Source organism: Triticum aestivum, chromosome 6A (genome assembly GCF_018294505.1).
Source record: "Triticum aestivum cultivar Chinese Spring chromosome 6A, IWGSC CS RefSeq v2.1, whole genome shotgun sequence".
In the NCBI taxonomy this organism is placed as follows: Eukaryota; Viridiplantae; Streptophyta; class Magnoliopsida; order Poales; family Poaceae; genus Triticum; species Triticum aestivum.
This window is the reverse complement of record NC_057809.1, coordinates 301,068,260-301,140,348: the sequence shown is the minus strand read 5'-3', so window position 1 is coordinate 301,140,348 and position 72,089 is coordinate 301,068,260.

Genomic DNA, 72,089 nt, shown 5'->3' with positions numbered 1-72,089 from the left:
AATTTGGCACGTGTGCTGGTTAGTACTCCCTCCATTTACTTATACAAGGCCACTATAAAAAAATACATTTTGCATCTATACAAGGCCACAAATAGTAATCGAGACAAAAGTTACTACTCCCTCCTTTCCAGTTTATGGCTCAATTTCACAATCTCTCCAACCAAGGTAGACGGTGAGTGGTCGAATTAATTTCGTATTTTGCACAAGTAATTAGTATGCTCATTTTTCTCAAGAAGTTATGTTTACTGAGGCATTAATTAGAACGAATGCATGAATTACCACTAAATTTCCATGAACTTGTACATGCATTAGTTAGTTTCCTCTTGACACTGCTTGCGTCGGGTCATCTAACGCACCTCGAAATCCAACATGTAATGGTACTACTACTAGTATAGTAGAATTGAGACTTATCAAACGGAAAAACGAATGTTTTTTAGATGAGCCCTATAAACCCTAGTGGGTACGTACTCCATAAACACAGATTTTTCCAAAACTAAGTCGCTCCCTTTCATGAATTCTGTAGTATACTCCTCCGTCGACGCTCCCTTTCATGAATTTTTTACTTCCTGTCGCCGACATGTGGGACATATAGCAACCGGGTCGACGTGTCAAGCACCAAATAACAGTGCAGAATAGCAGGGGGGACGCACCCCACTCGTACCGGCCCAGTAGTAGTAATGAGCAATGATACGTCAAATCACAATGCCGCACTTTCCCAGATGGACGAAGCAACCATTATTTCACACTTCGGTTCGCCATCATCTCAAACCACGTACTAGTATTGCTTCTGCCTCAAGAGGGACACGCGCATCGCCTTGGTACATCATGACACGTGGGACCGCATGACAGGCCATGCTCCCCCGCCGATCGCTCGGTAAAATCACCTCATTTTTACTATACTTCCTCCGTATCGGTTTACTACATGGCATGCACATTGTTCTAGGTTGAGAATTTAACTGGCTATATATGTGATGAACAGTACTCTAGCATTTTAAAAAATGTATACTTTTGTACAGTAGTACTATCGATGGATTGCGCCATGGAGCAAAAATTGAAATTTAAAAAAAGGTGGCACATATAGAGAGCGCTCGTCGCCAAATTATGCATATAGTACTATTAAAAAGCCTAGTCACAATAATGGTGTCCAGCACAACCCACCCCTCAAATAAAACTAAGAGGGTGCTTGGATACGTTTTAGTCCCATGACTAAAAGTAGTGGGACTAAAACATGCTAGCCTCACCCATGCTTGGATCCAAATACTAAAAATGCTAAAATCAAGTTAATGAGAATTTATTATCCTCCAAACCCTCCAATCCAGAACTCGCCTGTGTTAAAGGAGAGGAGTTAAATGAGTAGAGAGAGAGAGGACTAATCCACATTTTAGTAGGGGTACCCCTGACTAAAAAAAATTAGTCTCAAGACTAGTTTTAGCCCCTCTTTAGTCAGGGGTGCTTGGAACTTTAGCCTCTTAAAGAGACTATTTTTAGTCAGACTAAAATAAGTCCCTTGGATCCAAGCACCCTCTAAGCATCCTGGAATTCTTTGACAAAACTAAGCACCCTGAAATTCTTTGACAACTAAACTGCTGGCTATATGATGTTGGCCATATATATTGTACATATATAATGTGAAGAAATGAGTGGTAGTACTATACAGACTAAAAGATGAAATGTAAGAAATACTAGTATGTACGTACTGAAGAGTTAAAGTAATGAGAAGAAACATCACATAGTTCTGCTGGGGGCTCAGCACAACACACCCCTCAAATTAAATTAAGCACACCTGAAATTAAACTTTGTAACTATTCCGGTAGACACTGCATTAGAACCACCATGAGCAACGACACTGCCACCTTACTCGGAGTCCTCGTCCACGTCCTCTACTTCGTCCTTGTCCCTCTTCCTCTTGGCCGATACTTCTTTGCTTGAACTGCACACTTGGCTGTTGCTCTTCATCCAACCCTTGTAGATATTGAAGCAAAGGTAGCCATCCATTGCAGCGTAGTGTATGTGGTCTATATCTAGTACATTCCGCTACCATGCATGACGATGAAATGTATAATGAGGTTTCTCCAGTTTACCGTACGAAGGATGAACCATGGCTCCTGCCAGGGTCTGCATTGAAGGCTGACGAGAGGACACCAGCCGATTCTTCTGGAGGTCGAAGGTGTTGCCTACAATGAGGCCTATCCGACGCAGGACTTCTTTGTCATTACCAAAGTTTACAGTAACGAATTTCACTGTTTTGTCCTTGAGGAAGTTCTTAAAATCTTGGCACTCAACGTCGGCATGGCATATGTGGTAGACCAAGCAAATGTTATGTACGCAAACCTGGAGCACGGCGGGCTTCTTCCTCTCTTCGTCCTTTAGATCCTTCTCTCGTCCCAGGACTGTGGTGTACTCAACATCTAGCCCAGCGACCCACTCATCATTTGAGTTTTCAAACATGCGGCTGAAGTGAGAAAGGCATCCTTTCACCGTCGCGGAAGAACGGGTGTAGTTGACGTCGAACTCATCGCCGGTGATGGTTCTAACCTTGTACTCACCGCCGATCTTGGAGATTTGGGACGCCATGATTTGGGAGGAGGGTTAGGATTAGTGGAACTGCCGTAATGTGAATGGACGGGACGACTAGGAGCGAACCATCGTAGTATTGAAGGACGTGCAGGGACGAGTAGGAGCGAACTGCCAGCGTGCGAACGGCAGGGTAGTGGCTTTCCATTCTCCCATGATACGGGCTTCCGAGAGCCCTTGGATCTGAGATCGAACGGTTGCATGGCGTGATTCTAGACCTATGGTTGAATATCCTATCCCGGAGGGTTATTCTGCAAATTTTCAGCAACTTAGCATGCGACCGTTTGATCTCAGATCCAAGGGCTGCCAGCAGCCCGTATCATGGTCGCGCCTACCACGACCGTCGCGTCGCTCGCACGGTCGTGCCCTTGGAGATTTAACATGGTGTGTTAGGCTATCTGATGTTGGCATGTCATACATAGTCATCACTTAGTCACTCATACTACAACAAGGTTGGCTATAAGTGTATTTTTTTACTCCTCTCTATCTCTTTCTTCGTACTCAAGGAAGAAATGGTGCTAAGCGCATGTATTTATTGCATTTGCCAAGGAGTGACCTCTTCCAATGAAATGGTGTTGCTAAGTTTGCTTCATTTAATTAGCTATAGACTCAAAATTGTCTTTTCACCTAGGTACACGCGCTTAGCACCATTTCTTCCTTGGGTCACCAAACTAGTCTCTCTCTTCTTGATTAACTTGCCACATCAGACTTTATGCCTATGTGGCAAGCTTAAGCACCTATAGGAGCAAGTAAAAGTAAGTACAATAGTGCGTTTTACATGGCATTTTTGCATATGTGGAGGAAAGAGAGGCAAGGAAAAAGTGGAGAAGTGGGCTCTCATGCAAGAGCCAGCCTCTACTACATGGTGGAGCATTGGGAGAGGCACCTATATGGAGGTGGTCAGGAATCTGGGAGACTCACGCCGGTCGTAGTGCCGCAGTTAAAATGATAACGGCAAGTCAAATCACGGGGCCCCACCTGTCCAGCAGTAACTCATTATCAAATCACACAGCCCTACGTTTGCAGGAGCCTACTCCCTCGTCTTCTCGCGTCTCTGTTGAACCGACTAGGCGGAACTGCCCCGCCGCCTACCGTGCAGGAAAAGCCCCACCCTCGACTTTTAAATACAACTACATCCGCCTAAGAATCCAATGATATACTTTTTGTGACATAGTAACTCGTATTTAGTTAGTCAAATGGATGACCTAGAACTACGTGCAGGCCCTATAAACTGAGACGCCTAAAAATAAAAAAAACCGAGACGGCGAGGGTAGTTCAGCACGTATCTTTTTAGATCAATATAGTTGGGATTCACCAAGGAGCAAAACCAAGTGGTAGGCTGCTCCTGTCGTGTTGGCATAGCAACTCAAGCAGGGTCAGTCCACACACGAAATGGTGACACACTTAACAGGACCCCTTTGGCCGACATGTGGCTCATCCACTGTCTTGTTCCATGTGCGATGCACCAAATTATAGTTCAGTGCAGCGGTTGGAATTGGAGGCACCCCGGTCGTAGCGCCGCAGTAGTAGAAAATGAGCGACGAGGGGTCAAATCACAAAGCCCCACCTTTCCCGCATTAAGCTGGACGGATGAAGCAACCATCATTTCACTCTAGGATGCAAGAGCATAAAGAAAAGAGAAAACAATGGTGCGTGCGACAGCTACCTAGGGCACCCTAGGGTAGGGGTCTCCACTACAGATCCTTTTTTTGAAAGCGCCTCCACTACAAATCGGCTTCTCCCTCGTCCTCTTGAAGAAAACCGATGATGAGTGCAGCGGTAGGGTTTGTAGGAGTACTACGGCGTGCGGGGCCACATCATAGTAAACGGGTTCGAGCCGACGCCTTAAATATGTGTGGGCCGCTTGGTTTTACGGGAACGAGGCAGCATTTTGGGTTCGGGGACCAGTGGAGATATAGTACGTACAAAAAATTGTGGACGTAGGTTCGACCGAAAGGCAATGATGCAAGGGCCCTGCATTTTGATATACCCGGGGCCGCGTGAAATTTGCTACTCTACTCAAAACTAGTAAGGTACACATGTATTGAACGCATGAGATTTCGAAACCAAATTATGAATAAATACACACTATAGGATGTAAAGCTTTGAGTCATATATGCATGATGTAGATGTTCGTTTAGTTCTTATAGTTCATCTCATTCAAAATCAATAAGTTTTATAAAAATGTTAAGATTCATGGGGTTGTGCATTGTACTCCCTCCATTCCAAAATAGATGACCCAACTTTGCACTAACTTTGTACAAAGTTAGTGCAAAGTTGGGTCATCTATTTTGGAACAGAGGGAGTAAATCATAAAGTAAAAAACAAATAATGGTAATTCATATAAAAATCAATTATGATACAGAAGATTCTAGAACAAAGGAGAAGTGCTTGTGTTTTGAGGTTTGTGCATTATGCTTAAGTTCAACCATGGAGTCTTCTAAATTGTACATGTGGCAGATCTGGTGGAATGTTGATGATATCCAACGGCCAGTAGTGCTCGGATTTGCCTATCTCTGCACTGTCAGGTTAGCTTCATCCAGCGACCATCTTTCAAAGTTATTGGCACACTATATAGTTCTTGTGCCATAGTTGCATGTTTTGGAAAAAAGCTACTACTGGGTTGTACTATCTATTTAGGAATAGAAGATGTATACATGGAAGTTGTAGGGAAAGAGATGACATGGAGCATCTCAATTCCTATGAGTAGGGATTGGAAAAGAGATGTCATTTGGTTCACATCATAGGAACTTTTCTATTGAATATAGAGATGACATGTTTCTCAATTCCTATGAGGAGGGAGTAGAAAAGAGATGCAAATTGGTTCATATCATAGGAACTTTTCTATTGAATATACGCTAATGTTTATTTCCTTTGAAATTAAGGGAGTATAGGAATCCATTCATATAAACCAAGTGGCTCTAAATCTATAGAAATGATATCATGTTTATTTCCTTTGAAATGTGGAGTATATGAATCTATTCCTATGAACCAATTGGCTCTAAAGGAAAAAATCCTATAAAAATCATATCATATAGAGTTTCTATGATATTCCTAGACACTAAAGGATGCTTGAAATTGCTGCGGGTGATACGATGGTCTTTCTTTGTAGACTCCTCATCCAACTTTATAGTTACCTCTCGAAGATGAATGAAATGATATATACATGGTATTCTACATGTGCAATTTGGTACACGAAAACTCGGTAAAAGTTTGCGAGGTTCGAATTTTCAATAAAGCTATATGCACTGCATTTCGGAACGGACGGAGCATACGGCAGTTGCTAACACTGACGTGGAAGATTTGTGTGTAGGAGGAGTGGCTGTTCTGTTAAATGACATGGCAAAACTGACACTATCGGATGCCGATCTAACGGTCCTTACGGCGTTCGTCAGGAAAAGGCTTGTGGCAAACGTTTGTCGGATAATGATTTACGAACACATGCATTGCATTGATACGTGCCCCCTCTCTCTCACGCACATGCACCCTCACGAGTCACGACTCTCCCGAGTCCTCTCGCAGACTCGCACGTCGCACCCACCGTCTATCTGCAGGTAGACGTCACGCACATATGTGCTCTTCACACCCTACCCTCAGAACTTCTAAAAAACAAAAGACGGCGCACACATTTTATTTTAGCTCACATGTCACACACTTGTACCATTACTCTTGCGGCGAACGTTCTTTGGGCATAGTATATTGTACTCTCACGAAGAGAAACGGTGCACGCACGCACTAGTTCTCTCACACCCACTCGTGGGTACACGTAGTAGCGCATTTTTTTGAAGCTGGTACAACAAAATCACTCCACTATATATAAAACAGGAGCCTTAGCGCTTGCTTTACTAGGGTTCCTCTCGTTCACTCTCTCATGCTCTCCAGATCTAAGCAACACATAGGTGGCCACACTCTCTCTCAGCTCACGGCTGGTCACAAATCCGGCCGGACAACCTCGACCGGGGCAGGGGTGTAGGTGCATCATTCACGCTGTCGTCGGTGGCGAGGGAGGATACCAACGGCTGCCCGCGCGTCCAGATCGGCGGCCGTGCCGTTCTCTCCGAGAGAGCACCGGAGGGCCTCCGACCCCTTCTTCCTCCCTGCGGTATTGTGGCCAAGATGTGGCCTCTCGACGCTGTCTTGGCGACGTGCCGACGACCCTCAGGTATATATTCCTTTGAAACCTGCCTTGCTCTACTGCCCCAGCTCCCTTCGTGTGGATCCTTTTCTACTTCCGTCCGCTGTTCTAAAGCCACCTAGACTTCTACTAAGGCACGTGCTTTGCACGTATGTTCTGTATGATAGATACTCATATACCTTCTTTTTAGAGAGAGAAATGGGTACTCGTATCTTGAGTAGATATCATAGTGTGTTTGTTTGCATGATCTAAGGACTATTCTGAAATAAGAAGCAAATCACTTGCACAAATCAAACTGAGTTCCAAGTAAGAATTTGATTACAAGATAAAAGTTGTAGTTTTATTATATGTTGTTTCCTGGGTTCCACTGATGTATAGTTCCAGAGTTGTTTGACGGTTTACATGCATGTTTATGGACTATTTTGTGCAACTAAATAAGTCATTTAGGTCTGACAGACACTCATGTCCTGTATTAGCTTAAGGTATAGCTTATGTATGACTGAAATAAAATATTACACATTTTCTGCGAATAATAAAAATATTACATTTCTCGATGAAGCAGAATAAAACTTTAGCTAGCATCAGCCATGCAATGTTATGTTATGTGAACAGTGTAAACTTTGCAGTATAGCGGCATCTAAAAAATCCATTTTTACAGTAATCTAAAAAAGTTAAGTTAGTAGTAGAGTGTTTATTTCCCAGGTGACAACGGGGAACCAAAATGTGCTAGCTATTTGCCAACTTCTCATACTTGCATGTGAGGAGGTGGCAGCAGTTTCTAGACATTTCTCAACTTCAGTAGGTGCAATCCAGATTCAACGGGGACTTCTTTATTTGTTTACTTGGAGAGAAGAGTCAGCCATGTGCACAAGGAGTGGGAGCGAATCCTGCAGCTCTTAGCCGTCAGATCATGTCATCCTTTGTTTGATGGACGGCAGTGATATGCATGAGAGGGGAAATGAACGGTGGATTTTGAGCCAATGCTTGTTTGGGCGGGAGAACCAAAGATGGAGTGGTAAATCCAATTTCAAAACTGCCGCATTATAGTAGTAGTAGATTAGAAGTAAAGCTATTTCATACAGTCGACTCAAAGCGTTGGTTCAAACAGGGAAGAAAGTGGGAAAGCTGTAGCATGAATCTAGGACTTGGTTCTAAGAGGAAACGGGGGAAAGTAGTAATATCTGTCACTGTTTAAATAACCGTATATCTTATTTGCGCAAACAGGGATGTCTGTCTCCATATCGTTTCGGGATGTCTGTCTCCGTATCGTTTCTATCCGCGCAATCAAAAGCACACACCTCAGTTTTAGTACAACTGCGCAAAATGAGATGGCTATCCCTCACTGCCGTCGTCTAACCTCCCGTCTTCAAGGTATCCCTACATTGGTAGTAACTAAGGTAGAATGACCAACGCAATCTAAAAGAAGTTGATTCGTACATTTTACTTCCTGATTGCAGTGCAGGGATGAGCGAAAACAACTGCATCCTAGTCCGGAATGCACTTTCTACCAGTTCATCCATGGACCAAGGACTAGCTGGCACGGCTGCACGACAGTTTTTTGGACAAGTGCGCGGACAAGAGGCATTGTGGTCTGCTTATTTCTGCAAATAGTGGTTCTTAAATTTAGTGGAATGCACAAGCATTTCAGCTGGTCAGTACACTGCATGGTTCAGTTCAACATTCCAGCTGATACCACAATTATAATTGGTTATTCTGGAATGAGAGAACCTAACCCTGAATGGTGGCAACAAGAAAAAACGAGAATGAACTCCAGGAAATTTAAGCCTGCCGGGAGGCCCTTTGCTCAGAGAGAAGCCTTGCTTGTTTTTTTCCTGATTTATAAACCTTCTCACAACTTTGTCTTTTGCTGTGAACTAGTATATGTTTGTTATGTTCTATGAATCATTGAGATGTATAAAATTGCTTAACTTATGTTTTTCAAGTTTTTTATGAAGACGAGTTTAATGTGAGTGTTCCACATGAGCGCTGGACTAGCGTGTGAATGTTTGGAATTTATTACATTGTGGCCTCAATAATTAACTGCATGAACCACTGTAACAAGATACATAGTTGCTTATATGTCAGACAGCAGATTGTTGATTGTTAGCTGGTCGATAGCCTAGTGTTGAAGCAAGCTGAGGCAATGTGCCGTGTTTTGCACAACTGCTTACAAGTGGGGTAGCACCAACAGTGTTTACAAGTACTTATGTATACATCGACGCATGGTTCACGAACGAGTGCTCTATTTCATCAAAACACACACTGCTCGTATGATAAACCGTGATAACTTATGTCTTACCATGCCATATTCATGAAAAAACTAGTGAGGACGCATCTGTTTCGGCAACAATTACGATGGTTCTCACATGATTCACGGGCACACAAAAGTATTAGCAATTCCCATAGACAGATTCAAACAGAGTACTAGCCCCAGAGGGGTCGATAACAAGCAAGGTTCAGATAATTAGACACAATCCAAACTACTATTAAACACTAGCTGGGGCAACTATTTCATGCCTCGATCTAATTTGGGCTGGACACAAGACGGACCTTGCCATGAACATCATCGAGGACGTCCCGCAGTAGCTCAATCCTGTGAACCTTCATGCAGACAACCTTATGGCCTTGCCACTGATAAACTTGTTTGTGGAGGCATGCCACGTCATCTTCTTGCGTAAGCTTGACAAGAACAGTATTCCTCACAAACGAAGGAGTAGCTTTGAACTTCTTGTGCTTCAGCACACCCTGGACAACACGCCTGACAACAGTGAGGCTGGAATACAACTCTTCATTGGTATAATCTCAAATGGCTTCCAAGATCCAACAGCCTAAGAACTCTGTTTTCCCAGTGCGTATATTCAGGTCGTCCGCCTCATAGCGAGTGACATGTACAACCACACAATCCTTGTCTGCATTAGGGCTCTAATTGAAACAGAAACAAATTCTGAATTACTTTTCAGTATAAGAAACACAAGTTATTTAAACCACTATGTATACCATGGCATCGAAGCTAATAAAATTTTGCATTATTAATCACCACATACTTCCTTTTCTAAAAAAATCACCACATACTTAGATGAAAAACCACAATCGAGATCGGCAAAGAAGGAAATCACCTTGGGCAGCTTAGCGGGGGGGGGCACATCCTCGAAGGGGCAAAACTGCTCCTGCAGTGCCATGGGGGCTGTAACCTCAAGTGGGGCGTTGACCATCTCAGTATCTGGGGTCGCCTTGGTGGTTGCCTCCATGTTCTTGGAGCTCTCTGTCTCGTGGGGATCAGCCTCCCGCGTCTGCTCCAATATCGGCAGATCTTTGCCTGGTTCTCCTTGGTCCATCATGAAACTGATGAATACTAGGAGTCCACTAAAAGGAAAACACAATCACAATGACAATGAAACAAAAAAGAGAGTGAGGATCGGTTACTGCTTTGCAAAAGTTCCTTTTTTCCTCTGAACGAAAATATACCAACATCACGGATCCGCTTACCTTCCCTTCGTTCGAAGAGAAGAACAGTGGCAGATGCAAGTGTTGCCTTTCTTGAAGACGGTGAGGGAGAAGGGGATTCAACGAAGAGTGAAATGATGGTTGCTTCGTCCGTCAAACTTAGACTGTGGGGAGGTGGGGTTTTGTGATACGACGGCTCGTTACTGCCGCGCTACGACCGGGGTGACTCTCCGTCTGCATACTGCCTTCTAATTTGGTGGATGACATTTGGGCCCCGCGCTGCATGGCCCGCATGTCAGTGAACAAAAGTATAACGGAATTCAGTAGAGGGAGACATTTCAATGACTTAGGAGGAGCCAGAAGTGGTAGAGTGTCTCCACTGTACTAGTAGTAATTGTTTTTCTGGGTAGCTATAGAGTGTCCCCTCTGTACTAGTAGTAATTGTTTCTCGGGTCCCAAGACAAAACAACCCATCCACACTAGTAAATAGTAAAATCAATTCAAAAACCTGGGTGCTCTTCTTCCTCCTCGCTCCTACCCACCTCACGTCAGCTTGCTCCACTCATATCCTCCTCGCTTCCCCCTCAGGGTCGTATATCGGAGGCCTCATTGCACAGCATCGTCCACTCCAGTTGCCCTGCGCTGGAGTGCTTGGTGCTTGTTTTCACAGTTAGAATTGGTTGTCTCCAAATAAAGTCGCCTAACCTTGTAAGAATTGGAATTTCTTTTGACGGAAGGCAGCTCATCATCCAAGATGCCCCTTCACTTCAAAGGTTGATCCTTGATTCTAGTTATTCACCGTTGCAAATAACTGTCCTCTCTGCGCCTAAACTGGAGACCTTGGGTGTAATACATGATCTCTGTGCTCATTTCAATATGGTGTTTGGCTCCACAGTTCTTCAGGTACTTTATATTATCATCTACACTTGTAACCATAAGCTGCATTTTAAATTTCTGCACATAATTTATATATCATCTTGGAGTACACATTTTGTACTAATATTATGTTCTATGCTCAATGAAGAGTTTCTCCATGGATGGCCTATCAATGGTGCTGGATTCTGTCAAGATCTTATATATCCAAATGAATAGTTTTGATCTGAACAAGATTATTGGCTTGCTGCAATGCTTTCCATGTCTGGAGAAGTTGTATATAAAGGTGATAATTTCACGCACATTGGAAACCCGCATATAGTGTACTAGAATTAACCGTTCAGCTGTTGCTCTTTTGACACTCTTCTTTTAGACCTTAACTGTTTTCAATCTTCATGTCTATTTAGGCAATAGGATGGGGTAAGGAAGTTATAACCAATCGGTGGATTCGTAAGCATCGGGATTTTCTCACTTCTCATGAGATTCGATTGAAGACAATAACGCTAGAACAATATGTAGCCAACCGTGCAAACACAAGATTTGTCACATTCTTCCTGCTGAATGTGAGGTTACTGTTGTCCATCAGGCTTAAGTTTATCAGCAACATGGTTTTGACGGATGGGTATGTCAAAGAGAAAAAAAGGAGTTTCAGGTGGGCAAAAGAGCTTCTGAACGTGTCGGGCTTCTATTTACAACATATTGTGGTCATAATCCAGTAAATTTTACGACCCAAGATGTTCATTCTACGGACCTGACCGATCCATTTGACTGTGACTGCCGAAAACAGTGCTGGAGTTAGATGCTGTTGCCCTTTTCAATCTAGTTTTTTTGTAAACCTGATGAACAATTAACCCTCGTGCTTTTGTACAGTTTGTAAGCTGGAGTTAGATGTTCTTGCCCTTTTCAACTCGGATGTGACTGTCATATTTTCTTTGAAACAAGGCAAATGGCTTGCCATTCATTTAATTTAGAGTGAAATATTGTAACAAATCCAAACCAAGGGAAATAACATCACTCTTGCCGGCTGCTTGAGCTCACTGTGCATTACAGAAGCCAAGTGATTAGCCCCCACCAGCACCCACAAACTTCTTTCGAACTAGCACATCAAATGGGCTGTAAATTTTCATAGGAAAGGCTACATGACCGTGACAGATTTGGATTCTGACATTTGGGACCTGCGAGGAAATAGCCTATCCAAGGTGGTGTCGACTTACTAGCCAGTCAACAAATGATTCTGCCTACCAGCCGTTGGATTGACATCCAACATCTGTCGTGTATCTTCTATCTCTTGTCTTCTTCTTCCTCCAATCGCCCAAACCAAACCACCCCGTCGGATCCGCCTGCTCCTGCCTCCCATGGCTAGCTGCGCCTCCGCCGCCCTACCGTACGTACCCTCCAACGTTGGCCAGTTCCTCCCTCTATTCCCCCACACGTCCTATTATTCTCCGGCGACATCAGCCCCAACACGCACCTGTGCCTGAACCAGTCAACCCTCGTACTCCCCTCCTCCTGCGACTGGACTGGCGCATCTTCAATGACTCATGTTCGTTCTGTCCGAGGCCTCGCCGTCCTCCTCCGCCTTGCGGCCTTGGTTCGCTCTCCGTGCGCGGTGCGCCGCCCTCTTGCGTTGTCAACGTCATCAACAACCGAGAGGAACAAGGAGATGACTGTATGTGGAGAGGATGACAGTAGGGATCCACCAGCGTCATGGCAGTACGCAAGCAAGTGCCGTAATGGTTGGACATCTGGGGCTCACGCCATTGTCAACATAGTCAATAAATGAGAGAATTACACTACGAGCGGCTGACACCAGGGACCCAGCAAGTCGCACAGTTTTTTTGAGGAACAAGCAGTTGTTATTTATACTAGTTTTAGCGACGGATCAGGGTAACAACGGGGCTGTGCGGGGGCTGTGGCCCGTCTAGCCAGGGTTTTATTTATGTTTACCAGATCATGAGCCCAGTTGTGTTTTTTTGTTGCTGAAAATGGCTAGCCCAGTTCTATGTTTTTTTAAAGAAATACCCAAACAAGGCCTACTTGCTTTATCGGCCCTGCTGGGCTGCAAATCTTTCAAGACGAGGAGAGTTTCATTCGGTTTGCCCAGAAATGGGTTGTACATTTTGAAGACACATCAAACCGGGAATTAGTTTCAACTTTTTTTCATTACAAGATCTTAAATTCCATTAATTTTTATGCGTGGACAATTATTTGGATTTTATATTTATATAAATTATTTTTCAAAATAGTTTGAATGTGAATCGATATTTCTGGATTAAAAACAGTTGACCGCACCGAAATATGCAAAATTTTGTATACTTTTTAACCATGGCCACAATATGGGGTGTGATGCTAACAAAAAGAAGATGGGCTCCAAAAAAATTCTTAAGAATTAGCAAATGGGCTGTACATTATTAGAAATAATGGCAGATGGGCTGTATGCTATTTTCCACAGATTTGAGGCTGACTTGTGCGCCTACTATAGGTTGAGGCGTATGCTTTCATAAAAAAAAGGTTGACGCAAACACAACGCCCTGTCAACTTAGTCAACACACGAGAGCAGTGACTGTTGGATGTCCATCCAACGGCTGTCGTGCTTCTTTAATCTCTGCTCTTCATGCTCAAGCCGCTCAAACAAGCGCCGGCCGGACTGCATGCTCCCTCCTCCCGTGACCGGCTATGCTGCCGCACAGGCCTCACGGCCCCACCGTACTCCCATCGTTGGCCTAGCGATCCCTCTACTCACCACACATGTTGTTATTCTCCAGTGACGGCAGACGAACCAGTAAACCCTCATACTCCTTCGCGTGGGAAACAACTGTCGAGTATTCCCTGGCTCCGTGTCATTCCCTTCCTAGGCCTCGCCGTCGTCCACCGCGCCTGATGCTCTCGGCGCGGCTTGGTCAACATGGTCAATGAATGACATCCATCGGAAGTGGACTATACGTGGAGAGGCTGACAGCTGGGTCCACGGTCGCACGCAAGGAAATGCCTCCTTATTACGCGCAAAATAATGATTCCTCCACCTGACAGCTAGGACCCACAGGAAGGGCCTCTGTATTTCGTGAAAAAACGTTCCCCTCGCTGACAAGTCGGACCCACCAGCTATATCTTCGCACGCAAGGAAGTGCCTCCTTATTACGCCCAAAAAAATGAATACCCCCTGCTAGCTGGGACCCACCATATTGTTGGGCTGACTTGTGGGCCTACTAAGTTGACAGGGACGAAGAGCTTTGTCAACTTAGTCAATACTCCAGTGACCGTATGATGTCCATCCAACGGCCATATTGCTTCTTCAACCTCTGGTCTTCTTGCTCCAGCCGCCCAAAGCAGCGCCGGTCGTGCCGCCTGCTCCTGCCTCCCGTGGCCGGCTGTGCTACTGCGGAGGCCTCACCGCCCCCATACTACTCCCACCACTGGCCAGGCCATCCCTCCACTCACCCACACCCCCTGTTATTCTGCGGTGACGGTAGCCTCACACCGCAGCCGAACTAGCGAACCCTCGTAGTCCTCTCCGCGCGGGCTTCCACTGTCGCGTCGTCCCCTTCCTAGGCCCCGCCGTCGTCCACCGCCGTGGTGCTCTCCGCGCGGCGTGGTCAACATGGTCAAGGAACGACTTCCATCAGAAGAGTACTGTACGTGGAGAGGCTGACAGCTGGGTCCACGGCCACAACCTAGTTTTTTTTGTGATTTGCCAAGTAAGCCGCTTTGTGAGGCCTGTTGGGCTGCAAATCTTTCAAGACGAGGAGAGCTTTCATTCGGCTGGCCGAGAAAATGGCCCATCAGTAATGAGAAATGGGTTGTACATTTTTAAAACACATGAAACCTGCAATTAGTTTCAAATATCTTTTTTTTCCATTTCAAGATTTTAAATTACATTAATTTTTATGCGTGGAGAATTTGTTGGATTTTATATTGATATACATTTATTTTTAAAATCAGTTTGAATGTGAGTCGAAATTTTGGTATTAAAAACAGTTCGGACCGCATCGAAATATGCAAAATTTCGTATAATTATTTAACCGTTGCCACAATATGGGCTGTAATGCTAACAAAAAGAATATGGGCTCCAAAAAAACCTTAAGAATTAGCAAATGGGCTGTAAATTATTAGAAATAATGGCAGATGGGCTGTATGCTGTTTTCCACAGATTTGAGGCTTTCCTAAAAAAAGGTTGACACACAAGCACTGACTGTTGGATGTCCATCCAACGGTCGTCGTGCTTCTTCAATCTCTGCTCTTCCTGCTCCAGCCGCTCAAACAAGCGCCGGTGGGACTGCCTGCTCCCTCCTCCTCACGGCCGACTATGCTGCCGCGCAGGCTTCACCGCCCGACCGTACTCCCATCGCTGGCCTAGCCATCCCTCTACTCACCCACACCTGCTATTATTCTCCAGCGATGGCAGACGAACCAGTGAACCCTCATATAGTCGTACTCCCCTCCGCGTGGGAAACAACTGCCGAGTCTTCCCTGCCTCCGTGTCGTCTCCTTCCTAGGCCTCGCCGTCGTCCACCGCCCTGGTGCTCTCGGCGCGGCCTGGTCAACGTGGTCAACGACCGACATGCATCTGAAGTGGACTTTACGTGGAGAGGCCGACAGCTGGGTCCACGGCCGCACGCAAGGAAATGCCTCCTTATTACGCGCAAAATAATGATTCCTCCACCTGACATCAGGGACCCACCGAACGGCCTATGTATTTCGCGAAAAAACGTTACCGCCGCTGACAGCTCGGACCCACCAGCTATATCGTCGCACGCAAGGAAGTGCCTCCTTATTACGCACAAAAAATGAATACTCCCCCTGTTAGCTGGGACCCAGTATAGTGGCAGGCTGACTTGTGAGCCTACTAAGTTGACGGGGATGGAGGGCTTTGTCAACTTAGTCAATATGCACGATTCTACCTCCAGTGACCGTACGATGTCCATCTAACGGCCGTAGTGCTTCTTCAACCTCTGGTCTTCTTGCTCCAGCCGCCCAAACCAGCGCCGGTCGTGCCTCGTGCTCCTACCTCCCGTGGTCGGCTGTGATGTGGCGGAGGCCTCACCGCCCCCTACTACTCCCACCGCTGGCCAGGCCATCCCTCTACTCACCCACACCCCTTGTTATTCTGCGGCGACGGTAGCCTCACACCGCAGCGAACCAGTGAACCCTCGTACTCCTCTACGCGTGGGCATCCACTACCGTGTCTTCCCGGCTCCGAGTCATCCCCTTCCTAGGCCTCGCCGCCACCGCCCTGGTGCTCTCGGTGCCGCGTGGTCAACGTGGTCAAGGAACGGCTTCCATCGGACGTGGACTGTATGTGGAGAGGCTGACAGCTGGGTCCACGGCTGCAGCAAGGAAGTGCCTCCTTATTACGTGCAAAATAATTATTCCTCCACCTGACAGCGGGACCCACCAGACGGGCCACTGTATTTCGCCCCCCTGACTGCTGGGACCCACCAGCTACATCTTCGCACGCAGGAAGTGCCTGACAGTCGGGACCCACCTGGTCGAAGCGTACGTAGCGTTGTCATTCTGGTCGCGAACATGTACGTACATATATACTGGTCGATGTAGAGGCGCGCACGTGTCGTAGTAGAGGCGGCCAGGGTGCATGAAATAAAATACGGCCACGTATGTGTACATACGGGCGGGGTCTCGACGCCTACTCGCGCATACGTACGGCCAAGGCTCGGGTACATGGCTGGGTCGGAACGGAGAAACAACGTCGTTGTCGTGTTCATGGGGAGGCAACGGAATGAGTCGTGTCCATGGGGAGGCAACAGAATGCGTCGTGTTCATCGGGAGGGCTTGGACGGAAAAGGCGATAGAAACGAGGCCTGGCGTACTGCAGAACGGAGGAAACGGCCTTGTGTTCGACCCGCCATGTTTGAAACGGGATCCTGTTCATCGGGAGGGGTCTGGCGTACCGCAAAACGGAGGAAACAGACCTCCTATGGTCGAAACGGGGGTCCTGTTGATCGGGAGGGGTTTGGTGTACCGCAAAACGGACAAAACGGACTTGTGTTGGAGCGCTACGGTCGAAACAGGGGTCTTGTTCATCGGGAGGGGTGTGGCGTACCGCAAAACGGGACTCCGTTGGATACTGTTCATCTCCACCGTCGACCCCCTCCAGCCTCCACGAGCTACTGTTCATCCACCATCGACCTCCTCCAGCCTCCACCTGCGACTGTTCTTCCACAGGCTCCTGTTCATCCAGCCTCCACCGCGCGCTACTCCATCGGCTACTGTTCAACCAGCCCTCTCCATGGGCTCCTATTCAACCATCCCTCCATGGGCTACTGTTCATCCTGCCCTCCACTGTCTACTATTCATCCAGCCCTCCACGGGGTGGTCCTGTTCATCCAGCCCTCCACGGGGTCCTGTTCATCCAGCCCCAACCGGCTCGATCGATCGGGGTCCTGTTCATCCAGAAGCAACATCATGGGGTCCTGTTCATCCACCCCCACTAGGAACTGTTCATCCACCCCCCCGCAACACTCACTGTTCATCCAGAGGCAACATCGATCGACTTCAGTTAGCAGCAGTAGCGAAGGAATCGCTCGATCGGGTTCAGTTAACAGCCATTGATCGATCGCTCGGGTTCAGTAACGCGTAGCCTGTAGTGCAATCGCTCGGGTTTAGTTAGAGCCCAACGCCTCGCTCGGGTTCAGTTAGAGCCAACGCCTCACACACGCGCGCGTACGTGTACGAGAGAAACGCGCATCGCTCGGCCCCCGACCTCCCACCGTAACTGGGAACTCCCCGAAATTTTCCTCGCCCTTGCTTCTAGCACGGTTTTTTCCGTCATGGATGGCCCAAAGAATGTCATGCAGCTGCTTCTCCGGCCCGCCCAGGACGAAAAGCCCATTTTCTGTCATGATTTTTTGTCATAGAAGTAGGAGCCCACCACATCTATGATGGTACCAGGTTTTGTCACAATTATCGTCATAGAAGTGTCATATCTAGGACAGAATTTTTTTCCGTTCGGCCCAAAATGTCACGGATGTGTCTTTTTTGTAGTGCTGTTATCTGCAATCACAGGAATGTGCACTTCCTCCTCTAATGGCTCAAGCAAATCATTCAGTTCCAGAAAATCACCAGCTTGGATCTCCTGATCAAATAGCTGTTGCTGTTGAGGCATAGCCCAGTGCCCCCATCCTTCATCCACTTCTACTTGTTCTAGATCATTATCTTCCTGTTGAATAAGATGAAAGCCAACATGTCCTACAAGCAGATATTGGTTGGGGTGATGGAATTTTTACTACGGCCTGGGATGAGGGTTTCCATCCGCAGGTACCGGGTCTTCATTTGGCAGTGGATTACCAATGGGCATGTCTTCAAAGATGATCACCGGACAGGTCCAAGATTGCCCACTGGAGTTCTTTGCACCAGAGACCAAGATACTGGTCGGGACAATGCAAAGAGCATCAATCTTGACACGAACAACAACTGCTGCATCAGAAGATTTTAATCTATCCCAGACCATTAGCTACCCAAAACCAGCAATGGCATTTGAGAGTTCATGAAACGAGCACAAATCAGCAGGGAAACCCACAATCAGTAACCAGACATCCCTACTAAGTTCAAAGTTTCTCTAGTTCATCCCTTCATTGTGCCTTTGGAAAACAATATGAATGTCTCCAAAAGCATGCGGGCCTCTGTTAACTAGGAAATCTTGATCTGCCGCGCTAACCAATCTCACAAAAGCTTGTCCAAAAGGGCATCGAGAGATAGAAGTGACCCCATTGCGATTGGAATGAAGGAAATCATGCAGAACTTCTTGAACATTGGCGAAAGCATCCTCACCATCTGGCATTGGAATAATTGTGGCAATGGCGAGGTCTTCATTGGTAGGAGCAAGAGTACCATGGATTACATGATGGCGACCAGGTCTGTCATCGACCTCAATGACATGGCAGCCGATAGTGATAAAAGGGGTGGGATCAAACGGGAACGTAGCCATCTCTGGCAGCACCAGCGAGCTCAAGAGAGCAACAGTGTAAACCACAGGCGATGAATGCGGAGAGTGCGGGTGTTGCATAGGAGAGCTATGCGGTGGGAATTGGAGGCGTCGACCTGAATGGCTGTCTCACTGCGAGGTGGCCCTGCGGCTCACGAGTCAGGTTGATTTGACTGGACCAGGCTTAATTGTGTGCCACTGACGAGCTGGGTTCCACCATGAGATGGTCGGTTCGCTTGAGAATCTATAGACCTCAGATTTTGCTACTGATTGACGGGCTCGGGATTGGAAGCTGTAACATTAATTGCGCCACGTATTCTGCATTTAGCCTTAACATGGTCCACCCTATTGCAGCTGTGGCAGCGGATTCTATTAGTGCATTTGGGCCGAAAGTGGCCCGTGGGGAGGCAATAGAGACAAAAGGGAGGTCTGTCATTATGGGCCTTAGAGGCACCTAAGCGACTGCCAAGCCCAGAATTTTGAATACCCACGGATCCTGCCCCATTAATAGTGATGTTATTGGGTGCAGTAAGTACCAGGTTTGAAGAAGGCCATGATTGAATCAGATGCTGAGATACAGTCAAATCATGCAAACCTGAAGGATGAAACTGCGAATTAGCCGAAGGAAAAATTCTTGGGGATTGAACTGCTTCGGCGTAAGAACTACGATCTTTGGAACGATCAACCAGTGTCCATTCCTGCTCAATCTCTTGCTGGTAGAGTCTGAACTCCTTACGAAAATCAGGACCTCCCTTGCCCCAAAGAAAGAAACCCATATTGAAAAGATCATTTTAGCAATTTCCACCTTTGATGATAGTGAAACCCACATCTCTAGAAGCAACACTGAATTTGAAAGACCAGTTTTGTAGACAAGATACCTTGAAATGGGAGGCATGACCTCCAAAACAAGATTGCGGAATGAGATTGACCGAGTCAATATTGATGCAGAGTCTTGAATGAGAGAATTCCACTACCACGACGAATTTCTTGAGCTTGCTTCCATCAAAGTGATTCACTGGGACACCAAATTGCTTCCGTATGAAGGATTCAAACGCCAACCCAGGCTCGAACTTGAGATCAGAAAGGGCCATGCTGAAGAAGATCACTAGCGCTGAAGGAGAGACCGAGTGTGAAGTTGGCCGTCGGCGCCGGAGTGGCGGCCGGCGGGTGGGGTGGCCACCGCGGCCGGAGTAGCACGCAACGCTAGGAGAGGAGAGGAGACGAGTCGATATTCGTGTTGATGTTGCAATAAGAAATTCAAAATATGTGTTTTCCTCGTATGGGCCAATAAACTATTTTTCCTGAAACATCCACATTGCAGATAGGATATGCGATTCACATAAACTGCTCACCTGGAAATGATAGTGTTATATTGCTTGATGCACATAAATAACTAATATCATTATGCATGGTTGGAGGCAATTTTAGATATCTGAATGACTGTAGTTGGTAAATAATGCCAATAATGTACTCCCTCCATTCCTAAATATAAGCCCTTTTAGAGATTCCAATATGGACTACATACGGAGCAAAGTGCGTGAATCTACACTATAAAATATGTCTATATACATCTGTATGTAGTCCATATTGAAATTTCTAAAAAAGGCTTATATTTAGAAATAGAGGGAGTAGATAGCTATCATGTGCGGATGTGCCTCTGTCGAAGGTACATGTTCAATTTCTATAATATGTTCTTGAATATGTAATTGTACATGGTGTTACTTATTACTATAATTTGGCTTATCATATTTCTGTACTCTGTAGTCACATTGCTCTTTTCGCAGTTTTGACTTTTTTGTTGACAATCAAGAACTACATTTTATCAAATAATCACAAATGTTGCATGTCTTAATGGACAAATCTTAGAATGTATGATGAATCTTATACCATAGCATCGATATCCTGTTGTTAGTTTGGAATCACCTTCTAGGTTTTCGGCTCATAGTATCAGCCCATCACATATTGCAACATGGGCATGAAGCTCTACCTCTCCTCCATCAGTCAATTTATATATCTATTTGATCAAAGCATAAGCTTATATGTTCTGTTCATTAGGCAAAAATAGAATGGTGTAGAAAAAATAGATTTGCCCAAACTTTTTCAGTTCAATGAACTAAACTTGACAATCCAAATTAGAAGCGACACGTATAAGCATTACAAAGAAACATTAGTGACGATCTATAGAGCACACGGAGCAAATCAAATATATGGTGGAAACTATGAAGGGGCGGAACTTTAGAATTATTTGGCAGTCCATGGCAGAAACAGGATTATAGACATGGCTTTGTTAGTTCTCCAGGTTAATGTTCCTTTCTTAAAGAATTGGTGGGTACGTTATGCGAGCTCCCATGCAACCACTTCAACACCTTTCACCATAGTCAGTTCATCCATGCCATCGTATTTACTATTTAGCAATCATTTTCTCAACTTAAACTATGTATCTGACATGAGGTGTATCAATTTATTTAATACATGTAAGTTGAGAATCAATTGACAATATGTGAAAACAAAAGAGTTCTGTATATATTTTTGGGTTAATTGTTGCCTTTTCATTGTGGATCCATACCCTAAAATTAGGTAGCAAAATAAAAGAGTTCTATATTTTTCTGAATGCTTTCCTCTTTGGTAGGTGATGTTGTTATACAAAACACCTTCAACTTGTGTTTAGGGTACTGATAGACCTCCTACTGGAAACATGACAATGGCAAACCCAATGGTTTTAGAAGGACTAAAAAAAGGAAGTATTCAACATAAAAAGGTTATCTACTATAGTGGTAATGTTTTTCTTCTTATAGTGTCTGATATGCTTTTCTTCTTATGAACCTATACTGAAGTGGTAATTTCCTGAGCGTGCATGTACAAATTATATCATGAAGTCATAATATACTCTACATTGTATCTTTAGTTTAGTGCTCACTTCTGTTGTTTTCATCGAATTAAGTGAAAGGTTGATGATGTTGCACTTTCAAGTGCCAGTGATGCCTATGCATCCACTAAATCAACTAAATTTGTACTGAATTTGTAGTTGATGTCATGGTAACAATAATTACTCTTCAAATCGTTGACATGTAATAAGTTTTTAATGTACGACCAAGTGCAGATCCATTCACCTTCTACAATCCTCATTATGTTTTAGAATTATACTCCATTTTATTAGAAAATTCTTGATAGCCAGATGTGTCGAGGCCTTGGGACAAGTGCTATCTGTATATTCTACACGGACTTCGCCTGGCTACAACTGTTGGAATACTAGGATAATCCGACAAATATTGAAGAAAAATATCACGCAAATAATGAAGAAAAATATCATGTAAATGATCAACATTAAATTTGAGTGTGTGAAAGGAATAAAAAGTTTAAATGTTCCACTAGAAATAGAAATGAAATTCATTTACACTTATTTACAGATATTTCGATATTCTATCGAATTCAATAGAAGACAACCCATTTAGCAGACTCAGTCCCTACGACTGTCTATATGCTATTTAGTATTACCATTTATTTCATTTCCTAACTAATTGAAATCCTTGTTAGCACTCTTATCCATGAATGTGATGCACTCCACAAGATAAGTACACTAGGATCACCTAATTCTTTGTTCCAACCATGATGACCCATTGGGTAGAGAAGAATGTGACTACTTATTAATGCACCATGTTTATATATTTTATAATAAAAACTTATGTCACCTATTGCATGTTTATTTTTTCTTCATTATGCTTCCTAGCAGTATTGATTAGTTGTATTTACTACATACAATATTGTGTGTGTTGTCATACCAAGTCAATTTGTGTATGTGAACCTTAGTTTTTTACCAAGCATATATATGCGATTTTTTGTTGACTATGTTTGTATAAGTATAATATATTTTATGATCCCATATATTTACAGAAATTCCTGTCATGTATTGTACAAAATAGACGGGTGCGGCAACGCGCGCAATTAGTGATGTAGTTAATAGCATAAAATAGTGTCTCTTAGAGCATCTACAGCCAGACTTTGCAAATCCGGCCCCTCAAACGCCCGCGGGCGCGTACGCGGACTCACACATCAAATAAGGCAATTCACATCTGGATACCTCAAATTAGAAGTCTCAAATCCATATTATAACATGGAATGTAGCGATCTTTAAGTGGCCTCGTCCGGTCGCCATGGCCATGTCTGGCGGCCGGCTGCGCTCCCTAGATTGTTGACCCGGTCGCCAACAAGGTAGAGTAGGGCATGCGACACGAACAGAATCAATGGACTCAAGGCATCGCCGTCTCCCATGCCATACTCTTCCTCGCCGGAGCCCGTAACCCGTTGGGTGCCGGTGGATGTCAGATCGATGATAGATCCGTCCCGGGATGAGCTGGCGACGTCCACCATGATGCCATTGTGGTGCCCCAACTGATGCACCGTACTAGGCGCCGGAGAATGTGACTCCGCCTTGCCGATGTCCACCGCATCGCATGCCCGATGCGGCGCATGGCGGGCACGCCATGCCATGTTTGCGTCAGACGACGCCCATGATGTGTACTACACAACCTTCTTCTTGTAGACGTTGTTGGGCCTCCAAGTGCAGAGGTTTGTAGGACAGTAGCAAATTTCCCTGAAGTGGATGACCTAAGGTTTATCAATCCGTAGGAGGCGTAGGATGAAGATGGTCTCTCTCTCAAGCAACCATGCAACCAAATAACAAAGAGTCTCTTGTGTCCCCAACACACCCAATACAATGGTAAATTGTATAGGTGCACTAGTTCGGCGAAGAGATGGTGATACAAGTGGTATGTGGATGGTAGATAAAGGTTTTTGTAATCTGAAAATATTAAACCAGCAAGGTAACTAATGATAAAAGTGAGCACAAACGGTATTGCAATGCTAGGAAACAAGGCCTAGGGTTCATACTTTCACTAGTGCAAGTTCTCTCAACAATAATAACATAATTGGATCACATAACTATCCCTCAACATGCAACAAAGAGTCTCTCCAAAGTCACTAATAGCGGAGAACAAACGAAGAGATTATGGTAGGGTACGAAACCACCTCAAAGTTATTCTTTCCAATCAATCCATTGGGCTATTCCTATAAGTGTCACAAACAACTCTAGAGTTCGTACTAGAATAACACCTTAAGACACAAATCAACCAAAACCCTAATGTCACCTGGATACTCCAATGTCTCCTCAAGTATCCGTGGGTATGATTATACGATATGCATCACACAATCTCAGATTCATCTATTCAACCAACACATAGAACCTTAAAGAGTGCCCCAAAGTTTCTACCGGAGAGTCAAGACGAAAACGTGTGCCAACCCCTATGTATAGGTTCATGGGCGGAACCCGCAAGTTGATCACCAAAACATACATCAAGTGGATCAATAGAATACCCCATTGTCACCATGGGTTCCCACGCAAGACATACATCAAGTGTTCTCAAATCCTTAAAGACTCAATCCGATAAGATAACTTCAAAGGGAAAATGCAATCCATTACAAGAGAGTAGAGGGGGAGAAACATCATAAGATCCAACTATAATAGCAAAGCTCGCGATACATGAAGATTGTACCACCTCAAGAACACGAGAGAGAGAGATCAAACACATAGCTATTGGTACATACCCTCAGCCCCGAGGGAGAACTACTCCCTCCTCGTCATGGAGAGCACCGGGATGATGAAGATGGCCACCGGAGAGGGATTCCCCCTCCGGCAGGGTGCCATAACGGGTCTAGATTGGCTTTCGGTGGCTACGGAGGCTTCTGGCGGTGGAACTCCCGATCTATTGTGCTCTTCGATTGTTTTTGGGTATATGGATATATATAGGCGGAAGAAATACATCAGGGGAGCCACGAGGGGCTCACGAGGGTGGAGGGCGCGCCCCCTACCTCGTGGCTCCCTCGTTTCTTTCCTCACGTGCACTCCAAGTCTATCAGGTTGCTTTCCCTCCAAAAATAACTTCTCTAGAAGGTTTCATTCCGTTTCGACTCCGTTTGATATTCCTTTTCTTCGAAACACTGAAACAAGGGAGAAAACAGGAACTGGCACTGGGCTCTGGGTCAATAGGTTAGTCCCAAAAATAATATAAAAGTGGATAATAAAGCCCAATAATTTCCAAAACAAAAGATAATATAGCATGGAGCAATCTAAAATTATAGATACGTTGGAGACATATCAGCATCCCCAAGCTTAATTCCTGCTCGTCCTCGAGTAGGTAAATGATAAAAACAGAATTTTTGACGCGAAGTGCTACATGGCATAATTTCAATGTAATTCTTCTTAATTGTGGTATGAATATTCAGACCAAAAGATTCAAGATAAAAGTTCATAATTATGTCCTCTCAAAATAACATGGCCAAAGAAAGTTCATCCCTACAAAATCATATAGTTTAGTCATGCTCCATTTTCGTCACACAAGAATGCTCTCATCATGCACAACCCCGATGACAAGCGAAGCAATTGTTTCATACTTTAGTAATCTCAAACTTTATAAACCTTCACGCAATACATGAGCGTGAGCCATGGATATAGCACTATGGGTGGAATAGAATATGATGACGGGGGTTATGTGGAGAAGACAAAAAGGAGAAAGTCTCACATCAACGAGGCTAATCCATGAGCTATGGAGATGCCCATCGATTGATGTTAATGCAAGGAGTAGGGATTGTCATGCAATGGATGCACTAGAGCTATAAATGTATGAAAGCTCAACAAAAGAAACTAAGTGGGTGTGCATCCAACTTGCTTGCTCACGAAGACCTAGGGCAGTTGAGGAGGCCCATTGTTGGAATATACAAGTGTCAGTGTCAAAACCGGTGGATCTCGGGTAGGGGGTCCCGAACCGTGCATCTAAGGCGGATGGTAACAGGAGGCAGGGGACACAATGTTTTACCCAGGTTCGGGCCCTCTTGATGGAGGTAAAACCCTACGTCCTGCTTGATTAATATTGATGATATAGGTAGTACAAGAGTAGATCTACCACGAGATCGGAGAGGCTAAACCCTAGAAGCTAGCCTATGGTATGATTGTATGTTGTAGTTGTTGTGTCCTACGGACTAAGACCCTCCGGTTTATATAGACATCGTAGAGGGTTAGGGTTACACAAGGTCGGTTACAAAGGAGGGGATACACATATCCGTATTGCCTAGCTTGCCTTCCACGCCAAGTAGAGTCCCATCCGGACACGAGACGAAGTCTTGAATCCTGCATCTTCAGTCTAACAGTCCAGTCAATGGAGATAGTCCGGCTGTCCGGAGACCCCCTAATCCAGGACTCCCACAGTAGCCCCTGAACCAGGCTTTCAATGATGACGAGTCCGGCGCGCAGTATTGTCTTCGGCATTGCAAGGCGGGTTCCTCCTCTGAATATACCATGGAAGAATTTGAATATAAGGATAGTGTCCGACCCTGCAAAATAAGTTCCACATACCACCGTAGAGAGAATAATATTTCCACAAATCCAATTTGCTGACTTGTTTTGGCAACACGACATTATGTCATGGCCCGGTGATTATTTGAACCGTTTCCTTTAACTAGCCCCGCACATAACGCGAGGCAGTTTTTTGACACGTCTTGTCAAAGCAGAGATCGTGTCCCCTTAATTACGGGATTCTCATCAATATGGTCGTGGGTAACCCAACCGTGTCTAGGACTCCTAGATTATAGGCAAGTCCCAAACGGCTACGGAGAGGACGCTTGATATTCACCCTCTTTATAAAGGGACAAGGCTTTTACTTTTTTCCCTCCCGTGCTCAATCGAATCCTTCCCCCGCCTCGAGTTCTAACACCCAAAGCCCAGGTCAGGTGCTTCGGATCTTCAATCATGTCCGGATCTAGCCTTCAAGGCTGGTGGATGCCCTCCTCCGTTACGGAAGAAGACATCAAGAAGTTGAGGGAGGCCAGATACCTGACCGCTGAGGTTTCGCATCGGCTGCCTGCTTGAGGGTAGGTCATCCCTACTCCTGAACCCAACGGAGACGTCGTGTTCATCTCCCACTTCCTCCGAGGTCTAGGCCTCACTATGTATCCCTTCGTTATGGGGCTAATGTTTTATTACGGGCTAGATTTCCACGATCTGGCCTCGGACTCCTTTCTCCACATCTCATCATTTATTGTTGTATGTGAGGTCTTCCTCCGCATTACCCCTCACTTCGGCCTATGGCTCAAGACCTTTGACGTGAAGCCAAAGATGGTCGAGGGGCAGCATGTAGCATGCAGAGGCGCATTAATAAGCAGGATTACCGGAGCTCCATGGCCAAAGGGTTGTATTCCAGAGGTGTCCGGATTATGGCAACGGGAGTGGTTTTACATCACAGCTCCCAAAAGTGCCAAGTGGGTGGCTGCCCCTGCTTTCCGCTCAGGCCCTCCACCACAACTGATGTCATGAATTAGCAGAGGGCTGAGCTGAGGTCCCGCCAAGACGTGCCTGTACTGCAATGCCGCATTCAAAATCTCTTCGAAGGAGATTTCAGTTTGAATATGGTAATGCAAGTCATGCTGGTTCGACGAATCTAGCCATGCAAACGCCAGCCTCTTCGCATGTGGGAGTTCAACCTAGAAGGACCGCGCGCTATTCAGGATTTCCTCGGCCTGACGCACGAGGAGATGTATAGATCATTCTTCGGACCCCAGATAGAGTGTCCGGATACTACCGAGGACGTGGGCCTGAGCAGCAACCGCACCGCCGACCAAGTAAGTTATCCTCTAGCCGAACACATCATCTTTCATTTATCATGACGTTATTCTGAGAAGTAGCTCTTTTACCAAGACTGGATAACAAAGGCGAAGATGATTCGGTGTTCGGCCCCCCTTCCTGAGGGTTTGGAAAATCCGGTACTGGAAAAGATGCTCGAGCTAGCACCTTGCCCGGAGCCCTCAAAGGAAGACAAAGGGGGGAATAATGAGGGCGAAAGCGGACCTCCATCGCTACCTATTCCGACCGAGGGAACTAGCGCCTCCGTGCGGGAGGATAACCGAGGGGAGGAATCGGACATTCTCTCACCCCGGGGGAGGAAGATGACTACCTCTGAAGATCCGGAAACCAAGGTTTCCAAACGGGAGAAGAAATCTCTACCAGAGGGTCCTGCCTTGGAGGGTGCTCTAGCCGCACGGAGTCCGCGCGGGGATCAACCCTCTAACGAGCTATAAGTAATTAAAAAGTACTTTAATAGTGAGGATATATTACCTTACCTCTGAGGAAAATAACCGAAGTATTTATCTTGCAGTTCAGATCTTTGCCCTTCTCAGCATAGCTCGTCTTCGGGGGATCTTCTTCCGGAGATGATGGAGAGCGAAACGCCTCCACTGGATTCCTTCGCTCAAGAAGCAGGCGACCTTGAAGTGTCGTCACGGAGGGCCTCTCCGGATCCGGTGAGACCAGAAGATAATCCTATAGTCACCCAAAGTCCCCAGCGTCTGGCTCTCGAAGAGAGCAAACAGAAGAGTCCGGCACCGACTGGTATGCGGTCGGACGTACTGAGAGAGCTGTTGGAGCGAGCGGCCATCTCAGAAGAACACCGTACATTGATGGGTACGGTGATGGAAAGGATCTCATCTGCCGAAAGCGGGTTGCATGATGCCTTTATGAGTCTACTAATGGGCTTTAAGGTACGTAAAATGATGTACATTTGTGATGGTACCGCACATTTTTAGGTGTGCCCTGTGTAGATAGTAGCCCCTGAGACTCTGGTTGTCGCCGAGAACGACGAAAAACAGAGGATCGTAGTCCCAGGCAATAACCATACCGCTTTAATGTGCAGGTAGTGGGAGCTCCGGTGGCTAGCTGGACTCATGAGTTTGCCGAACTGAAGCGGCAACTGGATGCGGCGGATGCCAACATTGAGCTTGTTAACAAGAGGCTTGACGAGGCACAGGGTAAGTGTTATTTTCTGTTGAATGCCACATAGTAAGAGCAGCATGATGCTAGTATCTTTAATATGTTGTGACTGCAGATGGAGTTGCCACCGTGGAAACCCTGCGGGCGGAACTTGCCCGAGCCAAAGAACAAGCAAGGATTAGTAATGCGGCTGCTTTGGAGGCGACCGAAGAGTTGAAAGCCGAGAAGGCCGCGCATTGCGAGAGCAAAGAGAAGATGGCCGTAAAGTTAAAAGACATTGCCGACCGTTGCCAGTTCCTTGAAAAAGAAAACCGAGCGAAGGCAACGGACCTTGGAAAGGCCACGATGGCGAACAAAGACACCAGCTCTGCTATGGGAGTGAAGAAGGAGGAGCTGCGTGAAGCCGGGGATATTGCGGCTGGGAAGCCCTTCATGCTACGGAGAAAATTCGAAGATCCACGGTATGCTCCTCTGGATCGGCTGTGGAGTTCGGCAGACGCATATATGGACTTGGCGGCAAGCGCTGCCGATGCGGCCAAATACTTCCAAGGTCAAACAGATCGTGAAGTGGACAAGCTGTTCTGGTCGCAATTCAACGTATATGAATGCCTCTGGCGGTGTACCGGGATTGCGATGAATCAAGAGTGACATGTATGAAAAATTATGAACGGTGGCTTTGCCACAAATACGATGTCAACTACATAATCATGCAAAGCAATATGACAATGATGATGCGTGTCATAATAAACAGAACGGTGGAAAGTTGCATGGCAATATACCTCGGAATGGCTATGGAAATGCCATAATAGGTAGGTATGGTGGCTGTTTTGACGAAGATATAAGGAGGTTTATGTGTGAAAGAGCGTATCATATCACGGGGTTTGGATGCACCGGCGAAGTTTGCACCAACTCTCAATGTGAGAAAGGGCAATGCACGGTACCGAAGAGGCTAGCAATGATGGAAGGGTGAGAGTGCATATAATCCATGGGCTCAACATTAGTCATAAAGAACTCACATAATTATTGCAAAAGTCTACACGTCATCAAAAACCAAGCACTACGCACATGCTCCTAGGGGGATAGATTGGTAGGAAAATACCATCGCTCGTCCCCGACCGCCACTCATAAGGAGGACAATCAAAGAACACCTCATGTTTCAAATTTGTTACATACCGTTTACCATACGTGCATGATACGGGACTTGCAAACTTCAACACAAGTATTTCTCAAATTCACAACTACTCAACTAGCACGACTTTAATATCACTACCTCCATATCTCAAAACAATCATCAAGCATCAAACTTCTCTTAGTATTCAACACACTCATAAGAAAGTTTTTACCATTCTTGGATACCTAGCATATTAGGATTATTTAAGAAAATTACCATGCTATTTAAGACTCTCAAAATAATATAAGTGAAGCACGAGAATTCAACTATTTCTTCAAAATAAAACCACCACTGTGCTCTAAAAAGATATAAGTGAAGCACTAGAGCAAATGACAAACTACTCCGAAAGATATAAGTGAAGATCAATGAGTAGTCGAATAATTATGCAACTATGTCAAGACTCTCTAACATTTAAGAATTTCAGATCTTCGTATTTTATTCAAACAGCAAGCAAAACTAAAGAAAATAAAATGATGCTCCAAGCAAAACACATATCATGTGGTGAATAAAAATATAGCTCCAAGTAAAGTTACCGATGAACGAAGACGAAAGAGGGGATGCCTTCCGGGGCATCCCCAAGCTCAGGCTCTTGGTTGTCCTTGAATCTTACCTTGGGGTGCCTTGGGCATCCCCAAGCTTAGGCTCTTGCCACTCCTTATTCCATAGTCCATCGAATCTTTACCCAAAACTTGAAAATTTCACAACACAAAACTTAACAGAAAACGCGTAAGCTCCGTTAGTATAAGAAAATAAATCACCATTTAGGTACTGTAATGAACTAATTCTTGATTTATATTTGTGTTAAACCTACTGTATTCCAACTTCTCTATGTTTTATAAACTATTTAACTAGCCATAGATTCATCAAAATAAGCAAACAACACACAGAAAACAGAATCTGTCAAAAACAGAACAGTCTGTAGTAATCTGTATCAAACGTATACTTATGGAACTCATAAAATTCTCAAATAAATTGGTGGACCTGAGTAATTTGTCTATTAATCATCTGAAAAAATAATTAACTAAATATCTCTCTCCAGTAAAAAATGGCAGCAATTCTCGTGAGCGCTAAAGTTTCTGTTTTTTACAGCATGATCGCAAAGACTTCCCCCAAGTCTTCCCAAAGGTTCTACTTGGCACAAACACTAATTAAACACAAAAAACACAATCATACCAGAGTCTAGATAAATTATTTATTACTAAACAGGATCATAAAGCAAGGAATAAAAATAAAGTTGGGTTGCCTCCCAACAAGCGCTATCGTTTAACGCCCCTAGCTAGGCATGATGATTTCAACGATGCTCACATAAAAGATAAGAATTGTAACATAAAGAGAGCATCATGAAGAATATGACTAGCACATTTAAGTCTAACCCACTTCCTATGCATAGGGATTTTGTGAGCAAACAACTTGTGGGAACAAGAATCAACTTGCATAGGAAGGTAAAACAAGCATAACTTCAAAACTTTAAGCACATAGAGAGGAAACTTGATATTATTGCAATTATTACAGGCATATGTTCCTCCCTCATAATAATTTTCAGTAGCATCATAAATGAATTCAACAATATAACTATCACATAAAGCATTTTTTCATGATCTATAAGCATAGAAATTTTATTACTCTCCACATAAGCAAAATTCTTCTCATTCGGAATAGTGGGAGTATCATAAGATACTCGAATACTATAAATTGTTTCCACATTAAAAGAGTAATGTTCAGAAAAGGGGTAACCATAATCATGAAAAGTTTTATAAATATAATCACTACTTTTTATAGCATAAGTATCATCACAATAATCATCATAAGTAGGAGGCATGCTATCATCATTATAAATTTGCATATCAAAACTTGGGAGACTAAAAATATCATGTTCACTAAACGTAGCATCCCCAAGCTTGGGACAAACATTAATTGCAGCAAATATATTCTCAAAAACATCATCTTCATCAAACATAACATCCCCAAGCTTGGGCCTTTTCATATCATAAGCATAATCACTCTCATCATTAATAGTATGGATAACACCAATAGTATAGCAATTATCATATTCTTCCAAGCAAGTGCCAAAAAGATTTTCAAGATCATAAGAAGTATCATTATCTTCCACAGTTATATTTTCATGAGGCACAATAGTAATAGGAGCAGCATTATTTGGGGGAGATATCTTTTTACCTCTCTTCCTTTTTCTTTTCTTCTTCTTCACCACATCATGTGTGGGTTCAATCCTCTTTTTGGAGCTCCTTATTAATGAAATTGGTTGAATAGAAGGCTCCTCCTCGTTACCTGATTCATCATAAGAAATACTAGGAAAATATTAGGAAGTCTCTTCCCTTTCGTTAGTATTCTCTTCATCCTCTATTTGTTTTCTTTTCTTTATGTAATTGGCAATATAAGGATTTTCAATGCAATTCACCGCACAATACATATAAATTTCCTCTATATCAAAATGAAGAACTCTATCAAGGGCAAATTTTGGAATATCCTTAGTTATACGTTTCATTTCTTCATAACCCAAGAGCAAACTAAGTTCATTATGATGTGCAAGGGAAATCAAATCATTACAATTTTTGGACATGATACGATCATGAAACAATTTGCATTGGGTACTAAAATGATCACGTTCATAGCAAAGTTCACAAGTATGGCTAAGAAAATTTAAATTTTCAGCACAAGCATCTAGCCTTTCTTGCAACCATTTAGTTTCTAAGTACTTATGCCTCTTGCAATATCTATCTTCCCTATTTGGTGTGTACTTGCAAACCCAATGCACTCCACAAAAATTGACATGTTTATAGAAAACATTTTAATCATAACTAGTGCAATCATCATTAGTACTATGGATATTCAAGGAGTTCATACTAACAACATTGCAATCATGCTCATCATTCAAAGATTTAGTGCCAAACATTTTAATGCATTCTTCTTCTAACACTTTGGCACAATTTTCCTTTCCATCATACTCACGAAAGATATTAAAAAGATGAAGCGTATGAGGCAAACTCAATTCCATATTTTTTTGTAGTTTTCTTTTATAAACTAGACTACTGCTAAAACAAGAAACAAGAAGATTCGATTGCAAGATCTAAAGATATACCTTCAAGCGCTAACCTCCCCGGCAACGGCGCCAGAAAAGAGCTTGATGTATACTACACAACCTTCTTCTTGTAGACGTTGTTGGGCCTCCAAGTGCAGAGGTTTGTAGGACAGTAGCAAATTTCCCTCAAGTGGATGACCTAAGGTTTATCAATCTGTAGGAGGCATAGGATGAAGATGGTCTCTCTCAAGCAACCCTGCAACCAAATAACAAAGAGTCTCTTGTGTCCCCAACACACCCAATACAATGGTAAATTGTACAGGTGCACTAGTTCGGCGAAGAGATGGTGATACAAGTGGTATATGGATGGTAGATAAAGGTTTTTGTAATCTGAAAATATAAAAACAGCAAGGTAACTAATGATAAAAGTGAGCACAAATGGTATTGCAATGCTAGGAAACAAGGCCTAGGGTTCGTACTTTCACTAGTGCAAGTTCTCTCAACAATAATAACATAATTGGATCACATAACTATCCCTCAACATGCAACAAAGAGTCACTCTGAAGTCACTAATAGTGGAGAACAAATGAAGAGATTATGGTAGGGTACGAAACCACGTCAAAGTTATTCTTTCCAATCAATCCGTTGGGCTATTCCTATAAGTGTCACAAACAGCCCTAGAGTCCGTACTAGAATAACACCTTAAGACACAAATCAACCAAAACCCTAATGTCACCTAGATACTCCAATGTCACCTCAAGTATCCGTGGGTATGATTATACGATATGCATCACACAATCTCAGATTCATCTATTCAACCAACACATAGAACCTCAAAGAGTGCCCCAAAGTTTCTACCAGAGAGTCAAGACGAAAACGTGTGCCAACCCCTATGTATAGGTTCATGGGCAGAACCCGCAAGTTGATCACCAAAACATACATCAAGTGGATAAATAGAATACCCCATTGTCACCATGGGTATCCCATGCAAGACATACATCAAGTGTTCTCAAATCCTTAAAGACTCAATCCGATAAGATAACTTCAAAGGGAAAACTCAATCCATTACAAGAGAGTAGAGGGGGAGAAACATCATAAGATCCAACTATAATAGCAAAGCTCGTGATACATCAAGATCGTACCACCTCAAGAACACGAGAGAGAGAGAGAGATCAAACACATAGCTATTGGTACATACCCTCAGCCCCGAGGGAGAACTACTCCCTCCTTGTCATGGAGAGCACCGGGATGATGAAGATGGCCACCGGAGAGGGATTCCCCCTCCGGCAGGGTGCCAGAACGGGTCTAGATTGGTTTTCGGTGGCTATGGAGGCTTCTGGCGGCGGAACTCCCGATCTATTGTGCTCTTCAATCATTTTGGGTATATGGATATATATAGGCGGAAGAAATACGTCAGGGGAGCCACGAGGGGCCCACGAGGGTGGAGGGTGCGCCCTAGGGGGGTGGTCGCGCCCCCTACCTCGTGGCTCCCTTGTTTCTTTCCTGACGTGCACTCCAAGTCTATCAGGTTGCTTTCCTTCCAAAAATAACTTCTCTAGAAGGTTTCATTCCATTTCGACTCCGTTTGATATTCCTTTTCTTCGAAACACTGTAACAAGGGAAAAACAGGAACTGGCACTGGGCTCTGGGTCAATAGGTTAGTCCCAAAAATAATATAAAAGTGGATAATAAAGCCCAATAATGTCCAAAACAAAAGATAATATAGCATGGAGTAATCGAAAATTATAGATATGTTGGAGACGTATCAGCCCACGATGTTTCCTTGTTCTCAGCGTGCCAACGCAGGGGTTGCACATCCACCACCATGTTCAGACGCCAGACGGACCGCACCGTGTCTGGTGAGGTAGCGACTGCTGCCCTAGTGCCGGATCCATGCGTAATTTGGGTGGACGGGATTCCTGACAAAAGGAGTCTGAGCGCTGCAGTGCATGTGCCTCCTCCTGGGAGTGGCGACCATCTCCTCTTCGGGGCCACATGGGATTAGCTCGGGGTCGACGGATCTGGATGTGAAGGACTCAGATCCACTGCCCATGATGCCAGAAACCGTCGGACGGTTCCGGGGACGAGCTTGGGTGGCAGAGGGGAGTGGGGTGAAGTGGCTAGGGTTTGGTCTAGCGACGGATGGGGAGGAATGTATGTGGGGTTGGGTGAGCTAGGGTGGGTCGGGTCCAACGTGGTGGGCGTGCCCGGGCACGCGCGGGCACCTCTATATCTGCCACATATTTGGGTTGGATATGAGGGGTGTCGGTTAGCCCGGGCGTTTGAGGTGCCCGTTTGGTTCAAAACTTTGCAACCAGACAGTGGCGGGGCGGCCCGCCTGGGTGTATGACGCGGGTTTGAGGCGTCTGACTGTAGGTGCTCTAAATATGACCGCTCAAATGCGCGTGGACGCATCTGCGGGAAGTGACTAGGCACTCCTCAAATTAACACAATTGCAACTAGACATCTCATACTAGATTCTCAAATCCACACAAAAGCATGCAAACTAAAGAACTTACGTACTACGTAGATGATCTAGATACTCCTCACGCCCGGCTCCGGATACATGGGCGGTGGCTGCAGCTCCGGCGCCTTCGGCTGCTCCGCTTCAGCCTCATTCTCCTCTATCTCCGCATCATATTCGGTAAAGAGCGTGTCAAACCCCGTCTGCTCCTGCCGGAGGAACTGGTGGTTGGCCTCTGCATAGGCCTCATCCAGGATGGACTCCAGGATGGCTTGCTACTCCGCCATCTCTACGGTTTGGGCAACGACAAACTCCGCCTTCGCCATGTTGTACCCCGGAGCAGGCTGCTCCACCTCAACCTCCTCTAGACCTTCCACCTCCATCAGCTCCGGTAGTTGCTCTTCCTCCTCCTCCGGCTGCTGCTCCTCCTCCTCCTCCTGCTCCGGTGAGTTCGGAGGTAGCCCAACAGCAATGCGAGCAGCGTGCCACGCCTGGATCTCCTCTGTGATCTGCCTCCGGGGCTCCAGCGTGAGCATAACAGACGTCATGATCTTGCGCCGGACCATGGTGATGCCGGAGAGTGGGGGAGAGGAGGCGGACGGGCTCGGGTGGCAACGTAGAGAGGGAGCAGGTGGATGGGCTAGGGTTTCTGACGTTGGAGGATGCGTCCATCGGACCCCGGGTTTTCGGCCGATTCCGCGTGGGACCCCATCGTCAATCCTACGTGATGGGCGCCCCCATATCCGTTATTTGGGCTGGATATGAAGGGTGCCGCTCAGCCCTGGTGTTTGAGGCTCGTTTGAGGCACCTGTCCGGGTTAGATTTTTGTGACCGGTTAGTGACTGAGTGGGCCGCCCGGGCGTTTGTGGCCGGTTTGGGGCACCCGGCCATAGATGCTCTTAGAGTATCTATGATCTGATTCTCCATAACTGTCCCAAATGCCCAAATAGGTTGTCTAGCTAGTGTCCAAATGGTAAATCATCACCCTACCAGCCTCATAGCTGGCCCAAAGGCCTGGACGGACACACACTCCCTATATCCAGCGCAAATCTGGGGCAGATATGGGATGCCTGGACGCGCCCGCCACGTTGGATTCGGCGCATGCTGGTCCACCCAACCCCATATAAAATTGACCTATCCACACTTCTATCGAAACCCTAGCCGCATTCCACTCCACTCCGCTCCACTCCAGCCCCCCCCCCCCACATAAGCTCCCGTCCGGCGACTCCTACGTTCTCTGGCATGGCGGGCAGCGGATCTGAGTCCTAGACCTCCAAATCTATTGACCCCAAGCTCATACCACGCGGCCTCGAGGTTTCATGTTGCATGTAATAATATGGATTTGATGATTTGGAAACGATGTTTGTGGTTATGGTATCAATTTTGTGTGTGATGTCCAGTCACTACTCTACAGAGGGCTCAGATTAGCTACTTGCGGTTGTAGATGCTCTTAGTCACACGTCTGTTTTTCATTCCAGTTTAGGTTGATATTTTGTTCCAACATGACGACATGTGTCCAAGATTTGTGTTTTGTCTTCGGGGGCCAAGAGCTGTGTTCTAAGCTCCTTGTTGGAAATGCAGTCAATTTCTCCCTTGAAATCTCTGTTGATTTTCATTTTGTTGGACCCTCAAAGACCTCTCCACTCTCCCCTATTCACCTACTCAGGTTGGCCCCGGCCAGGACTATACAAAATAGCATAATGGGTGGAGTTTTTGTTGGGAGAGGAAGCTTCTAACCCAATAGCATGTGAAGTCTAGTATGCTCGATCTATAATTCCATGGAGTTCATAGGAGGAATTCGAATTTTACAATGAATTTAGAGGACGAAGGTAGAAGGACTCTCCATGCTACCAGGCCATGGCCGCCAACCAATTCCATCCACACCTGTTCTATCCAGACAGCTGAAAGGGTACATAGAAAATACAAGGTCTTAGACCCATTCTAGGCCTGCAAGCCGAGCGGGTCGGCGAAGGTTGCGAGTGGGCCTTCTCCTTGAGTCCTAAACTGCCTCCTGCCCTTCATTGATAGGAAGAGTCACTTACATAGCACAAAGTGAAGTTGCTCAAAAGAAAACATAACACAAAGTGAAAGAGTTGACATGCACAAAGAAGGCTTGCGTGCCATCAAACTTGACACACACAAAGCATATGACCGATTGTAATGGTATTTTTAAAGGAAAGAATGTGTTGAACCGATGATTTCAAGAGAATTGGGTGAACTTAATTATGCAATGTGTATCCTCTGTAGAGTACCGGGTTCGTTTTAACACCGAAGAGACTGAGAGTTTTACACCTACTAGAGGATTGTGGCGGGGGGATCCCCTCTCTCCCTACTTGTTCTTGTTATGTAGGGAGGGTCTAACTACTCTTTCTTCAAAATGGAGGATCACCCTCGGCCTCTGCATCGCATGATACACGCAACCATTTTATTAAATAAATTATAGGTTCACAAAAAGGTCTTAAACAATCCACAAAGAAAGCTAAAATAAAGTTGACACAACCGACAAAAATAGGGTAAGATGACTATACACCTATCTTATTGTTGGATCGGCATCCAAACCGGTTCTAAGTATCCCTTGTGATCGTCTCCTAGTGGTTGCACCCAATATCCATAAGCTCCCTGTGGCCCGCATGGCTGAGTAACGACCACGTATAGATCCAAGCAGACTCCTTGAAGATAACCTACAAAAAAATTGTGATTCTTTGTCTATTAAAGGTGACATCATTTTGACGATTCCAAATGGCCCAAAGTAATGTACACACTCCTACTCGAATATGTGCCGTTGTCTTAGCTTCTACCCCAGTTAACCATGTCCCAAATAACCTCGATAAAGTGCTAGGAGGTGAAACATTAAAGGACACATGAATGGTATCCACAATAACTTGGCTAGTGGGCTGCTACCCCTTGAGCACTGCGTTGGTTTTCCCCGAAGAGGAAGGGATGATGCAGCAAAGTAGCGTAAGCATTTCCCTCAGTTTTTGAGAACCAAGGTATCAATCCAGTAGGAGGCTACGCGCCAGTCCCTCGCACCTGCACAAAACAAATAAATCCTCGCAACCAACGTGATAAGGGGTTGTCAATCCCTACACGACCACTTATGAGAGTGAGATCTGATAGATATGATAAGATAATATTTTTGGTATTTTTATGATAAAGATGCAAAGTAAAATAAAAGCAAAGTAAAAAGCAAATGAGATAACTAAGTAGTAGGAGATTAATATGATGAAGATAGACCCGGGGGCCATAGGTTTCACTAGTGGCTTCTCTCGAGAGCATAAGTATTCTACGATGGGTGAACAAATTACTGTTGACCAATTGACAGAATTGAGCATAGTTATGAGAATATCTAGGCATGATCATGTATATAGGCATCACGTCCGAGACAAGTAGACCGACTCCTGCCTGCATCTAGTACTATTACTCCACTCATCGACCGCTATCCAGCACGCTGATACGTCTCCGTCGTATCAACTTTTCCAAACACTTTTGCCCTTGTTTTGGACTCTAACTTGTATGATTTGAATAGAACTAACCCGGACTGACGCTGTTTTCAGCAGAATTGCCATGATGTTGTTTTATGTGCAGAAAACAAAAGTTCTCGGAATGACCTGAAACTCCAAGGAATATCTTACAATAAATAAATAAAAATCCTCGCCAAAGATGAAGACCAGGGGGCCCACACCCTTGCCACGAGGTTGGGGGCGCGCCCCCTACCTCGTGGGCCCCCTGGAGACCTCCCTACTCCAACTCCAACTATATATAACTGCTTTCGAGGAGAAAAAAATAGGAGAGAAGAAATCATCGCGTTTTACGATACGGAGCCGCCACCAAGCCCTAAAACCTCTCAAGAGGGCTGATCTGGAGTCCGTTCTGGGCTCCGGAGAGGGGGATTCATCGCCGTCGTCATCATCAACCATCCTCCATCACCAATTTCATGATGCTCACCGTCGTGCATGAGTAATTCCATCGTAGGCTTGCTGGACGGTGATGGGTTGGATGAGATTTATCATGTAATCGAGTTAGTTTTGTTAGGGTTTGATCCCTAGTATCCACTATGTTCTAAGATTGATGTTGCTATGACTTTTCTATGCTTAATTCTTGTCACTAGGGTTCGAGTGCCATGATTTCATATCTGAACCTATTATGTTTTCATCAATATATGAAAGTTCTAGATCCTATCTTGCAAGTCTATAGTCACCTATTATGTGTTATGATCCGTTAACCCCGAAGTGACAATAATCGGGATACTTACCGGTGATGACCGCAGTTTGAGGAGTTCATGTATTCACTATGTGCTAATCCTTTGTTCCGGTTCTCTATTAAAAGGAGGCCTTAATATCCCTTAGTTTGCATTAGGACCCCGCTGCCATGGGAGGGTAGGACAAAAGATGTCATGCAAGTTCTTTTCCATAAGCACGTATGACTATATTCGGAATACATGCCTACATTACATTGACGAATTGGAGCTAGTTCTGTGTCACCCTATGTTATGACTGTTACATGATGAACCGCATCCGGCATAATTATCCATCATTGATCCAACGCCTATGAGTTTTCCATATGCTGGTTTACGCTTATTTACTTTCCCGTTGCTATTGTTACAATCACTACAAAATACCGAAAACATTACTTTGCTTTCATTACTCTTCTGTTACCGTTACCATCACTATAATATTACTTTGCTACTAAACACTTTGCTACAGATATTAAGTTTCCAGGTGTGGTTGAATTGACAACTCAGCTGCTAATACTTGAGAATATTCTTTGGCTCCCCTTGTGTCGAATCAATAAATTTGGGTTGAATACTCTACCCTCGAAAGCTGTTGCGATCCCCTATACTTGTGGGTTATCAAGACTAATTTCTGGCGCCGTTGCCGGGGAGCATAGCTCTATTCTTTGAGTCACTTGGGATTTATATCTGCTGGACACTATGAAGAATTTGAAAGACGCTAAGACAACAATTTATCCCTCAACTACGAGGGGAGGTAAGGAACTGCCATCTAGCTCTGCACTTGATTCACCTTATGTTTTGAGTAAGCTTGCGACACCTACACCTGCTTCTGCTATTCGTTCTGATATGTCGCATGTTATTGATAATGCCACTTCTGCTATGCATGACACTTATGATGAAACTACTTCTATGCTTGATACTACTATGCCACTTAGTGATTTTCTTGAGGAACGACTTGCTAGGGCTAGAGAGATTGAAAATATAGAATCTGATTATGAAGATGAAAGTGATGATGAAGAATCACTTGTTATTCCTGAGGGTTATTTATTTGATAAAGAAGCTTCTTTAGCTATTTTAGCTTGCAAAGATAGATATGAACTCAAAAGGTTATTAGCTAAATGGAATAAGCAATCTCTAAATGCTAGGATGAGACCTGACCCTGCTTTTGCTACTTCACCTATTTGTATTGATGATAAGGATCATGAATTCTCTGTTGATCCTGATATAATTACCTTAGTTGAATCTGATTCTTTTCATGGCTATGAATCTGAAACTGTTGTGGCACATCTTACTAAATTAAATGATATAGCTACCCTGTTCACTAATGACGAGAGATCTCGCTACTTTTATATCCTCAAAATATTTCCGTTCTCATTAAAGGGTGATGCTAAAATATGATTTAATTCTCTTGATCCTGGTTGTGTGCATAGTCCCCAGGATATGATCTATTACTTCTCTGCTAAATATTTCCCTGCTCATAAGAAACAAGCAGCTTTAAAGGAAATATACAACTTTGTGCAAATTAAAGAAGAGAGTCTCCCACAAGCTTGGGGGAGGCTTATCAAGTTACTTAATGCTTTGCCTGATCATCCTCTTAAGAAAAATGAAATACTTGATATCTTTTATAATGGACTAACCGATGCTTCCAGAGATTACCTGGATAGTTGTGCTGGTTCTCTTTTCAAGGAAAGAACACCAGATGAAGCTGAAATCTTATTGGACAATATGTTGACAAATGAAAATAATTGGGCACCTCCTGAGCCAGCTCCTGCTCCAATTAATGATCATATTCCTAAACCAACTCCAAAGAAGAGGGAATTCTATTTCTCAGTCCTGAAGATATGCAAGAGGGAAAGAAATCTATGAAAGAAAAGGGTATTAAAGCTGAAGATGTCAAGAATTTACCTCCTATTGAAGAAATACATGGCCTTAATTTACCGTCTACTGAAGAAACATATGATCTCGATCCTTTACTTATTGAAAAACCTCCAGACCTCGATAACCTGACACAAGTAGTAAAGGTAAATTCTCTCTATAGATATGATAAAGCTGAAATCCCATTTACTAAAATTGCTAGCCCATGCTTAGATGAGTTTGTTAAATTTATGGATAAGCAAGAAGACTTTAATGCTTATTTTGGTAGACAATTAAAATACAATTCAAATATGCTTGGACACTTGGGTGATTATATGGCTAATGTCAAAGGTGAACTTAAACTTATTAGTAAACATGCTTCTATGGTTACCACTCAAGTAGAACAAGTACTTAAAGCTCAAAAGGAATTGCTTAATGAGATGAATAGTAAGAAAAATGGTTATGCTATTAAAGTTGCTACTAGAACTGGTAGAATGACTCAGGAACCTTTGTATCCTAAAGGCCATCCTAAAATAATTGATCAAGATTCTCAGAAAATAATATTGATGCACCTAGCTCTTCTAAAAAGAAGAAAAAGAAAAATGATAGAACTGTGCAAACTTCTAGTGAACCTATTGCTGAACCACCTGATAATCCAAATGATATATCTATGTCTGATGCTGAAACACAATCTGGCAATGAACAAGAACCTAATGAAAAAGTTAATGATGATGTTCAGAATGATGCTCAACCTAGTATTGATAATGATGTAGAAATTGAACCTGCTGTTGATCTTGATAACCCGCAATCAAAGAATCAACGTTATGATAATAAAGACTTTGTTGCTGGGAAACATGGTAAAGAAAGAGAGCCTTGGGTTCAGAAACCCATGCCTTTTCCTCCCAAACCATCCAAGAAAAAGGATGATGAGGATTTTGAGCGCTTTGCTGAAATGATTAGACCTATCTTTTTGCGTATGCGTTTGACTGATATGCTTAAATGAATCCTTATGCTAAGTACATGAAAGATATTGTTACTAATAAAAGAAAGATACCGGAAGCTGAAATTTCCACCATGCTTGCTAATTATACTTTTAAGGGTGGAATACCAAAGAAACTTGGAGATCCAGGAGTACCAACTATACCATGCTCCATTAAAAGAAACTATGTTAAAACTGCTTTATGTGATCTTGGAGCCGGTTGTTAGTGTTATGCCTCTCTCTTTATATCATAGACTTGATTTGAATAAGTTGACACCTACTGAAATATCTTTGCAAATGGCTGATAAATCAACTGCTATACCTGTCGGTATTTTGAGGATGTGCCTGTTGTGGTTGCAAACGTTACTATTTTAACGGACTTTTGTTATTCTTGATCACTTGATATTCCCGAGGACGATAGTATGTCTATTATTCTTGGAAGACCTTTTCTTAATACTGCAGGGGCTGTTATTGATTGCAACAAAGGCAATGTCACTTTTCATGTTAATGGTAATGAGCATACGGTACACTTTCCGAGGAAACAACCTCAAGTTCATAGTATCAACTCTATTGGAAAAATTCCATCGATTATATTTGGAGGTTTTGAACTTCCTCTTCCTACTGTCAAGAAGAAATATCATATACTTATTATTGGGGATGTGCATATCCCCATTGAGGTAACCTAGTGTTATTCGAAATTTCTCCGGTTTGATGTTAATTGGAATGAGTTTGTTAACAAGACTTGATCAACCTTGTTAGTGGATTCCTTTTGATGAGCATGAGATGGATGAAACTAGAAGCACAACCTTCTGTACCCTCTATATACTTTCTGTTATTTAGTTGAAATAAAGTAAAAATTAAAAAAATTCCATCTGTTATCTGATTATCCGTGCAATATAAAAATACCTCGAAAATAAAAGTTCTCCAAATGCCCTGAAAATTAAATATGATTTTTTTCTAGAATATTTGAGGATTTATGGAACAAAGATCACACCAGGGGGGCCAACCACCTTGCCACGAGGGTGGAGGGCGCGCCCACCCCCCCTAGGGCGCGCCCCCTGCCTCGTGGGCCCACGGTGGCCGTCCTCCACTTATTCCTGCACCCATCCTCTTCTTCTTACTCCCACAAACACGAAAAACCAACTCAAGCACGAGTTCCAGCCCTCTTTGCTGCCATTTTCGATCTCCTTGCTCAAAGCACCTCTCACAAAACTATTTGGGTAGATTGTTCCTTGGTATGTGACTCCTCCATTGGTCCAATTAGTTTTTGTTCTAGTGCTTTATTCATTGCAATTTTTTGCTGCTTAGGTGACCCTGTTCTTGAGCTTGCATGTCAAATTTATATGGTCAAAAGTAGTTTTGATGCATGATATAGGCCCTAGGCACTTGTAGGAGTAGTTGGTATCAATATTATTGAGTTTGGTTTACTTTTATTTTGAAGTTACTAAATTTTTTTAGAATTTTTTCAGAGGAAGAAAAATGCTTAGGAAGATGTTCCAAGGTGGTTCTTCAAAGAAGCAAGGACCCAGGCTTGCAATGCGTGATGCTGACGAAGAGCCACCAAGAGACGCTCCAGTGCGTCCTTGCGAGTTGCCTTCTGAAAATTTTATGGATCGAGCGGGAATAAAATAAGAATTCAACGCATATTTGCGTAACGCTGATCTTGTGAGCTTCGAGAAAGAGAAGTGCAGTCAATATCATAACCTCACCAGTTCCTTTGTGAGGAGGTTTGAATTTTCCACTTCACGTAATTCTCCAACTGTCGTGTTTGATCTTTATGATAAATATTATACCATGGACTTAGAGGATTTTACCACTGCATGCAAACTTCCACAATGGGGTAGTGTTAGGGATCCCCCTAAATCTGAATTTAGACACTTTCTTGCTAGTATAACTGTAGGGGAATCTAGAGATATAACGCAAGCTACCATAGGGAGCATTCACTTTCCTGCTATACACTATTTTGCTCCCTTCATAGGTAGGTGCATAAATGCTAAGGATGAAGCATGTCACATGTGTCCCCCTGACCTTAGCATTCTCAGGAGTGCTGTGTCAAGAGACCGATCTTATCATATGGGAGCCATTGTAGCTCGTAGGTTGCATCATAATAGACGTAATGGAGATTTCTTTGGTGGAATTTATGCAACCTGCGTAGCTAATTTTCTTGGTATAGATGTGCGCGAAGATGATATTGAATTACCTCCTGCCTATCTAGATTTTAATGCTATGGTTTCCCACCATTTTGTTGAGAGGAACGGATCACCTCTCCAGTACCGACTAATCTTTGAAAGACGCCGTGCTGTCCATATTATTCTCCCTGCTCCTGCTTTCTTTGATTATCAGGCAAGAGGAGGATATACTATTACCAGAGAGGAGGCAGATGAGTACGAGAGGAGAGCGGAGGCCGCTCGTCGCCACACTGCAGCTCAGGAAGTGATAGCCGCTGCATCACAGTACGACCCGAACAACTATTATTATGGATATCAGCCAGGCCAGCCGTGGCCATAGACCAACTTAGGCCAAAAGCCTAAGCTTGGGGGAATACATATTTCTCACCGACATTACATTTCTGTTCACACACACTCATTGCTAGATGTCGGTGCTCATACTTTTTCATTGTATAATCCATGCTAGTTTATTTCCTTTTATGTTTTCTTCTTGTGTGTTTAATAAACCTTAAGAAAAACCAAAAAATTAGTTGTATCTTTTAATCAGTTTAATTTCCATGCTTGTAGTAGTAATAAAAAAGAAAACCCAAAAAGATTTCTCGTTCTTCTTTTGCTTGTTGGGAGCTTTCCCGTGTAAATAGTTTTTTTTCTTTTCTTTTCTTTGGGGGTCAGTAGGAGAAGACCATGATTAAATTGTTGAAATGGCTCTTATATGCATTATTGTTTATCTGACAAAAGAGCCCATATTGCCTTTTCTTCTCCTTTTTATTGAACGCTCGCAGATTCCAGCTTAGTCCAATGCACGTGCACTCTTATTATTATTCACATCGTACGGTCGTGCAAGTGAAAGGCAATTATGATGATATATGATGGACTGACTGAGATAAGAAAAGCTGGTACGAACTCGACCTCTTTTGCTTTTGTAAATATGATGAGTTCATTGTTCTTGATTCAGCTTGTTATGAATAAACATGTTTGTAATTACAATTAGAGATTATAGTTGCTTGTGCCATGCTTGATTAGCTATGAGTTATAATGGTTTACCTTGTGTGCCAACATGCTATTAAAATGTTTATGATGTGGTATGATAGGGTGGTATCCTCCTTTGAATGATTTAAGTGACTTGACTTGGCACATGTTCACGCATGTAGTTGAAACAAATCAACATAGCCTTCACGATATTTATGTTCATGGTGGATTATATCCTACTCATGCTTACATCCAATGTTTATTAATTTTAATGCATGTACATGGCTGTTGTCGCTCTCTAGTTGGTCGCTCCCCAGTCTTTTGCTATCCTTCACCTGTACTAAGCGGGAATACTGCTTGTGCATCCAATCCCTTAAACCCCAAAGTTATTCCAGATGAGTCCACTATACCTTCCTATATGCGCTATCTACCTGCCGTTCCAAGTAAATTTGTATGTGCCAAACTCTAAACCTTCAAATAATCATCCTGTTTTGTATGCTCGAATAGCTCATGTATCAACTAGGGCTGTCTGTATCTTCCATGTTAGGCGGGTTATTCTCAAGAGGAGTGGAATCCGCTCCTCACTCACGAGATAAATGGCTGGTCACCGGGATGCCCAGTCCCATGCTTTATGCAAACTAAATCAAAATAATTGCAAACAAAACTCCCCCTGGGACCTGATGTATGTTGGAGGCACTCGTTGTTTCGAGCAAGCCATGGATTGATGTTTGTTGGTGGAGGGGGAGTATAAACTTTACCATTCTGTTTGGGAACCGCCTATAATGTGTGTAGCATGGAAGATATCGCCATCTCTCGGTTGTTATGTTGACAATGAAAGTATACCGCTCAAAATATTATTCACCTCTATTTCAAAACCGAGCTCTGGCACCTCTACAAATCCCTGCTTCCCTCTGCGAAGGGCCTATCTATTTACTTTTATGCTGAGTCATCACCCTCTTATTAAAAAGCACTAGCTGGAGAGCACCGTTGTCATTTGCATTCATTACTATTAATTTATATTGGGTGTGACTATGATTGGATCTCTTTTACCATGAATTATAATGTCTAGTCAGTCCGTGATCTTTAAAGGCGCTCTGCATTTACGTTTTGCGGTCTCAGAAAGGGCTAGCGAGATACCATCTTGTTATATCATATTATGGTTGTTTTGAGAAAGTGTTGTCATCCGAGTTTTATTATTATGGCTCGCTAGTTGATTATGCTATTGATATGGGTAATCATGAGACCTGAGAATTATTGCAAATGTGGTTAGTTATAATCTTTGCTGAAAACTTGAATGCTAGCTTGACATATTTACAACAACAAGAGCAAATAGAGTTTGTAAAAGTTTTTCTTTATTTCTTTCAGTTTGTCAACTGAATTGCTTGAGGACAAGCAAGGGTTTAAGCTTGGGGGAGTTGATACGTCTCCATCGTATCTACTTTTCCAAACACTTTTGCCCTTGTTTTGGACTCTAACTTGTATGATTTGAATGGAACTAACCCAGATTGACGCTGTTTTCAGCAGAATTGCCATGATGTTGTTTTATGTGCAGAAAACAGAAGTTCTTGGAATGACCTGAAACTCCATGGAATATCTTACAATAAAAAATAAAAAATCCTCGCCAAAGATGAAGACCAGGGGGCCCACACCCTTGCCACGAGGGTGGGGGGCGCCCCCCCCCCTAGGGCGCGCCCCCTACCTCGTGGGCCCCCTGGAGACCTCCTGACTCCAACTGCAACTATATATAACTGCTTTCGGGGAGAAAAAAATAGAAGAGAAGAAATCATCACGTTTTACGATACGGAGCCACCGCCAAGCCCTAAAACCTCTCGGGAGGGCTGATCTGGAGTCCGTTCGGGGCTCCGGAGAGGGGATTCATTGTCGTCGTCATCATCAACCATCCTCCATCACCAATTTCATGATGCTCACCGCCGTGCGTGAGTAATTCCATCATAGGCTTGCTGGACGGTGATGGGTTGGATGAGATTTATCATGTAGTCGAGTTAGTTTTGTTAGGGTTTGATCCCTGGTGTCGGTGTCAAAACCGGCGGATCTCGGGTAGGGGGTCCCGAACTGTGCGTCTAGGCCGGATGGTAACAGGAGGCAAGGGACACGAAGTTTTACCTAGGTTCGGGCCCTCTCGATGGAGGTAAAACCCTACGTCCTGCTTGATTAATATTGATGATATGGGTAGTACAAGAGTAGATCTACCACGAGATCGAGGAGGCTAAACCTTAGAAGCTAGCCTATGGTATGATTGTTGATGTGTATGTTGTCCTACGGACTAAAACCCTCCGGTTTATATAGACACCGGATAGGGTTAGGGTTACATAGAGTCGGTTACAATGGTAGGAGATCTTCATATCCGTATCGCCAAGCTTGCCTTCCACGCCAAGGAAAGTCCCTCCCGGACACGGGACGAAGTCTTCAATCTTGTATCTTCATAGTCCAGGAGTCCGGCTGAAGGTATAGTCCGGCTATCCGAACACCCCCTAATCCAGGACTCCCTCAGTAGCCCCTGAACCAGGCTTCAATGACGACGAGTCCGGCGCGCAGATTGTCTTCGGCATTGCAAGGCGGGTTCCTCCTCCAAGTACTTCATAGAAGATTTTGAACACAAAGATAGTGTCCGGCTCTGCAAAATAAGTTTCCACATATTGCCATAGAGAGAATAATATTTACACCAATCTAATCTGCTGACGTATTCCGTAGCGTGACACACCACGGCCAAGCCTTTATCCGAGTCGTTTCATTATCCCACCTCAGCGCGTTATGCGAGGCGGTTTCCTTGGCACGTCTTGTTAAAGCAGAGATCGTGTCCCCTTATCCCGGGATTCTCATCAATACGGGCGTGGGTAACCCAACCGCGCCATTGATTACGGCGCTTGGAGATAAGCGAGTTTTACCAGGCTGGTGGGGACATGTAGTTGCGTCCACCCATATAAGGGGATAAGGATCCACCTTTTCACCTACGCCTTCTTCCTCCTTCGCCTATCCATTCTTGCGCACTCGAGCTCCAGCGCCCAAGTCCGCACTCCCCACCTCAACCTTCTCCAGCCATGTCCGGAGCGGGAGGCAAGTGGATGGTCTCCTCTGTCACGGAGGGACATATCAAAAAGCTGAGGAAGGCCGGATACCTGTCTAACGACATCGCGTACCGGCTCCCCGAAAAGGGGCAGCTCATCCCCACCCCTAGGCCCCATGAGAGGGTGGTGTTCCTCCCCCATTTCCTCCGCGGACTGGGCTTCCCTCTCCACCCATTTGTCCGGGGGCTCATGTTCTACTACGGCCTAGATTTCCACGATCTGGCCCCGAACTTCGTCCTCAACATCTCGGCGTTTATCGTCGTGTGCGAGGCCTTCCTCCGCATCCGCCCCCATTTCGGCCTATGGCTCAAGACTTTCAACGTCAAGCCGAAGGTGGTGCGCGGCAACCAGGCGGAGTGCGGAGGCGCCATGGTGGGCAAGATGGCCAACGTCCTCTGGCTCGAGGGCTCCTTTGTGGAGACCCTGAAGGGGTGGCAATCGGGGTGGTTTTACATCACCGAGCCGCGCGACGCCGAATGGGTCGCACCCCCCGAGTTCCGATCCGGACCCCCTACGCGGCTCACCTCCTGGAAGGAGACGGCCTGTCGTGGGGTAAGAAGGAGAGCTGACCGGACTCCAAACATGCGTCCAAACCCTGGTGGACAAGAAGCTCAAACTTGTCAACGTAGTCCAGGTTATGCTCATCCGCTTGATCCTCCCGTGTCAACAACGGGCTTTCAACCTGTGGGAGTTCGACCCAGCGCGGCACCAAACTCTGAGCAGGCTCTTCGACATGACGTACGAAGATGCCTGGAAGGTGCTTTTCAAGGGCGCCGAGGCTCCCGCATCCGCTACCGAGGATCGCGGATTCAGTGCGCAGCGTCATGCTCTCGCGGTAAGCTGTTTTTTCCTTTTACAGGGTATCAGTTTTTCATAGTTTGACTCCATGCGGGATCTAAACTCCCTTACCTTTGACAGGATTGGCAGGTGACATCCGGACAGATCAACTGTCCGGCTCCTTTGCCCGAAGGCCCATCGGATGCTTGCTTGGCAAAGCTGCTGGTTCTGGCACCCTATGTGGTGCCAGAGAAGAAGGCCGCAAAAAGGCCACGGGACTCGAAAGAGTGCCCGGCGCCAGGAGGTGTCGGATCCATCATCCGACGGTTCCGAGGCGCATTCCTCCCGTGAAGACGAGGAGGAAGAAGAAGAGACTCTCCCCCTCCAGCGGGGGGAGAGAAGAAAAGGAAGGCCGCCCTCTCTGGGGAGGCCGGAGGGTCCAAGAAGGGGAAAACCCTTCCTCCGGACTGCTCCACCGACGCCGACGGCGGGAGAGGAGTGGCAGCCCAGGGCCAAGCCCCTGGCAAAATCGTAAGTATCCGGGTACCAGAGTAATTCATAGTATTCGTTTATTGCACAGCTTTCCCTTACGTCGAATATGTTTATGCAGCCCACCCAAAGACCGGCTCGACGCGTCGTCGAGCGGCTCACTGGACTCGTCGGATGTGAACTCGCTTCCGACGGCTTCCTCCCCCCGCCCTACGGACGACACCGAAGTGTTGTCCCAACAGGTTCCAAGCCGGGAGGAGGTGGTCCTGGAGGCGTCGCAAGGCGACCTCCCGGACTCCAGGAGTAAAGGGGATGAAACCCCCAGGGCTCCAAGTCCGGCTCTAGGCCGGACACCGCTCCGGAACCTTCAAAGGTTCCAGAGTCCGGCGGGGGACCTCCTTCCAAGAGGAGCAAGTCCACCGTGCCGGCGGCCCCCGTCCAACCGGAGGCGCCGGACAATATGTTGGAGGCGCTCCAAGGCGCCTCCATCGACGAGGAGCACCGCGCTATTATGAGTGCGGTGGTCCAGAAGGTTCAGTCCGCCAAGAGCGGACTGACTGAAGCTTGTACTAGCCTTTTGACAGGCTTTGAGGTAAGTAAAGAATGTGTAAATAATAGTACCGCATAGACAGTAGCCCCTGATGCTCTGTTTGGCGTTCGGGAAGAAAAGCCGAATAGAGGATCAAATAGAATTCGCAGGAGTCTAACAAAAATGAGTCAATATGCATATGCAGGCTTCCCTGCTTGCGTCCGCCGCACTGACTGCGGAAGTGGACACGCTAAAGCAGAACCTCGAGCGGTCCGAGCAAGAGCTCGGGCGTGCCAAGAAGCAGCTCGAGGACAATGAAGGTAAGAAATACCATGTTTTTAAATATATATAAAAAGGTGCAATTGCAAAGAATGACAGGATTATCGTGGCTATTTTAGGGGCCACGTCTGAAGTGGCGACCCTTAAGCAGGCGCTGGTCGAGGCCGAGAAGAGGGCGGCCTCGGAGCGCACCGAGCGGGAGAAGTATGAGGCCGAGGTTGGCAAGGTGCGGCAAGAGCTCCAGGCTCTCATGGAAAAACATGAGAGTTTGGAGCTTGACTCAAAGACGCGAGCGTCCGAGCTCGCGGTGGCTATTGAAAATGCCAAGTCTGCCAAGGCCGAATCCCAGAAGACCCTCCAGGAGTTGGATGAGGTGAAGAAGATAGCGGCGGGTAAGGCATTCTTTATGCAAAGCAAACACATAAACGTGAGTTACTTGTTACTTACCCGAATCCGGAGCTCTCCAGGAGCGTTCGCAGATCTTCCCCGGAGTGTATCCGATGCCGCCGCATTCTACCGAGCCGAGGAGGGCAGCTCGACAGAGAAGGTGTTCTGGTCTCAGTATACTGAGGCCGGACACCCCGTGCCCCTGAGCGACCAGCTGAAGCAACTGGTCGAGCTCCACAAGGCGGCCGAACAGGCCATGAAGGGCCTCATTGTTCGGCTGTGGCCTGGAGGGGCTCTGCCTGGGAGCTATTTCGGGCTGGTGCGGCGGTTGGTGGAGGCCTGTCCAAGGCTCGAAGTCATCAAGCGCTCCGTCTGCATTGAAGGTGCCCGTAGGGCCCTTGCCCGTGCTAAGGTGCACTGGGGCAAGCTGGATGCTGAGAAGCTGGTGAAGGACGGGCCACCGCCGGGGAAAGAGCATCGCAAGCCCGAGAATTACTATAAGGATGTTCTGAAGGGTGCCCGCCTTGTGGCGGATGAATGTTCTAGGGATGTAATTTTTGAGTGAAACTTGCTCGTTTTGTCCTGTGCGCTGAAAACTTGTTTATATGCGCTAAGCAATGCTGTTGGAATTTAAAATATTACCTTCTGTGCGGCTGTTTATCAATTCTGAGAGATGGCGAGTCGTCGGCTTCTGCCCCCGTGCCGCTAGTGCTGGGGTGTTCGGGGATAAACCTGAGCGCTCTTTTTCCCATGTTTGGGTCCTTCGAGGGAGGCGCTCAGCCCAACGAACAAGGCAATCGGACTATAATGCGTGAACACTCTCACTTAGCCATAGAATTCTATAATTTTAAATTTCGGCGAAGCCCCTGGTATTCGGAAGACCGAGTTCGGGGCGCTATCCACGCCTTGGCCGGACAGAGCCGGCTCCTCGCCCTAAGCGGCATAAGTCTTTAGGGACTCGAAAAACCTCTCGAACAGCGACCAGCTCTCGCTTCATCATGACAGTCAGTTTTAGCTTTCTCCACTGAGGTGCTCGACCCAGCTCAACTGGGGCACAATCGCAGTGGTTCTCCTAGTGCTACCTTAGCCGATATAGCGGAACGTAAGGCACCAAAACATAGGAGCCGGGCAAACCCAACTATTGACCCAAGACATGATTCGGAGCCGATGCATATAATGCTATAAGTTCGGGGTGCCGCACTTGTTAAAGTGTTCGGACTTCTCACACCATATTGAGGGGTACTAAAGCCCCTGGCGTATTTTGGCCGTACCAACGTGTACGGGTGCAACATGTCGTTAAGGAACATATATAAAGAAAAAAGGTAATGCAAAAATAGACGAAAGCTATGCATTGTTTATTAAAAAGGGCTGCGATCAAAGCAGAACGATACAAATAATGCGATAAGTGGAAGGTTGGACTAGTTAACATGTCCGTTCCAGGGGCAAGCTGCGGAATAGTATGCGGAACGGGTATACTGCTCGTGATAGAGACCACCTGGGAGTTCCGTAATGCGGCGTGGCTTGTCTGCTTCCCTGGTTCTTGCATCGTTTGTGCGGCAATTGAACTGCCGAACAGGCCTTCCGAAGGATGGAGTCCTGAAAGTAAGAGAAAATTAAAAAATCGGCAGCCCCTGGTACGGTTTAAGCCGTGTTTTGGGCGTGCCGTGATGGTGCCCCTCCCCCTGTGCCCATGGTATCTCTAGAGCGTAGTTATGTACGCGAAGTACTGGCGTCGCCTTTTTGCGAGGGTTGGGGTTGGGGCCGCATTGCTACGCCTGCTCGGATCGTGCCAGGCGGTCTTGTTGTAGGTTACTCCGGGCGCGCTTGACGGTGTCCGGTCGTTTAGTGGCCGGACTGGAGAACTGCCTGGAGAGGCTGCTTTGTACTTCCGCTGCAAGGGCCGCCGTGTGCTCCTCCGTTCGGAGGGAGCGTTCGGTGTTTCCATTGACCGTAATTACTCCTCGAGGGCCTGGCATCTTGAGCTTAAGGTATGCGTAATGCGGTACCGCATTGAACTTAGCGAATGCGGTTCGCCCGAGCAGTGCGTGATAACCACTGCGAAACGGGACTATGTCGAAGATTAACTCCTCGCTTCGGAAATTATCCGGAGATCCGAAGACCACTTCAAGTGTGACTGAGCCTGTACAGTTGGCCTCTACACCTGGTATTACGCCTTTAAAGGTCGTTTTGGTGGGCTTAATCCTCGAGGGATCTATGCCCATTTTCCGCACTGTATCCTGGTAAAGCAGGTTCAGGCTGCTGCCGCCGTCCATAAGGACTCTAGTGAGATGAAATCCGTCAATAATTGGGTCTAGAACCAATGCGGCGAATCCGCCATGACGGATGCTAGTGGGATGGTCCCTTCGATCAAAGGTGATCGGGCAGGAGGACCATGGGTTGAACTTTGGGGCGACTGGCTCTACCGCGTATACGTCCCTTAACGCGCGCTTCCGCTCCCTTTTGGGGACATGGGTTGCGTATATCATGTTCACCGTCCGCACTTGTGGGGGAAAACCCTTCTGTCCACTGTTGTTCGGCGGCCGGGGCTCCTCGTCGTCATCGCTATGCAGCCCCTTGTCTTCATTTTCGGCGTTTAACTTGCCTGCCTGCTTGAACACCCAACAATCCCTGTTGGTGTGATTGGCCGGCTTTTCGGGGGTGCCATGTATCTGGCACAAGCGGTCGAGTATTCGGTCCAAACTGGACGGGCCCCTAGGATTCCTTTTGAATGGCTTTTTCCGCTGACCGGATTTAGAGCCTCTGAATCCGGCATTAACTGCCGTATCCTCAGCATTGTCGCCGTTAATGCGGCGCTTCTGCTTGTTGCGACGCGACCTGCCACTACTGTCCCTGGTGTCCGAATTACCAGGGTTCTTGGTCATATTGTTGCTACGAGCAAGCCAGCTGTCTTCTCCCGCGCAAAAGCGGGTCATGAGTGTCGTGAGTGCTGCCATAGATTTCGGCTTTTCCTGTCCAAGGTGCCGGGCCAGCCACTCGTCACGGATATTGTGCTTGAAGGCTGCTAGGGCCTCAGCGTCCGGACAGTCGACTATTTGATTTTTCTTTGTTAGGAACCGTGTCCAGAATTGCCTGGCCGATTCCTTTGGCTGCTGAATTACGTGACTTAGGTCATCGGCGTCTGGGGGTCGCACATAAGTGCCCTGGAAATTGTCGAGGAATGCGGCTTCCAGGTCCTCCCAACAACTGATTGATCCTGTTGGCAAGCTGTTAAGCCAATGCCGAGCTGGTCCTTTAAGCTTGAGTGGGAGGTATTTGATGGCGTGGAAATCATTGCCGCGGGCCATGTGGATATGAAGGAGATAATCCTCGATCCATACCGCATGATCTGTTGTGCCATCATATGATTCGATGTTTACGGGTTTGAAACCCTCGGGGATTTGATGATCCATTATTTCGTCTGTAAATCGGAGCGGGTGTGCGGCGCCTCTATACTGGGCTATATCATGACGTAGCTCCAATGAGCTTTGTCTATTGTGTTCGGCCCCGCCGAATTTGTGGCTGGCGTGACGGTTACCGTCTCGAGTCGTGGGGCGCCCATGCGATCCGTAGATCGATCTTGTTTGCCTTGCCTTGTCCTCCAACATGTCTCGTAAGTCCGGCGCATATTCCCGTGCCTTGGTATGGGGTGCGGCTTGAGTGGAGGACCAAGAGGCCTCTCTGTCGCGACCATGAGGTGGCCGATCGGCCGCATCAAGTGCTTCCTCCTCTAATCGGGGTAGCAACCTGCGCTTTGGGTAGCTCTTGGAGGGGCGTTCGAGTTTATGCTCTTCGGCCGCAAGGACTTCAGTCCATCTGTCGACCAGCAAATCTTGATCAGCTCTAAGCTGTTGCTATTTTTTCTTGAGGCTTCTTGTCGTGGCCATAAGCCTGCGTTCAAAATGCTCTTGCTCGACGGGATCCTCTGGCACGACGAATTCGTCGTCGTCGAGGCTTGCCTCGTCTTCGGAGGGAGGCATATAATTATCGTCCTCGACCTCTCTATCTGCCGCTCTCTCATGAGGGCTGGTTTCTCCATCCTCCTGTGTTAAGTCTTGCTGGAGGGGGTTTTCTTCGGCACTTTCCGGAGTATTATTATCTCCCGTGCTGGAATCACCTTGTTTGTTTTGGCAGGATTTTGAGCGGCTCCGCTGACGCCAGCGCTTAGGCTGTTTCTTGGAGGGGTCATCCTCCGTTGTTCCATCGCCATCTCCCTCTTTTGGGGTGTCCACCATGTATATGTCATATGACGAGGTGGATTTCCAGGGCCTAGTAGGCGCTGGTTCTTCATCATCTCCTTCATCGGCATCCATACCGTCGATATCTTCGGAGTCGAAGTCGAGCATGTCGGTTAAGTCGTCGACAGTGGCTACAAAGTGGGTGGTGGGTGGGATTTGAATTTCTTCATCGTCCGTACCCCAACCTTGCTGACCGTAGTCCGGCCAGGGCTCTCCTGATAAAGAGAGAGACTTCAGTGACTTCAGGATATCGCCGAAAGGCGAGTGCTGAAAGATGTCCGCGGCAGTGAACTCCATGATCGGCGCCCAATCGGATTCGATCGGCAGGGGCGCGGAGGGTTCGGAGTCCGGAGAGGAGTCCGGCTCCTTGGAGTCATGAGTCTCGCAGAGTACGGGGCTGGTGCTTGGCTCAATCGTCGTTGGGGTCGCAGCCCCCGAGGTGGCGTCCAACCGCCCATCCTCGATCGGCACAGTTGGCTCCGAATTAAGGGTCGGAGCCGATGCGGGTGCGGCCTCCAGGGCACTGTTCGGCGGCAGAGCTAGATCATGCTCGTCGTGACAGTGCGGCGCGCTCGGCAGTGGCTCGAATCCGTCGAAGATCAAGTCCCCGCGGATGTCAGCCGTGTAGTTTAAACTTCCAAATCTGACCTGACGGCCAGGGGCGTAGCTTTCGATCTGCTCCAGACGGCCAAGCGAATTGGCCCGCAGTGCGAAGCCGCCGAAGACGAAGATCTGTCCAGGGAGGAAGGTCTCACCCTGGACTGCATCGCTATCGATGATCGTAGCAGCCATCGAGCCTGACAGCGACGACACAGAGGAACTCTCAATGAAAGCACCAATGTCGGTGTCAAAACCAGCGGATCTCGGGTAGGGGGTCCCGAACTGTGCGTCTAGGCCGGATGGTAACAGGAGGCAAGGGACACGAAGTTTTACCCAGGTTCGGGCCCTCTCGATGGAGGTAAAACCCTACGTCCTGCTTGATTAATATTGATGATATGGGTAGTACAAGAGTAGATCTACCACGAGATCGAGAAGGCTAAACCCTAGAAGCTAGCCTATGGTATGATTGTTGATGTGTATGTTGTCCTACGGACTAAAACCCTCCGGTTTATATAGACACCGGATAGGGTTAGGGTTACATAGAGTCGGTTACAATGGTAGGAGATCTTCATATCCGTATCGCCAAGCTTGCCTTCCACGCCAAGGAAAGTCCCCTCCGGACACGGGACGGAGTCTTCAATCTTGTATCTTCATAGTCCAGGAGTCCGGCTGAAGGTATAGTCCGGCTATCTGAACACCCCCTAATCCAGGACTCCCTCACCTGGTATCCACTATGTTCTGAGATTGATGTTGCTATGACTTTGCTGTGCTTAATGCTTGTCACTAGGGCCCGAGTGCCATGATTTCAGATCTGAACCTATTATGTTTTCATCAATATATGAAAGTTCTAGATCCTATCTTGCAAGTCTATGGTCACCTATTATGTGTTATGATCCGTTAACCCCGAAGTGACAATAATCGGGATACTTACCGGTAATGACCGTAGTTTGAGGAGTTCATGTATTGACTATGTGCTAATGCTTTGTTCCGGTTCTCTATTAAAAGGAGGCCTTAATATCCCTTAGTTTCCATTAGGACCCCGCTGCCACGGGATGGTAGGACAAAAGATGTCATGCAAGTTCTTTTCCATTAGCACGTATGACTATATTCGGAACCTACATTACATTGACGAATGGGAGCTAGTTCTGTGTCACCCTATGTTACGACTGTTACATGATGAACCGTATCCGGCATAATTATCCATCATTGATCCAATGCCTATGAGTTTTCCATATACTGGTTTACGCTTATTTACTTTCCCATTGCTATTGTTACAATCACTACAAAATACCAAAAACGTTACTTTGCTTTCGTTACTCTTCTGTTACCGTTACCATCATTATCATATTACTTTGCTACTAAACACTTTGCTGCAGATACTAAGTTTCTAGGTGTGGTTGAATTGACAACTCAACTTCTAATACTTGAGAATATTCTTTGGCTCCCCTTGTGTCGAATCAATAAATTTGGGTTGAATACTCTACCCTCGAAAGCTATTGCAATCCCCTATACTTGTGGGTTATCACATGCATCTAGAGTATTAAGTTAATGAAAACAGAGTAACGCCTTAAGCAAGATGACATGATGTAGAGGGATAAACTCATGCAATATGATGAAAACCCCATCTTGTTATCCTTGATGGCAACAATACAATACGTGCCTTGCTGCCCCTACTATCACTGGGAAAGGACACCGTAAGATTGAACCCAAAGCTAAGCACTTCTCCCATTGCAAGAAAGATCAATCTAGTAGGCCAAACCAAACTGATAATTCGAAGAGACTTGCAAAGATAACCAATCATACATAAAAGAATTCAGAGAAGATTCAAATATTGTTCATAGATAGACTTGATCATAAACCCACAATTCATCGGTCTCAACGAACACACCGCAAAAAGAAGGTTACATCGAATAGTTCTCCACAAGAGAGGGGGAGAACATTGTATTGAGATCCAAAAAGAGAGAAGAAGCCATCTAGCTACTAATTATGGACCCGTAGGTCTGAGGTGAACTACTCACACTTCATCGGAGGGGCTATGGTGTTGATGTAGAAGCCCTCCGTGATCGATGCCCCCTCCGGCGGAGCTCCGGAATAGGCCCCAAGATGGGATCTCGTGGATACAGAAAGTTGCGGCGGTGGAATTAGGGTTTTTGGCTCCGTATCTGATCGTTTTGGGGTACGTAGGTATATATAGGAGGAAGGAGTACGTCGGTGGAGCAACAGGGGGCCCACGAGGGTGGAGGGCGCGCCTGGGGGGGGGGGGGGTAGGCGCGCCCCCTACCCTTGTGGCCTCCTCTTTTGTGTCTTGACGTAAGGTCCAAGCCTCCTAGGTCTTGTTCGTGGAGAAAATCATGTTCCCGAAGGTTTCATTCCATTTGGACTCCGTTTGATATTCCTTTTTTCGAAACCCTAAAACAGGCAAAAAACAACAATTCTGGGCTGGGCCTCTGGTTAATAGGTTAGTCCCAAAAATAATATAAAAGTGGATAATAAAGCCCAATAATGTCCAAAACAGTAGACAATATATCATGGAGCAATCAAAAATTATAGATGCATTGGAGACGTATCAAGCATCCCCAAGCTTAATTCCTACTCCTCCTCGAGTAGGTAAATGATAAAAACAGAATTTTTGATGTGCAGTGCTACTTGGCATAATTTTAATGTAATTCTTCTTAATTGTGGTATGAATATTCAGATCCGAAAGATTCAAGACAAAAGTTTATATTGACATAAAAATAATAATACTTCAAGCATACTAACAAAGCAATTATGTCTTCTCAAAATAACATGGCTAAAGAAAGTTCATCCCTACAAAATCATATAGTTTAGTCATGCTCCATTTTCGTCACACAAGAATGCTCTCATCATGCACAACCCCGATGACAAGCCAAGCAATTGTTTCATACTTTAGTAATCTCAAACCTATAAACTTTCACGCAATATATGAGTGCGAGCCATGGACATAGCACTATGGGTGGAATAGAATATAATGAGGGGGGTTATGTGGAGAAGACAAAAGGGAGAAAGTCTCACATCAACGAGGCTAATCAATGGGCTATGGAGATGCCCACTGATTGATGTTAATGCAAGGAGTAGGGATTGCCATGCAACAGATGCACTAGAGCTATAAATATATGAAAGCTCAACAAAAGAAACTAAGTGGGTGTGCATCCAACTTGCTTGCTCACAAAGACCTAGGGCACTTGAGGAGGCCCATTGTTGGAATATACAAGCCAAGTTCTATAATGAAAATTCCCACTAGTATATGAAAGTGACAAAACAAGGTACTCTCTATCACGAAGATTACAGTGCTACTTTGAAGCACAAGTGTGGCAAAGGATAGTAACATTGTCCCTTCTCTCTTTTTCTCTCATTTTTTATTTGGCCTTTCTCTTTTTTTATATGGCCTTTCTCCTTTTTTATATAATTCCTCACTTGGGACAATGCTCTAGAAAATGATGATCTTCATACTTCTATTTATTTATAGCTCAATGATTACAACTCGATACTAGAACAAAGTATGACTCTGTATGAATGCCTCCGGTGGAGTACCGGGATATGCAATGGACCAAGAGTGACATGTATGAAAGAATTATGAACGGTGGCTTTCCCACAAATACTATGTCAACTACATGATCATGCTAAGCAATATGACAATAATGAATGTGTCACGATAAACGGAATGGTGGAAAGTTGCATGGCAATATATCTTGGAATGGCTATGGAAATGCCATAATAGGTAGGTATGGTGGCTGTTTTGAGGAAGATATAAGGAGGTTTATGTGTGAAAGAGCGTATCATATCACGGGGTTTGGATGCACCGGCGAAGTTTTCGCCAACTCTAAATGTGAGAAAGGGCAATGCACGGTACCGAAGAGGCTAGCAAGGATGGAAGGGTGAGAGTGCGTATAATCCATGGACTCAACATTGGTCATAAAGAACTCACACACTTAATGCAAAAATCTACAAGTCATCAAAAACCTCGTCACTACGCGCATGCTCCAAGGGGGATAGATTGGTAGGAAAAGACCATCACTCGTCCCCGACCGCCACTCATAAGGAGGACAATCAAATAACTCCTCATGTTTCAAATTTGTTACATAATGTTTACCATACGTGCATGCTACGGGACTTGCAAACTTCAACACAAGCATTTCTCAATTTCACAACTACTCAACTAGCACGACTTTGATATTATTACCTCCATATCTCAAAACAATCATCAAGCATCAAACTTCTCTTAGTATTCAAAACACTCATAAGAAAATTTTACTAATCTTGAATACCTAGCATGATAGGATTTTAAGCAAATTACCATGCTATTTAAGACTCTCAAAATAATCTAAGTGAAGCATGAGAGATCAATAGTTTCTATAAAACAAATCCACCACCGTGCTCTAAAAGATATAAGTGAAGTACTAGAGCAAAACTATATAACTCAAAAGATATAAGCGAAGCACATAGGAGTATTCTAACAAATTCCAAATCATGTATGGCTCTCTAAAAAGGTGTGTACAGCAAGGATGATTGTGGTAAACTAACAAATAAATACTCAAATCATACGAGACGCTCCAAGCAAAACACATATCATGTGGCGAATAAAAATATAGCTCCAAGTAAAGTTACCGATAGAAGTAGACGAAAGAGGGGATGCCTTCCAGGGAATCCCCAAGCTTTGGCTTTTAGGTGTCCTTAGATTATCTTGGGGGTGCCATGGGCATCCCCAAGCTTAGGCGCTTGCCACTCCTTGTTCCATAATCCATCAAATCTTTACCCAAAACTTGAAAACTTCACAACACAAAACTCAAAGTAGAAAATCTCGTGAGCTCCATTAGCGAAAGAAAACAAAAGACCACTTCAAGGTACTGTAATGAATTCATTCTTTATTTATATTGGTGTTAAACCTACTGTATTCCAACTTCTCTATGGTTTATAAACTATTTTACTAGCCATAGATTCATCAAAATAAGCAAACAACACACGAAAAACAGAATCTGTCAAAAACAGAACAATCTGTAGTAATCTGTAGCTAGCGCAAGCTCTGAAACCCCAAAAAATTCTAAAGTAAATTGCTGGACTTTAGGAATTTATATATTAATCATATTAAAAAATAATTAACTAAATATCACTTTCCAAATAAAAATGGCAGCAGTTCTTGTGAGCGCTAAAGTTTCTGTTTTTACAGCAAGTGTAACAAGACTTTCCCCAAGTCTTCCCAACAGTTCTACTTGGCACAAACACTAATTAAAAAAAAACACAATCAAAACAGAGGCTAGATAAATTATTTATTACTAAACAGGAGCAAAAAGCAAGGAATACAAATAAAATTGGGTTGCCTCCCAACAAGCACTATCGTTTAACGCCCCTAGCTAGGCATAACAAGTAAGGATAGATCTAGGTATTGCCATCTTTGGTAGGCAATCCATAAGTGGATCTCATGATTGATTCATAATGTAATTTAATTTTATGTCTAGTAAAGTGTTCCATGCTTTTCCTTAATGGAAACTGGAATCTAATATTTCCTTCCTTCATATCAATAATTGCACCAATCGTTCTAAGGAAAGGTCTACCAAGAATAATAGGACATGAATGATTGCAATCTATGTCAAGAACAATAAAATCTATGGGCTCATAATTCCTATTTTCAACAATAATAACATCATTAATTCTTCCCATAGGTTTCTTAATAGTGGAATCCGCAAGGTGCAAGTTTAGAGAGCAATCATCAAAATCATGGAAACCTAACAAATCACACAAAGTCTTTGGAATCGTGGAAACACTAGCACCGAAATCACATAAAGCATAGAATTCAAGATCTTTAATTTTAATTTTAATAGTTGGTTCCCACTCATCATAAAGTTTTCTAGGGATAGAAACTTCCAATTCAAGTTTTTCTTCATAAGATTGCATCAAGGCATCAACGATATGTTTAGTAAAAGATTTATTTTGACTATAAGCGTGAGGAGAATTTAGCACGGATTGCAACAAGGAAATACAATCAATCAAAGAGAAATTTTCATAGTTAAATTCCTTGAAATCCATAATAGTGGGTTTAGCAACATCTAGGGTTTTAATTTCTTCAATCCCACTTTTATCAATTTTAGCATCAAGATCAAAAAATTCCGAATTCTTGGAACATCTTCTAGGTAAAGGTGGATCTTATTCAGTCCCATAATTATAAAGATTCATATTTCAAAACAAAGATTTAATAGGGGACACATCAATAACTTTTAGATCTTCATCTTTATTTTCATAGGAACTAGAAGAACACGCTCTTATAAAGGCATCTTTCTTAGCACGCATCCTAACGGTTCTTTGTTTGCACTCATCAATGGAAATTCTCATGGCTTTGAGAGACTCATTGATATCATGCTTAGGTGGAATAGATCTAAGTTTCAAAGAATCAACATCAAGAGAAATTCTATCAACGTTCCTAGCCAACTCATCAATCTTAAGCAATTTTTCTTCAATCGAAGCATTAAAATTCTTTTGCAAAGTAATAAATTATTTAATATTGGATTTAAAATCAGAAGGCATCTTATTATAATTTCCATAAGAATTGTTGTAGGAATTACCATAATTATTAGAGGGATTACAAGGATAAGGCCTAGGATTGAAATTTCCTCTATATGCATTCTTACCAAAATTGTTCCTACCAACAAAATTCACATCCATAGATTCATTATTATTCTAAATCAAAGTAGACAAGGGCATATCATTAGGATCAGAAGAAACACTCTTACTAGTAAATAATTTCATAAGTTCGTCCATCTTTCCACTCAAAACATTAATTTCTTCTATCACATGCACCTTTTTATTAGTAGATCTTTCAGTATGCCATTGAGAATAATTAACCATAATATTATCTAGGAGTTTAGTAGCTTCCCCTAAAGTGATTTCCATAAAAGTGCCTCCCACGACCGAATCTAAAAGATTTCTAGAAGCAAAATTCAATCCGGCATAAAATTTTTGTATAATCATCCACAAATTTAAACCATGAGTAGGGCAATTACGTATCATTAGTTTCATTCTCTCCCAAGCTTGTGCAGCATGTTCATGATCAAGTTGCTTAAAATTCATAATATCGTTTCTAAGAGAGATGATCTTAGTGGGAGGAAAATACTTAGAGATAAAAGCATCTTTGCACTTGTTCCATGAATCAATACTATTTTTAGGCAAAGACGAAAACCAAGCTTTAGCACGATCTCTAAGCAAAAAAGGAAATAGCTTCAATTTAACAATATCATCATCCACATCTTTCTTCTTTTGCATATCACACAAATCAACGAAGCTATTTAGATGGGTAGCGGCATCTTCACTAGGAAGGCCGGAAAACGGATCTTTCATGACATGATTCAGCAAAGCAGTATTAATTTCACAAGATTCGGCATCGGTAAGAGGAGCAATCAGAGTGCTAATAAAATCATTGTTGTTGGTATTGGTGAAGTCACACAATTTAGTGTTATCTTGAGCCATCGTGACAAACAAGCAAACTAACACACAAGCAAACAAAAAGCAAGAGGGCAAAAAGAGGCAAATAGAAAAAGAGAGGGAGGATAGAGAGAGAGGGCGAATAAAACGGCAAGGGTGAAGTGGGGGAGAGGAAAACAAGAGGCAAATGGCAAATAATGTAATGTGGGAGATAAGGGTATGTGATGGGTACTTGGTATATTGACTTTTGCGTAGACTCCCCAGCAACGACGCCAGAAATCCTTCTTGCTACCTCTTGAGCACTGCGTTGGTTTTCCCCGAAGAGGAAGGGATGATGCGGCAAAGTAGCATAAGTATTTCCCTCAATTTTTGAGAACCAAGGTATCAATCCAGTAGGTGGATATGCGCCAGTCCCTCGCACCTCCACAAAACAAATAAATCCTCGCAACCAACGCGATAAGGGGTTGTCAATCCCTACATGGCCACTTACGAGAGTGAGATCTGATAGATGTGATAAGATAATATTTTTGGTATTTATATGATAAAGATGGAATAACATACCTTGGGTGGTGGTGTGGTTCTTGCTCATGTAGTTGAACTTGTGTGGGTGCTCAAGGTTGATGTAGCTCATCAAGAGTTGGGAGCACCACTTGGAGTTTGAGTTCATCTACCTACATGGGTTAGTTCTTGCAAGGAAGAGCACTTGTGTATCCAAAAATGACAATCATGAAGCTCAATCATAGAATTTGTCAAAAGATATGTTTGAATGGTTTTGTGCTTCCTTGTCTTCAACCACCATTGTGTAGAGTCTTGGTGATGTAGAGATTGCTCAAGATGTGAGTGAGTCGCAATCTCATGGAATTAGATTCAACCAAGCACCTACATGGGTTAGACAACATGCAAGGTACAAATATATCCAAGACATAAGATAGTTATCATAAGAGATATATCATGGATTAGTCATAAGCTCATGTCTTGCATGTATCCAATGGAGTTTCTACTCCAAGTTCGAAGCATCAATGATGTTCAATTCACCTCTCAACCTGCAAAATACTTTCTCATCAAGAGGTTTACTAAATATATCCGCTAATTGCTTATCGGTGCGAACGTGCTTAAGATTAATGTCACCCTTAGCAACATGATCTCGAATGAAATGATGACAAACTTCAATATGCTTAGTTCGAGAATGTTGTACAGGATTATGACCAATTTTGATAGCACTTTCATTGTCACAAAGTAGTGGAACATGTTTCACATAAATCCCATAATCTTTAAGAGTTTGGGTCATCCAAAGTAATTGAGCACAACATGAACTAGTGGCAATGTATTCCGCTTCGGCAGTGGATAAGGATACCGAGTTTTGTTTCTTGGAAGACCAAGACACAAGAGATCTACCAAGAAATTGACAAGTACCCGAAGTGGACTTTCTATCAACCATGTCTCCGGCATAATCCGAGTCGGAATAGCCAACAAGATCAAAAGAAGACCTCTTAGGATACCAAATGCCAAAATTTGGTGTATGGATTAAATATCTCACTATCCTTTTCACAACCTTAAGATGACATTCTTTAGGAGCAGCTTGATATCGTGCACACATGCACACACTTAGCATAATATCGGGACGTGAAGCACATAGGTATAACAATGAACCAATCATAGAGCGATAAACCTTTTGATCAACCGGTTCACCATCTTTGGTCAAATCATTATGTCCACTAGTAGGCATGGGTGTAGACATACCTTTGCATTCTTGCATATTGCACTTCTTGAATAAGTCCTTGGTGTACTTAGTTTGAGAGACAAATGTACCTTCCTTAGTTTGCTTGATTTGCAAACCGAGAAAGAATTTGAGTTCACTCATCATAGACATCTCAAACTTCTCTGACATTAGCTTTCCAAACTTTTCACTAAAGAGAGGGTTAGTTGAACCAAATATGATATCATCGACATAAATTTGGCATACAAATAGTTCTCCATTAACCCTTTTAGTAAAAAGAGTAGAATCAATTTTACCAATTTCAAAACCACTTGTAATAAGGAACTTGGTCAAGCATTTATACCATGCTCTAGGAGCTTGTTTAAGACCATAAAGAGCTTTGTGAAGTTTGTAAACATGATTAGGTTTCTTAGGATTGACAAAGCCGGGAGGTTGTTTGACATAAACTTCCTCCTCTATTTCACCATTTAGAAAAGCACGTTTAATGTCCATTTGGTACAAGGTGATATTATGGTGATTAGCATAGGCAAGTAAGATGCGAATGGACTCAAGTCTAGCAACGGGAGCATATGTCTCACCATAGTCCATACCTTCGACTTGTGTGTACCCTTGGGCGACGAGACGTGCTTTGTTGCGAACCACTTGTCCATCTTCATCTTGCTTGTTGCGAAACACCCATTTGGTACCAATGATGTTGTGGTTGTTGTCGGGCTTCTCAACCAATGTCCAAACTTGGTTTCTCTCAAAATTGTGTAGCTCTTCATGCATAGCATTTATCCAATCCGGATCTTCCAATGCTTCTTCAACCTTCATAGGTTCAATGCTAGAGATGAATGAATAGTTTTCACAAAAGTTAGCTAAACGAGTTTTTGAGCGAGTGATTCTCCCGGTTTGTATATCATTGAGGATTTGCTCGACGGGATGATCTTTGGCAATTCTTGCTCGAACTCGTGAGAGCTTTTGCTTGGGTCTTTGTTGAACATCTTCTTCATCTTGTTCTTCTTCTTGGTCTTCTTCATTGTTGACGTTGTCGTTCTCTTGTCGTGGTGGAGAAGGAGGTTGTTGATGTTCGTCTTGATGTATTTCCTCGTTTTCTTCATCTTGGTGTGTCCCACTTGTGGATGCTTCCGTGTCAATTCTTGGTTCACCTTGTCGTGAAGTAGAAACTTCCACTTGGACGGATGAAGTACTCTCCTTCACCTCCGTTGGATGAATTTTTCCAATGGACAAGTCTTGGATTGCTTCTGAAGGGTCTTTGTCTCCTACATCAATTGGCAATTGCTCTACTTGCGAGCCATTAGATTCATCAAACTTCACATCTACCGTCTCTTCAACCTTTCGGGTGAAATTGTTGTAGACACGGTAAGTGTGAGAGTTTGAGCCATAACCAAGTAGAAAACCTTCATGAGATTTAGGAGCAAACTTTGAACGACGATGCTTATCAAGAATGTAGCACTTTGAGCCGAATACTCGAAAGTATCCAACTTGGGGTTTGTTACCGGTGAGAAGCTCGTATGCCGTCTTGCCGAGTAGCTTGTGAAGATATAAGCGATTTGTTGCGTGACAAGCTGTCTCAACCGCTTCTGCCCAAAAGTGCTTCGGTGTCTTGTATTCATCAAGCATCATTCTTTCCATTTCGATGAGCGTCCGGTTCTTCCTCTCAACAACTCCATTTTGTTGAGGTGTGTACGTAGCCGAGAACTCGTGTGAAATCCCTTCTTCGTCAAGAAAGGTGTCCACATTTGCGTTCTTGAACTCCGTTCCGTTGTCACTCCGAACCTTCTTGATCTTCACGTCAAACTGATTTTGGGCCTTCCCAGCGAAGTTTCTGAAGATCTTCTGGACCTGCGACTTGTCATTAAGAAAGAACACCCACGTAAATCTTGAAAAATCATCAACTATAACTAGACCAAAAGAATTTCCACCGAGACTCTTGTAGGCGTTGGGACCAAAAAGATCCATATGAAGTAGCTCGAGTGGCCTTCTTGTGGTCATGATGTTCTTCACGGGATGCCTTCCTCCAACCTGTTTACCTGCTTGAGAAGCACTGCAAAGTCTATCCTTATCAAATATGACATCGTTAACTCCAAGGATATGATTTCCTTTAATAAGCTTGTCAAGGTTTCTCATGCCAACGTGACCTAGTCGTCTATGCCACAACCAACCTTTTGAGGATTTAGCAACAAAGCAAGTTTTAGGTTGTGCCTTTTTAGAGAAATGGACAATGTAAAGATCACCTCTACGCATACCGGTAAAGACCATTTTATGATTGTCTCGACGAAATACTTGGCAATCTACCTCAGTAAATAGGACATTCAAACCGAAATCAGCAAGTTTAGATACTGAAAGTAAGTTGTAGCCAAGAGATTCAACGAGCATGACATTTTGAATGGAACTATCATGTGAGATGGCCACCTTACCAAGGCCAACCACTTTACCCTTTGAATTATCACCAAAGGTGACATATTTTCGAGGGCCGTCATTTTCAGCAAGCTCACAAAACATCTCTTCATCTCTGGTCATATGATCAGTACATCCACTATCAAGAACCCATTCCTTTCCTCCTGATTCATATCCTCGAAGATTTGCCATAAGACCAAAATGTCTCATTGCATCATCAAGATCGAGGTCACTATCATCATCATCATCATAGTATCCATGTTCATCATGATCTTGTGACTCATCATTTCCTAGAGAGGGTAATTCATTAGATAAATGATCATCAAAGTGGTCACTTTTATGAATTCTTATAGCTTCGAATATGATATCACTAATGATTCCGACATCTCCTTTAGCATGCTTAAGATTGGTAAGTTCAAATAGACAATTACCAAAACTAGGATCACTAGAGTTCATCTTACTCAAGGCAATAGATTTATGGAGAATTTCATCCAAAGTTTTCAAGGAATGATCGGGAAATCGTTCCTCAAGAAATTTCCAAATGGTATATGCACAATTAAGAGTAGGCAAACTAGCAATCAAATTTTTGGGCAATCCTCTAATGATGAGCTCAATAGTTCTAAGATTGCGAATCATGTCAATATCTTCATCTAGGGTAGGATGCAAAGGATCAATATGAGGTGCACAAGGGCTAGCAATATACTTGTTCAAATGATATTGATTGAAAATTACAAGCATCTCATTTTTCCACTCATGAAAATACTCTCCATCAAGAATAGGCACTCTATGTCTAAGACTCCCTAAAGTAGACACATCCATCTTCCTACAATGGTGATTAAACCAAGGCAATGGAGACCAAAGCTCTGATACCACTTGTAGGATCTAGAAGTAGATGTGTCTAGAGGGGGGTGATTAGACACTTAGTGCTAAAGTTGCAATTTTTTTGGCCTTCTTGGTTTGAGTGGAGTTTTAGGCACAATTTCAACATACACAATACATATCAAGCAAGCATGCAAAGAGTATATGAGCAGTGGAATGTAAAGCATGCAACTTGCAAGAATGTAAGGGGAAGGGTTTGGAGAATTCAAATGCAATTGGAGACACGGATGTCTTTCCCGTGGTTCGGATAGGTGGTGCTATCCTACATCCACGTTGATGGAGACTTCAACCCACGAAGGGTAACGGTTGCGCGAGTCCACGGAGGGCTCCACCCACAAAGGGTAATGGTTGCGCGAGTCCATGGAGGGCTCCACCCACGAAGGGTCCACGAAGAAGCAACCACCCACAAAGGGTCCACGAAGTAGCAACCTTGTCTATCCCACCATGGCCATCGCCCACGAAGGACTTGCCTCACTAGCGGTAGATCTTCACGAAGTAGGCAATCTCCTTGCCCTTACAAACTCCTTGGTTCAACTCCACAATCTTGTCGGAGGCTCCCAAGTAACACCTAGCCAATCTAGGAGACACCACTCTCCAAGAAGTAACAAATGGTGTGTTGATGATGAACTCCTTGCTCTTGTGCTTCAAATGATAGTCTCCTCAACACTCAACTCTCTCTCATAGGATTTGGATCTGGTGGAAAGAAGGTTTGAGTGGAAAGCAACTTGGGGAAGGCTAGAGATCAAGATTCATATGGTAGGAATGGAATATCTTGGTCTCAACACATGAGTAGGTAGTTCTCTCTCAGAAATAGGATGCTGGAAGTGTAGGCTTAGTCTGATGGCTCTCTCTCGAATGAAGAGGAGGTGGAGGGGTATGTATAGCCTCCACACAAAATCCAACCGTTACACACAGTTTTCCAATCTCGGTGGGACCGAATCAACAAACTCGGTCGGACCGAAAAGGTAAACCTAGTGACCGTTAGAGATTTTCGGTGGGACTGACATGCAACTCGGTAGGACCGATATGGTTAGGGTTTGGGCATAACGTAATCTCGGTGAGACCGATTATACAAACTCGGTGAGACCAATTTTGGTAATTAGCTAACCAGAGAGTTGGTCAGGCAAACTCGGTGGGACCGATTTGCTATTTCGGTGAGACCAAAAAGTTACAAAAAGGAAACACTGAATTTACATTGCAATCTCGGTGGGACCGATTCGCTTTTTCGGTGAGACCGAAAAGTTACAAAAGGGAAACAAAGAGTTTGCAATCCCATCTCGGTGAGACCGAGATCCCTATCGGTAGAACCAAATTGCTAGGGTTTGGCAGTGGCTTATGACAAGTGAAACTCGGTGGCGCCGGATAGAAAGAATCGGTATGACCGAGTTTGGCTTAGGGTTTAGGTCATTTGTGGAAGTGGGAAAGTAGCTGAGAATTTTGGCGCATATCATTAAGCACATGAAGCAAGAGGCTCATTATGCAACACCTCATCCCTCCTTGATAGTATTGGCTTTTCCTATGGACTCAATGTGATCTTGGATCACTAAAATGTAAAATGAAGAGTCTTGAGCTTGAAGCTTTAGCCAATCCTTTGTCCTTAGCATCTTGAAGGAGTTCCCACAACCTTTAGTCCATGCCACTCCATTGTTGAACTTATCTGAAACATGCTAGATAGAAATGTTGGTCCAACAAGAGATATGTTGTCATCAATTATCAAAACCACCTAGGGAGCACTTGTTCTTTCAACTACTCACGCTTCATCGAAGAGGAAATGGTGTTGATGTAGAAGCCCTCCGTGATCGAATCCCCCTCCGACAGGATGCCAGAAAAGGCCCCAAGATGGGATCTCACGGGTCCAAAAGGTTGCAGCGGTGGAAAAGTGGTTTTGTGGCTCCCCTCAGTGTTTTCAGGATATAAGAGTATATATAGGAGGAAGATCTAGGTCAGGAGGTCTGCGAGGGGCCCACAAGGTTGGGGGCGCGCCCTCCACCCTTGTGGCTGCCTCGTGGCTCTTCCGACTTGCACTCCAAGTCTCCTGGGTGTCCTATGGTCCAGGAAAGATCATCGCGAAAGTTTTACTCCGTTGGGACTCTGTTTGGTATTCCTTTTCTGTGAAACTCTAAAACAAGGAAAAAATAGAAACTGGCACCGGGCTCTAGGTTAATAGGTTAGTCCCAAAATAATATAAAATAGCATATTAATGCATATAAAACATCCAAAACAGATAATATAATAGCATGGAACAATCAAAAATTATAGATACGTTGGAGACGTATCAAGCATCCCCAAGCTTAATTCCTGCTCGTCCTCTAGTAGGTAAATGATAAAAAAATAGATTTTTTGATGTGGAATGCTACCTAACATATTTATCCATGTAATTCTCTTTATTGTGGCATGAATGTTCAGATCCGTAGATTCAAAACAAAAGTTTAACATTGAGATAAAAACAATAATACTTCAAGCATACTAACAAAATAATTATGTCTTCTCAAAATAACATGGCCAAAGAAAGCTTATCCCTACAAAATCATATAGTCTGGCTATCCTCCATCTTCATCACATAAAATACTTAAATCATGCACAACCCTAATGACAAGCCAAGCAATTGTTTCATACTTTTGATGTTCTCAAACCTTTTCAACTTTCACGCAATACATGAGCGTGAGCCATGGATATAGCACTATAGGTGGAATGTACGATGGTCGTGGAGACGACAAAAAGAAGGAGATAGTCTCACATCAACTAGGCGTATCGATGGGCTATGGAGATGCCCATTAATAGATATCAATGTGAGTGAGTAGGGATTGCCATGCAACGGATGCGCTAGAGCTATAAGTTTATGAAAGCTCAAAAAGAAACTAAGTGGGTATGCATCCAACTCGCTTGCTCACGAAGACCTAGGGCATTTTGAGGAAGCCCATCATTGGAATATACATCCCAAGTTCTATAATGAAAATTTGCACTAGTATATGAAAGTGATATCATTGGAGACTCTCTATCATGAAGATCATGGTGCTACTTTGAAGCACAAGTGTGGTAAAATGATAGTAACATTATCCCTTCTCTCCCTTTCTCTTTTTTTTATTTGGGCCTTCTCTCATTTTTTGGCATCTTTTTTTCGTCCGGAGTCTCATCCCGATTTGTGGGGGGATCATAGCCTCCATCATCCTTTCCTCACTTGGGACAATGCTCTAATAATGAAGATCATCACACTTTTATTTACTTACAACTCAAAAATTACAACTCGATACTTAGAACAAAATACGACTCCATGTGAATGCCTTTGGCGGTGTACCGGGATGTGCAATGAATCAAGAGTGACATGTATAAAAAATGATGAACGGTGGCTTTGCCACAAATACGATGTCAACTACATGATCATTTAAAGCAATATGAAAATGATGGAGCGTGTCATAATAAACAGAACTGTGGAAAGTTGCATGGCAATATATCTCAGAATGACTATGGAAATGCCATAATAGATAGGTATGGTGGCTGTTTTGAGGAAGGATGTGTGGTGACTTTATGGTACAGGCGAAAGTTGCGCGGTACTGGAGAGGCTAGCAATGGCAGAAAGGTGAGAGTGCATGTAATCCATGGACTCAACATTAGTCATAAAGAACTCACATAC